Source organism: Alosa pseudoharengus, unplaced genomic scaffold, assembly GCF_046254945.1.
Source record: "Alosa pseudoharengus isolate Yale_2024_CS ecotype anadromous, Long Island Sound unplaced genomic scaffold, YU_APseudo_1.1 YU_APseudo_1.1_scf_3, whole genome shotgun sequence".
Taxonomy (NCBI): domain Eukaryota; kingdom Metazoa; phylum Chordata; class Actinopteri; order Clupeiformes; family Clupeidae; genus Alosa; species Alosa pseudoharengus.
The window spans coordinates 48,243,962-48,316,050 of NW_027468718.1; the positions used below are offsets into that span (position 1 = coordinate 48,243,962).

The 72,089-nt window shown below is 46.5% G+C and overlaps 2 long non-coding RNA genes across 7 annotated transcripts; one reads left to right on the top strand and one right to left on the bottom strand.

Annotated features, from left to right (window-relative positions):
- The first annotated feature begins 27,702 nt into the window (after positions 1–27,702).
- On the top strand, positions 27,703–32,642 carry LOC143100915 (uncharacterized). 4 transcript variants are annotated; one of them, XR_012981972.1, is made up of 9 exons: positions 27,703–27,886; positions 28,642–28,746; positions 28,852–28,918; positions 31,124–31,217; positions 31,413–31,496; positions 31,611–31,700; positions 31,798–31,890; positions 32,022–32,098; positions 32,225–32,642. It is a non-coding gene; the product is annotated as an uncharacterized LOC143100915 (long non-coding RNA). The 4 variants fall into 4 exon arrangements; XR_012981971.1 differs by having other exon boundaries at positions 28,642–28,918; positions 32,219–32,642; XR_012981969.1 differs by having other exon boundaries at positions 28,642–28,918.
- Positions 32,643–35,960: 3,318 nt separating this feature from the next.
- LOC143099979 (uncharacterized) lies at positions 35,961–40,726 on the bottom strand. Of its 3 annotated transcripts, XR_012981785.1 has the most exons (7): positions 40,413–40,726; positions 39,826–40,039; positions 37,864–38,020; positions 37,538–37,676; positions 37,323–37,417; positions 36,723–36,766; positions 35,961–36,138 (listed from the first exon to the last, which is right to left on the bottom strand). It is a non-coding gene; the product is annotated as an uncharacterized LOC143099979 (long non-coding RNA). The 3 variants fall into 3 exon arrangements; XR_012981786.1 differs by lacking the exon at positions 40,413–40,726 and having other exon boundaries at positions 37,575–37,676; positions 39,826–40,406; XR_012981784.1 differs by lacking the exon at positions 40,413–40,726 and having other exon boundaries at positions 39,826–40,406.
- Positions 40,727–72,089: the final 31,363 nt, after the last annotated feature.

Sequence of the window (72,089 nt, forward strand, 5' to 3'; positions counted from 1 at the left end):
ACACACGCACGCATGCAAGCAGTAGCCGGCAGTCACGAGACTCTAATCATGTATAATGAGCACTGCATTAATCGGTGTCTCCGTAGCACACATGGGAAAGGCAGCGCTGTGCTACATAGCACTTTAAGAATGTCATCGCAGGTTCGAATCCGGCCTGAAGCACCGTCCGGCAGTTTCCGCGGACTCACGTTGTTTTACGTGACGGTGCCCTCTGCTCAGCGTCTTCCCGATCGCCCGCGACATCTTATGAAGTAGAGAACCTGAGTGTTTGTAACTGTTTGCGTCCTGTTTCTTGTGTTTTTTTACTGAGGGCAATCATATGAATCATTGATATCCATTGCAACACCCAGAGGAGTAAAAAATAATTTTACAAAATAGGGGAATGCCGCGATCAGCGGACTTTGACCTACGCACGCACGCACGCAGTAGCCGGCAGTCACGAGACTCTAATCATGTATAATGAGCACTGCATTAATCAGCGTCTCCGTAGCACACATGGGAAAGGCAGCGCTGTGCTACATAGCACTTTAAGAATGGCATCGCTGGTTCGAATCCGGCCTGAAGCACCGTCCGGCAGTTTCCGCGGACTCACGTTGTTTTACGCGACGGTGCCCTCTGCTCAGCGTCTTCCCGATCGCCGGCGACATCTTATGAAGCAGAGAACCTGAGTGTTTGTAACTGATTGCATTCCTGTTTCTTGTGTTTTTTTACTGAGGGCAATCATATGAATCATTGATATCCATTGCAACACCCAGGAGAGTAAAAAATAATTTTACAAAATAGGGGAATGCTGTGATCGGCGGACTTTGACCTACACACGCACGCACGCAAGCAGTAGCCGGCAGTCACGAGACTCTAATCATGTATAATGAGCACTGCATTAATCGGCGTCTCCGTAGCACACATGGGAAAGGCAGCGCTGTGCTACATAGCACTTTAAGAATGTCATCGCAGGTTCGAATCCAGCCTGAAGCACCGTCCGGCCATTTCCGCGGTCTCGCGTTGTTTTACGCGACGGTGCCCTCTGCTCAGCGTCTTCCCGATCGCCGGCGACATCTTATGAAGCAGAGAACCTGAGTGTTTGTAACTGATTGCATTCCTGTTTCTTGTGTTTTTTTACTGAGGGCAATCATATGAATCATTGATATCCATTGCAACACCCAGGAGAGTAAAAAATAATTTTACAAAATAGGGGAATGCTGCGATCGGCGGACTTTGACCTACACACGCACGCACGCACGCAGTAGCCGGCAGTCACGAGACTCTAATCATGTATAATGAGCACTGCATTAATGGTGTCTCCGTAGCACACATGGGAAAGGCAGCGCTGTGCTACATAGCACTTTAAGAATGTCATCGCAGGTTCGAATCCAGCCTGAAGCACAGTCCGGCTGTTTCCGCGGTCTCACGATGTTTTACGCGACGGTGCCCTCTGCTCAGCGTCTTCCCGATCGCCCGCGACATCTTATGAAGCAGAGTTTGTAACTGTTTGCGTCCTGTTTCTTGTGCTTTTTTACTGAGGGCAATCATATGAATCATTGATATCCATTGCAACACCCAGAGGAGTAAAAAATAATTTTACAAAATAGGGGAATGCTGCGATCGGCGGACTTTGACCTACACACGCACGCACGCACGCAGTAGCCGGCAGTCACGAGACTCTAATCATGTATAATTCGCACTGCATTAATCAGCGTCTCCGTAGCACACATGGGAAAGGCAGCGCTGTGCTACATAGCACTTTAAGAATGGCATCGCCGGTTCGAATCCGGCCTGAAGCACCGTCCGGCAGTTTCCGCGGACTCACGTTGTTTTACGCGACGGTGCCCTCTGCTCAGCGTCTTCCCGATCGCCGGCGACATCTTATGAAGCAGAGAACCTGAGTGTTTGTAACTGATTGCATTCCTGTTTCTTGTGTTTTTTTACTGAGGGCAATCATATGAATCATTGATATCCATTGCAACACCCAGGAGAGTAAAAAATAATTTTACAAAATAGGGGAATGCTGCGATCGGCGGACTTTGACCTACACACGCACGCACGCAAGCAGTAGCCGGCAGTCACGAGACTCTAATCATGTATAATGAGCACTGCATTAATCGGTGTCTCCGTAGCACACATGGGAAAGGCAGCGCTGTGCTACATAGCACTTTAAGAATGTCATCGCAGGTTCGAATCCGGCCTGAAGCACCGTCCGGCAGTTTCCGCGGACTCACGTTGTTTTACGCGACGGTGCCCTCTGCTCAGCGTCTTCCCGATCGCCGGCGACATCTTATGAAGCAGAGAACCTGAGTGTTTGTAACTGATTGCATTCCTGTTTCTTGTGTTTTTTTACTGAGGGCAATCATATGAATCATTGATATCCATTGCAACACCCAGGAGAGTAAAAAATAATTTTACAAAATAGGGGAATGCTGTGATCGGCGGACTTTGACCTACACACGCACGCACGCAAGCAGTAGCCGGCAGTCACGAGACTCTAATCATGTATAATGAGCACTGCATTAACGGTGTCTCCGTAGCACATATGGGAAAGGCAGCGCTGTGCATAGCACTTTAAGAATGTCATCGCAGGTTCGAATCCAGCCTGAAGCACAGTCCGGCTGTTTCCGCGGTCTCACGATGTTTTACGCGACGGTGCCCTCTGCTCAGCGTCTTCCCGATCGCCCGCGACATCTTATGAAGCAGAGTTTGTAACTGTTTGCGTCCTGTTTCTTGTGCTTTTTTACTGAGGGCAATCATATGAATCATTGATATCCATTGCAACACCCAGAGGAGTAAAAAATAATTTTACAAAATAGGGGAATGCTGCGATCGGCGGACTTTCACCTACGCACGCACCCACGCAGTAGCCGGCAGTCACGAGACTCTAATCATGTATAATGAGCACTGCACTAATCAGCATCTCCGTAGCACATATGGGAAAGGCAGCGCTGTGCTACATAGCACTTTAAGAATGGCATTGCAGGTTCGAATAAGGCCTGAAGCACCGTCCGGCCATTTCCGCGGTCTCGCGTTGTTTTACGCGACGTGCCCTCTGCTCAGCGTCTTCCCGATCTCCGGCGACATCTTATGAAGCAGAGAACCTGAGTGTTTGTAACTGATTGCATTCCTGTTTCTTGTGTTTTTTTACTGAGGGCAATCATATGAATCATTGATATCCATTGCAACACCCAGGAGAGTAAAAAATAATTTTACAAAATAGGGGAATGCTGCGATCGGCGGACTTTGACCTACACACGCACGCACGCACGCAGTAGCCGGCAGTCACGAGACTCTAATCATGTATAATGAGCACTGCATTAACGGTGTCTCCGTAGCACATATGGGAAAGGCAGCGCTGTGCTACATAGCACTTTAAGAATGTCATCGCAGGTTCGAATCCAGCCTGAAGCACAGTCCGGCTGTTTCCGCGGTCTCACGATGTTTTACGCGACGGTGCCCTCTGCTCAGCGTCTTCCCGATCGCCCGCGACATCTTATGAAGCAGAGTTTGTAACTGTTTGCGTCCTGTTTCTTGTGCTTTTTTACTGAGGGCAATCATATGAATCATTGATATCCATTGCAACACCCAGAGGAGTAAAAAATAATTTTACAAAATAGGGGAATGCTGCGATCGGCGGACTTTCACCTACGCACGCACCCACGCAGTAGCCGGCAGTCACGAGACTCTAATCATGTATAATGAGCACTGCACTAATCAGCATCTCCGTAGCACATATGGGAAAGGCAGCGCTGTGCTACATAGCACTTTAAGAATGGCATTGCAGGTTCGAATAAGGCCTGAAGCACCGTCCGGCCATTTCCGCGGTCTCGCGTTGTTTTACGCGACGTGCCCTCTGCTCAGCGTCTTCCCGATCTCCGGCGACATCTTATGAAGCAGAGAACCTGAGTGTTTGTAACTGATTGCATTCCTGTTTCTTGTGTTTTTTTACTGAGGGCAATCATATGAATCATTGATATCCATTGCAACACCCAGGAGAGTAAAAAATAATTTTACAAAATAGGGGAATGCTGCGATCGGCGGACTTTGACCTACACACGCACGCACGCACGCAGTAGCCGGCAGTCACGAGACTCTAATCATGTATAATGAGCACTGCATTAACGGTGTCTCCGTAGCACATATGGGAAAGGCAGCGCTGTGCTACATAGCACTTTAAGAATGTCATCGCAGGTTCGAATCCAGCCTGAAGCACAGTCCGGCTGTTTCCGCGGTCTCACGATGTTTTACGCGACGGTGCCCTCTGCTCAGCGTCTTCCCGATCGCCCGCGACATCTTATGAAGCAGAGTTTGTAACTGTTTGCGTCCTGTTTCTTGTGCTTTTTTACTGAGGGCAATCATATGAATCATTGATATCCATTGCAACACCCAGAGGAGTAAAAAATAATTTTACAAAATAGGGGAATGCTGCGATCGGCGGACTTTCACCTACGCACGCACCCACGCAGTAGCCGGCAGTCACGAGACTCTAATCATGTATAATGAGCACTGCACTAATCAGCATCTCCGTAGCACATATGGGAAAGGCAGCGCTGTGCTACATAGCACTTTAAGAATGGCATTGCAGGTTCGAATAAGGCCTGAAGCACCGTCCGGCCATTTCCGCGGTCTCGCGTTGTTTTACGCGACGTGCCCTCTGCTCAGCGTCTTCCCGATCTCCGGCGACATCTTATGAAGCAGAGAACCTGAGTGTTTGTAACTGATTGCATTCCTGTTTCTTGTGTTTTTTTACTGAGGGCAATCATATGAATCATTGATATCCATTGCAACACCCAGGAGAGTAAAAAATAATTTTACAAAATAGGGGAATGCTGCGATCGGCGGACTTTGACCTACACACGCACGCATGCAAGCAGTAGCCGGCAGTCACGAGACTCTAATCATGTATAATGAGCACTGCATTAATCGGTGTCTCCGTAGCACACATGGGAAAGGCAGCGCTGTGCTACATAGCACTTTAAGAATGTCATCGCAGGTTCGAATCCGGCCTGAAGCACCGTCCGGCAGTTTCCGCGGACTCACGTTGTTTTACGTGACGGTGCCCTCTGCTCAGCGTCTTCCCGATCGCCCGCGACATCTTATGAAGTAGAGAACCTGAGTGTTTGTAACTGTTTGCGTCCTGTTTCTTGTGTTTTTTTACTGAGGGCAATCATATGAATCATTGATATCCATTGCAACACCCAGAGGAGTAAAAAATAATTTTACAAAATAGGGGAATGCCGCGATCAGCGGACTTTGACCTACGCACGCACGCACGCAGTAGCCGGCAGTCACGAGACTCTAATCATGTATAATGAGCACTGCATTAATCAGCGTCTCCGTAGCACACATGGGAAAGGCAGCGCTGTGCTACATAGCACTTTAAGAATGGCATCGCTGGTTCGAATCCGGCCTGAAGCACCGTCCGGCAGTTTCCGCGGACTCACGTTGTTTTACGCGACGGTGCCCTCTGCTCAGCGTCTTCCCGATCGCCGGCGACATCTTATGAAGCAGAGAACCTGAGTGTTTGTAACTGATTGCATTCCTGTTTCTTGTGTTTTTTTACTGAGGGCAATCATATGAATCATTGATATCCATTGCAACACCCAGGAGAGTAAAAAATAATTTTACAAAATAGGGGAATGCTGTGATCGGCGGACTTTGACCTACACACGCACGCACGCAAGCAGTAGCCGGCAGTCACGAGACTCTAATCATGTATAATGAGCACTGCATTAATCGGCGTCTCCGTAGCACACATGGGAAAGGCAGCGCTGTGCTACATAGCACTTTAAGAATGTCATCGCAGGTTCGAATCCAGCCTGAAGCACCGTCCGGCCATTTCCGCGGTCTCGCGTTGTTTTACGCGACGGTGCCCTCTGCTCAGCGTCTTCCCGATCGCCGGCGACATCTTATGAAGCAGAGAACCTGAGTGTTTGTAACTGATTGCATTCCTGTTTCTTGTGTTTTTTTACTGAGGGCAATCATATGAATCATTGATATCCATTGCAACACCCAGGAGAGTAAAAAATAATTTTACAAAATAGGGGAATGCTGCGATCGGCGGACTTTGACCTACACACGCACGCACGCACGCAGTAGCCGGCAGTCACGAGACTCTAATCATGTATAATGAGCACTGCATTAATGGTGTCTCCGTAGCACACATGGGAAAGGCAGCGCTGTGCTACATAGCACTTTAAGAATGTCATCGCAGGTTCGAATCCAGCCTGAAGCACAGTCCGGCTGTTTCCGCGGTCTCACGATGTTTTACGCGACGGTGCCCTCTGCTCAGCGTCTTCCCGATCGCCCGCGACATCTTATGAAGCAGAGTTTGTAACTGTTTGCGTCCTGTTTCTTGTGCTTTTTTACTGAGGGCAATCATATGAATCATTGATATCCATTGCAACACCCAGAGGAGTAAAAAATAATTTTACAAAATAGGGGAATGCTGCGATCGGCGGACTTTGACCTACACACGCACGCACGCACGCAGTAGCCGGCAGTCACGAGACTCTAATCATGTATAATTCGCACTGCATTAATCAGCGTCTCCGTAGCACACATGGGAAAGGCAGCGCTGTGCTACATAGCACTTTAAGAATGGCATCGCCGGTTCGAATCCGGCCTGAAGCACCGTCCGGCAGTTTCCGCGGACTCACGTTGTTTTACGCGACGGTGCCCTCTGCTCAGCGTCTTCCCGATCGCCGGCGACATCTTATGAAGCAGAGAACCTGAGTGTTTGTAACTGATTGCATTCCTGTTTCTTGTGTTTTTTTACTGAGGGCAATCATATGAATCATTGATATCCATTGCAACACCCAGGAGAGTAAAAAATAATTTTACAAAATAGGGGAATGCTGCGATCGGCGGACTTTGACCTACACACGCACGCACGCAAGCAGTAGCCGGCAGTCACGAGACTACTCTAATCATGTATAATGAGCACTGCATTAATCGGTGTCTCCGTAGCACACATGGGAAAGGCAGCGCTGTGCTACATAGCACTTTAAGAATGTCATCGCAGGTTCGAATCCGGCCTGAAGCACCGTCCGGCAGTTTCCGCGGACTCACGTTGTTTTACGCGACGGTGCCCTCTGCTCAGCGTCTTCCCGATAGCCGGCGACATCTTATGAAGCAGAGAACCTGAGTGTTTGTAACTGATTGCATTCCTGTTTCTTGTGTTTTTTTACTGAGGGCAATCATATGAATCATTGATATCCATTGCAACACCCAGGAGAGTAAAAAATAATTTTACAAAATAGGGGAATGCTGTGATCGGCGGACTTTGACCTACACACGCACGCACGCAAGCAGTAGCCGGCAGTCACGAGACTCTAATCATGTATAATGAGCACTGCATTAACGGTGTCTCCGTAGCACATATGGGAAAGGCAGCGCTGTGCATAGCACTTTAAGAATGTCATCGCAGGTTCGAATCCAGCCTGAAGCACAGTCCGGCTGTTTCCGCGGTCTCACGATGTTTTACGCGACGGTGCCCTCTGCTCAGCGTCTTCCCGATCGCCCGCGACATCTTATGAAGCAGAGTTTGTAACTGTTTGCGTCCTGTTTCTTGTGCTTTTTTACTGAGGGCAATCATATGAATCATTGATATCCATTGCAACACCCAGAGGAGTAAAAAATAATTTTACAAAATAGGGGAATGCTGCGATCGGCGGACTTTCACCTACGCACGCACCCACGCAGTAGCCGGCAGTCACGAGACTCTAATCATGTATAATGAGCACTGCACTAATCAGCATCTCCGTAGCACATATGGGAAAGGCAGCGCTGTGCTACATAGCACTTTAAGAATGGCATTGCAGGTTCGAATAAGGCCTGAAGCACCGTCCGGCCATTTCCGCGGTCTCGCGTTGTTTTACGCGACGTGCCCTCTGCTCAGCGTCTTCCCGATCTCCGGCGACATCTTATGAAGCAGAGAACCTGAGTGTTTGTAACTGATTGCATTCCTGTTTCTTGTGTTTTTTTACTGAGGGCAATCATATGAATCATTGATATCCATTGCAACACCCAGGAGAGTAAAAAATAATTTTACAAAATAGGGGAATGCTGCGATCGGCGGACTTTGACCTACACACGCACGCACGCACGCAGTAGCCGGCAGTCACGAGACTCTAATCATGTATAATGAGCACTGCATTAACGGTGTCTCCGTAGCACATATGGGAAAGGCAGCGCTGTGCTACATAGCACTTTAAGAATGTCATCGCAGGTTCGAATCCAGCCTGAAGCACAGTCCGGCTGTTTCCGCGGTCTCACGATGTTTTACGCGACGGTGCCCTCTGCTCAGCGTCTTCCCGATCGCCCGCGACATCTTATGAAGCAGAGTTTGTAACTGTTTGCGTCCTGTTTCTTGTGCTTTTTTACTGAGGGCAATCATATGAATCATTGATATCCATTGCAACACCCAGAGGAGTAAAAAATAATTTTACAAAATAGGGGAATGCTGCGATCGGCGGACTTTCACCTACGCACGCACCCACGCAGTAGCCGGCAGTCACGAGACTCTAATCATGTATAATGAGCACTGCACTAATCAGCATCTCCGTAGCACATATGGGAAAGGCAGCGCTGTGCTACATAGCACTTTAAGAATGGCATTGCAGGTTCGAATAAGGCCTGAAGCACCGTCCGGCCATTTCCGCGGTCTCGCGTTGTTTTACGCGACGTGCCCTCTGCTCAGCGTCTTCCCGATCTCCGGCGACATCTTATGAAGCAGAGAACCTGAGTGTTTGTAACTGATTGCATTCCTGTTTCTTGTGTTTTTTTACTGAGGGCAATCATATGAATCATTGATATCCATTGCAACACCCAGGAGAGTAAAAAATAATTTTACAAAATAGGGGAATGCTGCGATCGGCGGACTTTGACCTACACACGCACGCACGCACGCAGTAGCCGGCAGTCACGAGACTCTAATCATGTATAATGAGCACTGCATTAACGGTGTCTCCGTAGCACATATGGGAAAGGCAGCGCTGTGCTACATAGCACTTTAAGAATGTCATCGCAGGTTCGAATCCAGCCTGAAGCACAGTCCGGCTGTTTCCGCGGTCTCACGATGTTTTACGCGACGGTGCCCTCTGCTCAGCGTCTTCCCGATCGCCCGCGACATCTTATGAAGCAGAGTTTGTAACTGTTTGCGTCCTGTTTCTTGTGCTTTTTTACTGAGGGCAATCATATGAATCATTGATATCCATTGCAACACCCAGAGGAGTAAAAAATAATTTTACAAAATAGGGGAATGCTGCGATCGGCGGACTTTCACCTACGCACGCACCCACGCAGTAGCCGGCAGTCACGAGACTCTAATCATGTATAATGAGCACTGCACTAATCAGCATCTCCGTAGCACATATGGGAAAGGCAGCGCTGTGCTACATAGCACTTTAAGAATGGCATTGCAGGTTCGAATAAGGCCTGAAGCACCGTCCGGCCATTTCCGCGGTCTCGCGTTGTTTTACGCGACGTGCCCTCTGCTCAGCGTCTTCCCGATCTCCGGCGACATCTTATGAAGCAGAGAACCTGAGTGTTTGTAACTGATTGCATTCCTGTTTCTTGTGTTTTTTTACTGAGGGCAATCATATGAATCATTGATATCCATTGCAACACCCAGGAGAGTAAAAAATAATTTTACAAAATAGGGGAATGCTGCGATCGGCGGACTTTGACCTACACACGCACGCATGCAAGCAGTAGCCGGCAGTCACGAGACTCTAATCATGTATAATGAGCACTGCATTAATCGGTGTCTCCGTAGCACACATGGGAAAGGCAGCGCTGTGCTACATAGCACTTTAAGAATGTCATCGCAGGTTCGAATCCGGCCTGAAGCACCGTCCGGCAGTTTCCGCGGACTCACGTTGTTTTACGTGACGGTGCCCTCTGCTCAGCGTCTTCCCGATCGCCCGCGACATCTTATGAAGTAGAGAACCTGAGTGTTTGTAACTGTTTGCGTCCTGTTTCTTGTGTTTTTTTACTGAGGGCAATCATATGAATCATTGATATCCATTGCAACACCCAGAGGAGTAAAAAATAATTTTACAAAATAGGGGAATGCCGCGATCAGCGGACTTTGACCTACGCACGCACGCACGCAGTAGCCGGCAGTCACGAGACTCTAATCATGTATAATGAGCACTGCATTAATCAGCGTCTCCGTAGCACACATGGGAAAGGCAGCGCTGTGCTACATAGCACTTTAAGAATGGCATCGCTGGTTCGAATCCGGCCTGAAGCACCGTCCGGCAGTTTCCGCGGACTCACGTTGTTTTACGCGACGGTGCCCTCTGCTCAGCGTCTTCCCGATCGCCGGCGACATCTTATGAAGCAGAGAACCTGAGTGTTTGTAACTGATTGCATTCCTGTTTCTTGTGTTTTTTTACTGAGGGCAATCATATGAATCATTGATATCCATTGCAACACCCAGGAGAGTAAAAAATAATTTTACAAAATAGGGGAATGCTGTGATCGGCGGACTTTGACCTACACACGCACGCACGCAAGCAGTAGCCGGCAGTCACGAGACTCTAATCATGTATAATGAGCACTGCATTAATCGGCGTCTCCGTAGCACACATGGGAAAGGCAGCGCTGTGCTACATAGCACTTTAAGAATGTCATCGCAGGTTCGAATCCAGCCTGAAGCACCGTCCGGCCATTTCCGCGGTCTCGCGTTGTTTTACGCGACGGTGCCCTCTGCTCAGCGTCTTCCCGATCGCCGGCGACATCTTATGAAGCAGAGAACCTGAGTGTTTGTAACTGATTGCATTCCTGTTTCTTGTGTTTTTTTACTGAGGGCAATCATATGAATCATTGATATCCATTGCAACACCCAGGAGAGTAAAAAATAATTTTACAAAATAGGGGAATGCTGCGATCGGCGGACTTTGACCTACACACGCACGCACGCACGCAGTAGCCGGCAGTCACGAGACTCTAATCATGTATAATGAGCACTGCATTAATGGTGTCTCCGTAGCACACATGGGAAAGGCAGCGCTGTGCTACATAGCACTTTAAGAATGTCATCGCAGGTTCGAATCCAGCCTGAAGCACAGTCCGGCTGTTTCCGCGGTCTCACGATGTTTTACGCGACGGTGCCCTCTGCTCAGCGTCTTCCCGATCGCCCGCGACATCTTATGAAGCAGAGTTTGTAACTGTTTGCGTCCTGTTTCTTGTGCTTTTTTACTGAGGGCAATCATATGAATCATTGATATCCATTGCAACACCCAGAGGAGTAAAAAATAATTTTACAAAATAGGGGAATGCTGCGATCGGCGGACTTTGACCTACACACGCACGCACGCACGCAGTAGCCGGCAGTCACGAGACTCTAATCATGTATAATTCGCACTGCATTAATCAGCGTCTCCGTAGCACACATGGGAAAGGCAGCGCTGTGCTACATAGCACTTTAAGAATGGCATCGCCGGTTCGAATCCGGCCTGAAGCACCGTCCGGCAGTTTCCGCGGACTCACGTTGTTTTACGCGACGGTGCCCTCTGCTCAGCGTCTTCCCGATCGCCGGCGACATCTTATGAAGCAGAGAACCTGAGTGTTTGTAACTGATTGCATTCCTGTTTCTTGTGTTTTTTTACTGAGGGCAATCATATGAATCATTGATATCCATTGCAACACCCAGGAGAGTAAAAAATAATTTTACAAAATAGGGGAATGCTGCGATCGGCGGACTTTGACCTACACACGCACGCACGCAAGCAGTAGCCGGCAGTCACGAGACTCTAATCATGTATAATGAGCACTGCATTAATCGGTGTCTCCGTAGCACACATGGGAAAGGCAGCGCTGTGCTACATAGCACTTTAAGAATGTCATCGCAGGTTCGAATCCGGCCTGAAGCACCGTCCGGCAGTTTCCGCGGACTCACGTTGTTTTACGCGACGGTGCCCTCTGCTCAGCGTCTTCCCGATCGCCGGCGACATCTTATGAAGCAGAGAACCTGAGTGTTTGTAACTGATTGCATTCCTGTTTCTTGTGTTTTTTTACTGAGGGCAATCATATGAATCATTGATATCCATTGCAACACCCAGGAGAGTAAAAAATAATTTTACAAAATAGGGGAATGCTGTGATCGGCGGACTTTGACCTACACACGCACGCACGCAAGCAGTAGCCGGCAGTCACGAGACTCTAATCATGTATAATGAGCACTGCATTAACGGTGTCTCCGTAGCACATATGGGAAAGGCAGCGCTGTGCATAGCACTTTAAGAATGTCATCGCAGGTTCGAATCCAGCCTGAAGCACAGTCCGGCTGTTTCCGCGGTCTCACGATGTTTTACGCGACGGTGCCCTCTGCTCAGCGTCTTCCCGATCGCCCGCGACATCTTATGAAGCAGAGTTTGTAACTGTTTGCGTCCTGTTTCTTGTGCTTTTTTACTGAGGGCAATCATATGAATCATTGATATCCATTGCAACACCCAGAGGAGTAAAAAATAATTTTACAAAATAGGGGAATGCTGCGATCGGCGGACTTTCACCTACGCACGCACCCACGCAGTAGCCGGCAGTCACGAGACTCTAATCATGTATAATGAGCACTGCACTAATCAGCATCTCCGTAGCACATATGGGAAAGGCAGCGCTGTGCTACATAGCACTTTAAGAATGGCATTGCAGGTTCGAATAAGGCCTGAAGCACCGTCCGGCCATTTCCGCGGTCTCGCGTTGTTTTACGCGACGTGCCCTCTGCTCAGCGTCTTCCCGATCTCCGGCGACATCTTATGAAGCAGAGAACCTGAGTGTTTGTAACTGATTGCATTCCTGTTTCTTGTGTTTTTTTACTGAGGGCAATCATATGAATCATTGATATCCATTGCAACACCCAGGAGAGTAAAAAATAATTTTACAAAATAGGGGAATGCTGCGATCGGCGGACTTTGACCTACACACGCACGCACGCACGCAGTAGCCGGCAGTCACGAGACTCTAATCATGTATAATGAGCACTGCATTAACGGTGTCTCCGTAGCACATATGGGAAAGGCAGCGCTGTGCTACATAGCACTTTAAGAATGTCATCGCAGGTTCGAATCCAGCCTGAAGCACAGTCCGGCTGTTTCCGCGGTCTCACGATGTTTTACGCGACGGTGCCCTCTGCTCAGCGTCTTCCCGATCGCCCGCGACATCTTATGAAGCAGAGTTTGTAACTGTTTGCGTCCTGTTTCTTGTGCTTTTTTACTGAGGGCAATCATATGAATCATTGATATCCATTGCAACACCCAGAGGAGTAAAAAAGAATTTTACAAAATAGGGGAATGCTGCGATCGGCGGACTTTCACCTACGCACGCACCCACGCAGTAGCCGGCAGTCACGAGACTCTAATCATGTATAATGAGCACTGCACTAATCAGCATCTCCGTAGCACATATGGGAAAGGCAGCGCTGTGCTACATAGCACTTTAAGAATGGCATTGCAGGTTCGAATAAGGCCTGAAGCACCGTCCGGCCATTTCCGCGGTCTCGCGTTGTTTTACGCGACGTGCCCTCTGCTCAGCGTCTTCCCGATCTCCGGCGACATCTTATGAAGCAGAGAACCTGAGTGTTTGTAACTGATTGCATTCCTGTTTCTTGTGTTTTTTTACTGAGGGCAATCATATGAATCATTGATATCCATTGCAACACCCAGTAGAGTAAAAAATAATTTTACAAAATAGGGGAATGCTGCGATCGGCGGACTTTGACCTACACACGCACGCACGCACGCAGTAGCCGGCAGTCACGAGACTCTAATCATGTATAATGAGGGCTGCATTAACGGTGTCTCCGTAGCACATATGGGAAAGGCAGCGCTGTGCTACATAGCACTTTAAGAATGTCATCGCAGGTTCGAATCCAGCCTGAAGCACAGTCCGGCTGTTTCCGCGGTCTCACGATGTTTTACGCGACGGTGCCCTCTGCTCAGCGTCTTCCCGATCGCCCGCGACATCTTATGAAGCAGAGTTTGTAACTGTTTGCGTCCTGTTTCTTGTGCTTTTTTACTGAGGGCAATCATATGAATCATTGATATCCATTGCAACACCCAGAGGAGTAAAAAATAATTTTACAAAATAGGGGAATGCTGCGATCGGCGGACTTTCACCTACGCACGCACCCACGCAGTAGCCGGCAGTCACGAGACTCTAATCATGTATAATGAGCACTGCACTAATCAGCATCTCCGTAGCACATATGGGAAAGGCAGCGCTGTGCTACATAGCACTTTAAGAATGGCATTGCAGGTTCGAATAAGGCCTGAAGCACCGTCCGGCCATTTCCGCGGTCTCGCGTTGTTTTACGCGACGTGCCCTCTGCTCAGCGTCTTCCCGATCTCCGGCGACATCTTATGAAGCAGAGAACCTGAGTGTTTGTAACTGATTGCATTCCTGTTTCTTGTGTTTTTTTACTGAGGGCAATCATATGAATCATTGATATCCATTGCAACACCCAGGAGAGTAAAAAATAATTTTACAAAATAGGGGAATGCTGCGATCGGCGGACTTTGACCTACACACGCACGCATGCAAGCAGTAGCCGGCAGTCACGAGACTCTAATCATGTATAATGAGCACTGCATTAATCGGTGTCTCCGTAGCACACATGGGAAAGGCAGCGCTGTGCTACATAGCACTTTAAGAATGTCATCGCAGGTTCGAATCCGGCCTGAAGCACCGTCCGGCAGTTTCCGCGGACTCACGTTGTTTTACGCGACGGTGCCCTCTGCTCAGCGTCTTCCCGATCGCCGGCGACATCTTATGAAGCAGAGAACCTGAGTGTTTGTAACTGATTGCATTCCTGTTTCTTGTGTTTTTTTACTGAGGGCAATCATATGAATCATTGATATCCATTGCAACACCCAGGAGAGTAAAAAATAATTTTACAAAATAGGGGAATGCTGCGATCGGCGGACTTTGACCTACACACGCACGCACGCACGCAGTAGCCGGCAGTCACGAGACTCTAATCATGTATAATGAGCACTGCATTAACGGTGTCTCCGTAGCACATATGGGAAAGGCAGCGCTGTGCTACATAGCACTTTAAGAATGTCATCGCAGGTTCTAATCCAGCCTGAAGCACAGTCCGGCTGTTTCCGCGGTCTCACGATGTTTTACGCGACGGTGCCCTCTGCTCAGCGTCTTCCCGATCGCCCGCGACATCTTATGAAGCAGAGTTTGTAACTGTTTGCGTCCTGTTTCTTGTGCTTTTTTACTGAGGGCAATCATATGAATCATTGATATCCATTGCAACACCCAGAGGAGTAAAAAAGAATTTTACAAAATAGGGGAATGCTGCGATCGATCGGCGGACTTTCACCTACGCACGCACCCACGCAGTAGCCGGCAGTCACGAGACTCTAATCATGTATAATGAGCACTGCACTAATCAGCATCTCCGTAGCACATATGGGAAAGGCAGCGCTGTGCTACATAGCACTTTAAGAATGGCATTGCAGGTTCGAATAAGGCCTGAAGCACCGTCCGGCCATTTCCGCGGTCTCGCGTTGTTTTACGCGACGTGCCCTCTGCTCAGCGTCTTCCCGATCTCCGGCGACATCTTATGAAGCAGAGAACCTGAGTGTTTGTAACTGATTGCATTCCTGTTTCTTGTGTTTTTTTACTGAGGGCAATCATATGAATCATTGATATCCATTGCAACACCCAGTAGAGTAAAAAATAATTTTACAAAATAGGGGAATGCTGCGATCGGCGGACTTTGACCTACACACGCACGCACGCACGCAGTAGCCGGCAGTCACGAGACTACTCTAATCATGTATAATGAGGGCTGCATTAACGGTGTCTCCGTAGCACATATGGGAAAGGCAGCGCTGTGCTACATAGCACTTTAAGAATGTCATCGCAGGTTCGAATCCAGCCTGAAGCACAGTCCGGCTGTTTCCGCGGTCTCACGATGTTTTACGCGACGGTGCCCTCTGCTCAGCGTCTTCCCGATCGCCCGCGACATCTTATGAAGCAGAGTTTGTAACTGTTTGCGTCCTGTTTCTTGTGCTTTTTTACTGAGGGCAATCATATGAATCATTGATATCCATTGCAACACCCAGAGGAGTAAAAAATAATTTTACAAAATAGGGGAATGCTGCGATCGGCGGACTTTCACCTACGCACGCACCCACGCAGTAGCCGGCAGTCACGAGACTCTAATCATGTATAATGAGCACTGCACTAATCAGCATCTCCGTAGCACATATGGGAAAGGCAGCGCTGTGCTACATAGCACTTTAAGAATGGCATTGCAGGTTCGAATAAGGCCTGAAGCACCGTCCGGCCATTTCCGCGGTCTCGCGTTGTTTTACGCGACGTGCCCTCTGCTCAGCGTCTTCCCGATCTCCGGCGACATCTTATGAAGCAGAGAACCTGAGTGTTTGTAACTGATTGCATTCCTGTTTCTTGTGTTTTTTTACTGAGGGCAATCATATGAATCATTGATATCCATTGCAACACCCAGGAGAGTAAAAAATAATTTTACAAAATAGGGGAATGCTGCGATCGGCGGACTTTGACCTACACACGCACGCATGCAAGCAGTAGCCGGCAGTCACGAGACTCTAATCATGTATAATGAGCACTGCATTAATCGGTGTCTCCGTAGCACACATGGGAAAGGCAGCGCTGTGCTACATAGCACTTTAAGAATGTCATCGCAGGTTCGAATCCGGCCTGAAGCACCGTCCGGCAGTTTCCGCGGACTCACGTTGTTTTACGCGACGGTGCCCTCTGCTCAGCGTCTTCCCGATCGCCCGCGACATCTTATGAAGTAGAGAACCTGAGTGTTTGTAACTGTTTGCGTCCTGTTTCTTGTGTTTTTTTACTGAGGGCAATCATATGAATCATTGATATCCATTGCAACACCCAGAGGAGTAAAAAATAATTTTACAAAATAGGGGAATGCCGCGATCAGCGGACTTTGACCTACGCACGCACGCACGCAGTAGCCGGCAGTCACGAGACTCTAATCATGTATAATGAGCACTGCATTAATCAGCGTCTCCGTAGCACACATGGGAAAGGCAGCGCTGTGCTACATAGCACTTTAAGAATGGCATCGCTGGTTCGAATCCGGCCTGAAGCACCGTCCGGCAGTTTCCGCGGACTCACGTTGTTTTACGCGACGGTGCCCTCTGCTCAGCGTCTTCCCGATCGCCGGCGACATCTTATGAAGCAGAGAACCTGAGTGTTTGTAACTGATTGCATTCCTGTTTCTTGTGTTTTTTTACTGAGGGCAATCATATGAATCATTGATATCCATTGCAACACCCAGGAGAGTAAAAAATAATTTTACAAAATAGGGGAATGCTGTGATCGGCGGACTTTGACCTACACACGCACGCACGCAAGCAGTAGCCGGCAGTCACGAGACTCTAATCATGTATAATGAGCACTGCATTAATCGGCGTCTCCGTAGCACACATGGGAAAGGCAGCGCTGTGCTACATAGCACTTTAAGAATGTCATCGCAGGTTCGAATCCAGCCTGAAGCACAGTCCGGCTGTTTCCGCGGTCTCACGATGTTTTACGCGACGGTGCCCTCTGCTCAGCGTCTTCCCGATCGCCCGCGACATCTTATGAAGCAGAGTTTGTAACTGTTTGCGTCCTGTTTCTTGTGCTTTTTTACTGAGGGCAATCATATGAATCATTGATATCCATTGCAACACCCAGAGGAGTAAAAAATAATTTTACAAAATAGGGGAATGCCGCGATCAGCGGACTTTGACCTACGCACGCACGCACGCAGTAGCCGGCAGTCACGAGACTCTAATCATGTATAATTCGCACTGCATTAATCAGCGTCTCCGTAGCACACATGGGAAAGGCAGCGCTGTGCTACATAGCACTTTAAGAATGGCATCTCCGGTTCGAATCCGGCCTGAAGCACCGTCCGGCAGTTTCCGCGGACTCACGTTGTTTTACGCGACGGTGCCCTCTGCTCAGCGTCTTCCCGATCGCCGGCGACATCTTATGAAGCAGAGAACCTGAGTGTTTGTAACTGATTGCATTCCTGTTTCTTGTGTTTTTTTACTGAGGGCAATCATATGAATCATTGATATCCATTGCAACACCCAGGAGAGTAAAAAATAATTTTACAAAATAGGGGAATGCTGCTATTGGCGGACTTTGACCTACACACGCACGCACGCACGCAGTAGCCGGCAGTCACGAGACTCTAATCATGTATAATGAGCAGTGCATTAATCGGTGTCTCCGTAGCACACATGGGAAAGGCAGCGCTGTGCTACATAGCACTTTAAGAATGTCATCGCAGGTTCGAATCCAGCCTGAAGCACCGTCCGGCCATTTCCGCGGTCTCGCGTTGTTTTACGCGACGGTGCCCTCTGCTCAGCATCTTCCCGATCGCCGGCGACATCTTATGAAGCAGAGAACCTGAGTGTTTGTAACTGATTGCATTCCTGTTTCTTGTGTTTTTTTACTGAGGGCAATCATATGAATCATTGATATCCATTGCAACACCCAGAGGAGTAAAAAATAATTTTACAAAATAGGGGAATGCCGCGATCAGCGGACTTTGACCTACGCACGCACGCACGCAGTAGCCGGCAGTCACGAGACTCTAATCATGTATAATTCGCACTGCATTAATCAGCGTCTCCGTAGCACACATGGGAAAGGCAGCGCTGTGCTACATAGCACTTTAAGAATGGCATCTCCGGTTCGAATCCGGCCTGAAGCACCGTCCGGCAGTTTCCGCGGACTCACGTTGTTTTACGCGACGGTGCCCTCTGCTCAGCGTCTTCCCGATCGCCGGCGACATCTTATGAAGCAGAGAACCTGAGTGTTTGTAACTGATTGCATTCCTGTTTCTTGTGTTTTTTTACTGAGGGCAATCATATGAATCATTGATATCCATTGCAACACCCAGGAGAGTAAAAAATAATTTTACAAAATAGGGGAATGCTGCGATCGGCGGACTTTGACCTACACACGCACGCACGCACGCAGTAGCCGGCAGTCACGAGACTCTAATCATGTATAATGAGCAGTGCATTAATCGGTGTCTCCGTAGCACACATGGGAAAGGCATCGCTGTGCTACATAGCACTTTAAGAATGTCATCGCAGGTTCGAATCCAGCCTGAAGCACCGTCCGGCCATTTCCGCGGTCTCGCGTTGTTTTACGCGACGGTGCCCTCTGCTCAGCGTCTTCCCGATCGCCGGCGACATCTTATGAAGCAGAGAACCTGAGTGTTTGTAACTGATTGCATTCCTGTTTCTTGTGTTTTTTTACTGAGGGCAATCATATGAATCATTGATATCCATTGCAACACCCAGAGGAGTAAAAAATAATTTTACAAAATAGGGGAATGCCGCGATCAGCGGACTTTGACCTACGCACGCACGCACGCAGTAGCCGGCAGTCACGAGACTCTAATCATGTATAATTCGCACTGCATTAATCAGCGTCTCCGTAGCACACATGGGAAAGGCAGCGCTGTGCTACATAGCACTTTAAGAATGGCATTGCAGGTTCGAATAAGGCCTGAAGCACCGTCCGGCCTTGTTTTACGCGACGTGCCCTCTGCTCAGCGTCTTCCCGATCGCCGGCGACATCTTATGAAGCAGAGAACCTGAGTGTTTGTAACTGATTGCATTCCTGTTTCTTGTGTTTTTTTACTGAGGGCAATCATATGAATCATTGATATCCATTGCAACACCCAGGAGAGTAAAAATAATTTTACAAAATAGGGGAATGCTGCGATAGGCGGACTTTGACCTACACACGCATGCACGCACGCAGTAGCCGGCAGTCACGAGACTCTAATCATGTATAATGAGCACTGCATTAATGGTGTCTCCGTAGCACACATGGGAAAGGCAGCGCTGTGCTACATAGCACTTTAAGAATGTCATCGCAGGTTCGAATCCAGCCTGAAGCACAGTCCGGCTGTTTCCGCGGTCTCACGATGTTTTACGCGACGGTGCCCTCTGCTCAGCGTCTTCCCGATCGCCCGCGACATCTTTTGAAGCAGAGTTTGTAACTGTTTGCGTCCTGTTTCTTGTGCTTTTTTACTGAGGGCAATCATATGAATCATTGATATCCATTGCAACACCCAGAGGAGTAAAAAAATATTTTACAAAATAGGGGAATGCCGCGATCAGCGGACTTTGACCTACGCACGCACGCACGCAGTAGCCGGCAGTCACGAGACTCTAATCATGTATAATGAGCACTACATTAATCAGCGTCTCCGTAGCACACATGGGAATGGCAGCGCTGTGCTACATAGCACTTTAAGAATGGCATCGCCGGTTCGAATCCGGCCTGAAGCACCGTCCGGCAGTTTCCGCGGACTCACGTTGTTTTACGCGACGGTGCCCTCTGCTCAGCGTCTTCCCGATCGCCGGCGACATCTTATGAAGCAGAGAACCTGAGTGTTTGTAACTGATTGCATTCCTGTTTCTTGTGTTTTTTTACTGAGGGCAATCACATGAATCATTGATATCCATTGCAACACCCAGAGGAGTAAAAAATAATTTTACAAAATAGGGGAATGCTGCTATCGGCGGACTTTGACCTAGGCACGCACGCACGCAGTAGCCGGCAGTCACGAGACTCTAATCATGTATAATGAGCACTGCATTAATCAGCGTCTCCGTAGCACACATGGGAAAGGCAGCGCTGTGCTACATAGCACTTTAAGAATGGCATCGCTGGTTCGAATCCGGCCTGAAGCACCGTCCGGCAGTTTCCGCGGACTCACGTTGTTTTACGCGACGGTGCCCTCTGCTCAGCGTCTTCCCGATCGCCCGCGACATCTTATGAAGCAGAGAACCTGAGTGTTTGTAACTGATTGCATTCCTGTTTCTTGTGTTTTTTTACTGAGGGCAATCATATGAATCATTGATATCCATTGCAACACCCAGGAGAGTAAAAAATAATTTTACAAAATAGGGGAATGCTGTGATCGGCGGACTTTGACCTACACACGCACGCACGCAAGCAGTAGCCGGCAGTCACGAGACTCTAATCATGTATAATGAGCACTGCATTAATCGGCGTCTCCGTAGCACACATGGGAATGGCAGCGCTGTGCTACATAGCACTTTAAGAATGTCATCGCAGGTTCGAATCCAGCCTGAAGCACAGTCCGGCTGTTTCCGCGGTCTCACGATGTTTTACGCGACGGTGCCCTCTGCTCAGCGTCTTCCCGATCGCCCGCGACATCTTATGAAGCAGAGTTTGTAACTGTTTGCGTCCTGTTTCTTGTGCTTTTTTACTGAGGGCAATCATATGAATCATTGATATCCATTGCAACACCCAGAGGAGTAAAAAATAATTTTACAAAATAGGGGAATGCCGCGATCAGCGGACTTTGACCTACGCACGCACGCACGCAGTAGCCGGCAGTCACGAGACTCTAATCATGTATAATTCGCACTGCATTAATCAGCGTCTCCGTAGCACACATGGGAAAGGCAGCGCTGTGCTACATAGCACTTTAAGAATGGCATCTCCGGTTCGAATCCGGCCTGAAGCACCGTCCGGCAGTTTCCGCGGACTCACGTTGTTTTACGCGACGGTGCCCTCTGCTCAGCGTCTTCCCGATCGCCGGCGACATCTTATGAAGCAGAGAACCTGAGTGTTTGTAACTGATTGCATTCCTGTTTCTTGTGTTTTTTTACTGAGGGCAATCATATGAATCATTGATATCCATTGCAACACCCAGGAGAGTAAAAAATAATTTTACAAAATAGGGGAATGCTGCGATCGGCGGACTTTGACCTACACACGCACGCACGCACGCAGTAGCCGGCAGTCACAAGACTCTAATCATGTATAATGAGCAGTGCATTAATCGGTGTCTCCGTAGCACACATGGGAAAGGCAGCGCTGTGCTACATAGCACTTTAAGAATGTCATCGCAGGTTCGAATCCAGCCTGAAGCACCGTCCGGCCATTTCCGCGGTCTCGCGTTGTTTTACGCGACGGTGCCCTCTGCTCAGCGTCTTCCCGATCGCCGGCGACATCTTATGAAGCAGAGAACCTGAGTGTTTGTAACTGATTGCATTCCTGTTTCTTGTGTTTTTTTACTGAGGGCAATCATATGAATCATTGATATCCATTGCAACACCCAGAGGAGTAAAAAATAATTTTACAAAATAGGGGAATGCCGCGATCAGCGGACTTTGACCTACGCACGCACGCACGCAGTAGCCGGCAGTCACGAGACTCTAATCATGTATAATTCGCACTGCATTAATCAGCGTCTCCGTAGCACACATGGGAAAGGCAGCGCTGTGCTACATAGCACTTTAAGAATGGCATCTCCGGTTCGAATCCGGCCTGAAGCACCGTCCGGCAGTTTCCGCGGACTCACGTTGTTTTACGCGACGGTGCCCTCTGCTCAGCGTCTTCCCGATCGCCGGCGACATCTTATGAAGCAGAGAACCTGAGTGTTTGTAACTGATTGCATTCCTGTTTCTTGTGTTTTTTTACTGAGGGCAATCATATGAATCATTGATATCCATTGCAACACCCAGGAGAGTAAAAAATAATTTTACAAAATAGGGGAATGCTGCGATCGGCGGACTTTGACCTACACACGCACGCACGCACGCAGTAGCCGGCAGTCACGAGACTCTAATCATGTATAATGAGCAGTGCATTAATCGGTGTCTCCGTAGCACACATGGGAAAGGCATCGCTGTGCTACATAGCACTTTAAGAATGTCATCGCAGGTTCGAATCCAGCCTGAAGCACCGTCTGGCCATTTCCGCGGTCTCGCGTTGTTTTACGCGACGGTGCCCTCTGCTCAGCGTCTTCCCGATCGCCGGCGACATCTTATGAAGCAGAGAACCTGAGTGTTTGTAACTGATTGCATTCCTGTTTCTTGTGTTTTTTTACTGAGGGCAATCATATGAATCATTGATATCCATTGCAACACCCAGAGGAGTAAAAAATAATTTTACAAAATAGGGGAATGCCGCGATCAGCGGACTTTGACCTACGCACGCACGCACGCAGTAGCCGGCAGTCACGAGACTCTAATCATGTATAATTCGCACTGCATTAATCAGCGTCTCCGTAGCACACATGGGAAAGGCAGCGCTGTGCTACATAGCACTTTAAGAATGGCATTGCAGGTTCGAATAAGGCCTGAAGCACCGTCCGGCCTTGTTTTACGCGACGTGCCCTCTGCTCAGCGTCTTCCCGATCGCCGGCGACATCTTATGAAGCAGAGAACCTGAGTGTTTGTAACTGATTGCATTCCTGTTTCTTGTGTTTTTTTACTGAGGGCAATCATATGAATCATTGATATCCATTGCAACACCCAGGAGAGTAAAAAATAATTTTACAAAATAGGGGAATGCTGCGATCGGCGGACTTTGACCTACACACGCACGCACGCACGCAGTAGCCGGCAGTCACGAGACTCTAATCATGTATAATGAGCAGTGCATTAATCGGTGTCTCCGTAGCACACATGGGAAAGGCAGCGCTGTGCTACATAGCACTTTAAGAATGTCATCGCAGGTTCGAATCCAGCCTGAAGCACAGTCCGGCTGTTTCCGCGGTCTCACGATGTTTTACGCGACGGTGCCCTCTGCTCAGCGTCTTCCCGATCGCCCGCGACATCTTATGAAGCAGAGTTTGTAACTGTTTGCGTCCTGTTTCTTGTGCTTTTTTACTGAGGGCAATCATATGAATCATTGATATCCATTGCAACACCCAGAGGAGTAAAAAATAATTTTACAAAATAGGGGAATGCTGCGATCGGCGGACTTTGACCTACGCACGCACCCACGCAGTAGCCGGCAGTCACGAGACTCTAATCATGTATAATGAGCACTGCACTAATCAGCATCTCCGTAGCACATATGGGAAAGGCAGCGCTGTGCTACATAGCACTTTAAGAATGGCATTGCAGGTTCGAATAAGGCCTGAAGCACCGTCCGGCCATTTCCGCGGTCTCGCGTTGTTTTACGCGACGTGCCCTCTGCTCAGCGTCTTCCCGATCGCCGGCGACATCTTATGAAGCAGAGAACCTGAGTGTTTGTAACTGATTGCATTCCTGTTTCTTGTGTTTTTTTACTGAGGGCAATCATATGAATCATTGATATCCATTGCAACACCCAGGAGAGTAAAAAATAATTTTACAAAATAGGGGAATGCTGCGATCGGCGGACTTTGACCTACACACGCACGCACGCACGCAGTAGCCGGCAGTCACGAGACTCTAATCATGTATAATGAGCACTGCATTAATGGTGTCTCCGTAGCACACATGGGAAAGGCAGCGCTGTGCTACATAGCACTTTAAGAATGTCATCGCAGGTTCGAATCCAGCCTGAAGCACAGTCCAGCTGTTTCCGCGGTCTCACGATGTTTTACGCGACGGTGCCCTCTGCTCAGCGTCTTCCCGATCGCCCGCGACATCTTATGAAGCAGAGTTTGTCCATACAGTAATCAGCGCTCTGTTGCAATTGCGTGTCTGTTTCTAAATGTTTGCTGTCTGCCTGTTGTGCTGTTTACAGAGGGCACTTATATTAACCACTGATATCAATTGCAACAGCCGGAGAAATAAAAAAAAAATTTCTACGAGGAGGGCCTTTGGCTTACAAACGCTACGGCCAACGTCACGAGACTGTCATAATGGATAGAAAACCGAGAACTACAGTAATCAGCGCTCCCGTAGCACAATGGACTGGACGTCACTGTTTAAAGCACTTGAAGCATTGTGCCGGCGTCGCAGTTTCTGATCGTGCTTCATGACGTGACCTTCCCGTTAATTTTACCGATGTCCGGTAGCGTAGTCAGTGCAATCGCGAGTGCGTGCGTGTGTAGGTGCGTGCGTGCGTGCGATCTCGCGATCTCTTAAGAAGCCAATTGCGTGTCTGTTTCTAAATGTTTGCTGTCTGCCTGTTGTGCTGTTTACAGAGGGCACTTATATTAACCACTGATATCAATTGCAACAGCCGGAGAAATAAAAAATATTTTTCTACGAGGAGGGCTTTTGGCTTACAAACGCTATGGCCAACGTCACGAGACTGTCATAATGGAAAGAACACCCAGCACTACATGACACAGCGCTCACGTAGCACAATGGACTAGACGTCGGTGTGCAAAGCACTTGTATTGTGCCAGCGTCGCAGGTTCTAATCTTGCTTCATGAGGTGACCAACTCTGTCACGCGGGCTTCCGTTCATTTTGCCGTTGTCCGGTAGCCTGCGTGCGTGTGTAGGTGCGTGCGTGCATGCGATCTCGCGATCTCTTAAGAAGCCAATTGCGTGTCTGTTTCTAAATGTTTGCTGTCTGCCTGTTGTGCTGTTTACAGAGGGCACTTATATCAATTGCAACAGCCGGAGAAATAAAAATATTTTTTTACGAGGAGGGCCTTTGGCTTACAAACGCTACGGCCAACGTCACGAGACTGTCATAATGGATAGAACACCCAGCACTACATCAAACAGAAGCAGCAATTTGTCAGTGTGGCACAATTACAAAATAGTGCTAATAGATAGATAGATACTTTATTGATGCCCAAGGGGAAATTCAAGCTATTAATATGAGATGTTACTCAGTGTGGAACAGTAAACTTTCAATGTGGGGAGTTCATGAGCCAATGATCCGCTGTACTGATGTAACTACGCGTTGCAGTGAACCACAGGATGTGAGGATGTGCAGAATGTGAGGATGCGCAAGATGTGAGGATGTTGAGGATGATTATGTTAATTGAAGAGCAATCAGAATTGAAATCCCTGCTCTCCCAACATGTCAGGAGAACCACAGATGAGCGAAATTGGTAGTGGAACACTTCTTTCTGTACATGTTCTGTTGGTCAGGATATCAGGAGCAAATACCTGTGAAAAAGTAGAAGTAGAGGGCTGAATTTTAGATGTGACTGGAGCATACAAGATCTTCCCTAAAAATAACAACAACATCAACAACACCAAGAACAAGAACAATAATAACAAGAACAACAAGAGAAGCAACAAGAACAACAAGAACAAGAACAACAAGAGCAACAACAACAACAAAAGCAACTCACTAATAAACATTAATTGTGATACAAGAGAATATGTGTTTGGCCAGGTTATAGCAACAATTGCTAATGTGTGTTTGTCTATCGATACAGAAAGCGCTTTCAGATATAACCTCCGGAGTACATGCGGAGGTTTGTCAAACGGAGGTCCTACCCTTCGGATGATTCAGATATGATGCTAACCTGCGGACCTAATACTGACCTTATACGGACGTATGTGTGAACGACATACACGCACATTACAGAATCTCCGTGTGGTTGTCGAGTGAGGGGTGGGGGCTTGTAGAGTTCACAAGCTGCGAGATATGACGCAGAATATATGCGGCCGCTGCCTGTCACAGCTGCTTTTTGTTTAAAAAGTGTAGCCTATGCATTATAGGCTAAAGAAGATAAATCTATTGTGCGTAGGCTAATACTTGAAGTAGGATAGTCACGTAAGTGCGCACATACAGTATTTGTATGTGTGCTTCGAATAAACACATTTATCTGTTTTCAGCGTTATGTACCAGAATCTGGTTTGTGTTGGAGAGAGAGAGCATGCACCAACCTGGTCTCACGGGAATCCGTGAAATAGCCACGGACGCTTAACTCAAAATCCGTGGTGGGCCCACGGAATCACTGAAATTTCCGTGAAACTCACACGGATTTCGATTCAATGCAAGTTAATGACACTCATATCCCGTGGCTATTTCACGGATCCCCGTTTAAACAACTGTTATCTTATTGGGAAACACACTTTTGATACATTCAGTTCGATTTTTATTGCCTTTTTTAGTGTCTGTGTAATGTTAGCCTGTCAGGCGTTGCATTCCATCCCTGTTTCAACAACTGAGTGCAGATTTCCTCTCAACGGAAGTTACATTTCCGTGAAACACACACGGATTTCGTTCCAATGCAAGTTAATGACAATATATTCCGTGGCTATTTCACGGATCCCCGTTTAACAACTGAGTGCAGATTTCGCTCAACGGATGTTGTTATCTTATTGGGAAACACACTTTTGATACAATCAGTTCGATTTTTATGTAATGTTAGCCTGTCAGGCGTTGCATTCCATCCCTGTTTCAACAACTGAGTGCAGATTTCGCTCAACGGAAGTTACATTTCCGTGAAACACACACAGATTTCGTTCCAATGCAAGTTAATGACAATATATTCCGTGGCCCACACACGGATCCCCCGTTTCAACAACTGAGTACAGATTTCGGTCAACTGACTTTTATAACTTTGGGATACATGGATATTGAATAATTACAGTCGTTTCAGGACTGCATATTTGCCGTTGGCTTAAATGATGCCCTTATTTAAGTGGGATATTTAATAAAAACGTTCTCACTTCTCATTTCAGCGAGGCATAGTAACCGTTGCTAGGTAAACAAAGCCCATGTCAGAAGCGTATCCCCAGAGAATGTCAACTTAAAAAGAATAGCTTACTGATAGCACTAGTTCTTTCGTCTCAATACTGATTATGAAGTTGTTATAAATGTAATACACTACTGCAGAAATGTTTATATTGCTTAAGGTGGAAATAAAGTTCTTTGGCAAAGAGATGCATTCTGGGAAGTGATGTGTTTAAATGTAATGGCTACATATACCCAAGTTTCTTTCATTCGGAGATTTATGCTCATTATTTTACAAATTTGAGCAAGGATATAAAATATTAAGACTACTTTTTCATTGCTATTGATATTTTGGCGCAATTTTGTGCATCGCGTCACTGTGTGCGACGATCCCAGGGCGACGCTCGAAAAAGGAAACAGCCCCAGTGTGATAGGCTGGTTGCTGTCATGTGACACACGCCACCACAAGAAAGCGGAAACGCATCGTAGAGCGAGAGCTGGCTGGCTATGTGGGGTAAGGTAAGTTAAACTACGTTAATTTAGTAAATAATAATAATAATGGTGTTGTTTTTTGTTGTTTCGAACAAAATATAGGTATACTTATCATGACCAAAAACCCTTCATGCTGTAAAACAACTAGAATCACGCGAAATTAGTGCAATTTCTTAGTGAATGTCTTATAATGGTAAAAGACGTGGACAAATGCGTGATAATTAGCCAAATAAATAATTGTTATGGTTATTTGGTTAAATTATCGAAATGAGTGCGATGGTGATTGAGATGGTGTTTGACATTAAATTATAAGCAGGTCAGTTTCACATAATAAGCTATTTGTTTCTTTGGGTCTGGGTAATTCATGTGACAAAAAATTCTGTTATGCTACTACCGTTTTTCTGAAAAACAAAGCAACATTTCTATCTCCAAAATAATGCATTTCTGAGTGTACTACGTAGTGCATGCAGCTTTTAATGTCCAAAGTAGCCTATACTGATTTTCCTGCATAAGAACTACAAATACTCCTTCAAAACTACAGTGTTGACACTTGAAGTTGTGGAGTTATATTTTAGTAGCCTATTCTATAATAGAATAAATACCCACATCAGTTTTACCCTTGTCTCACCTGTATACAAGGGTACAAGGTGTATGAATTGCAGTAGTGATCAAATGAAAAAGGAAAGAAAGGTGTCCTGATGTGTTGTTTAGGGATGGTGCTGCAATGTTTTCTCGACATATCTTTATGTCTTTTTTTCTCCCCTCTACTTATGTTTTCACAGATCCTTGCTCCTGATATCCTGATGTATGGGTTGCATTTCATTAAATTACTCCAACAGAACACTCACAGAAAGGAGAGTGGTGTCAAACTACAAGACAGCCAGTATGTAAGCAAGGCCTTGTTTGTCCTTGTTTGGCTACTCATTTGTCAACTTCCTGAAGAGGCTGAAGCATGCTGGCCTTGACACCTCAGTCCTTGCTTCCATTAACAGCTGTGTTATGGAGTGCATCCTCACATCATGGTCTACTGCAGCGGTGGATACAGAGGACAATTGGCAGGTATTTTACATCACTTTTACATTACTTTTACTGTGATTTTGCTAGATATGGTTGTCGCTGTGCTAAATATAGGCCCATATTGTAGATTTAGATTGTTTCTACAGATTGTAGAAAGTAGATTGAACTGATACATTTAGGCCTACACTGTTAAGGGACAGCTGAATTGACCACCTAAACCATATATTTTCTGAAAGCCTATAGCCTCTAGATGTCAATTAATATACATTAAGACATGTCCCACCTTCCCACTGACTTTGGTGCATCATAAGGCGTACATAGGCCCATATTGTAGATCGAGAAACGCATTGTACAGCTGATATATTTAGGCCTACACTGTTAAGGGACAGCTGAATTGACCACCTAAACCATATATTTTCTGAAAGCCTATAGCCTCTAGATGTCAATTAATTAAGACATGTCCTACCTTCCTACTGACTTTGACATATCAAAACTCCACCTCTGGGAGTGGTCAACTTTTTTTATGTTTTTCCTTCACAGTTTTTTTTGTGGGTGTCTCAGAGATCCCACCTTTGGAACATTTGTCAGGGGCCTCAAGGGGGTGCCGTGCGTTTTGGTCCCATCCCTCTAGCACCTAGCTTTACCGCGCCAGCAGAGGGAAACCTTGTATGTTTCGAACCGTTTATCTCCTTCCGGGAATAATCCACCGACTCCAAACTGAGCCTGGCTTGTTTGTGATGTCCCGTTGTTCAACATATTCTGATTTCATACTGATCGGATCAACATAACTGTGCTTTTTGGCTAAAAATTGAAAAATGGCTAAATGTTAAAGCAACACCAAAGAGTTTTTTGTACCTTAAAATAGTGTTTCCAAAATCGTTTCAGTGGTTCATCAACTCGTAACAGGGTGAACGGCACTTTCTGCATCCGCTTCGAGGCCCTCTATCGGCTATAACCGCACTATGTAAGTTTGCCGGATCGGGTAGCGGATATGTAGTTCGATGGAATGAGACATGAGAAACTACAAATTTGACTTGCATCTGATGTCGCAATACATCGTACTTTCATAAAATCATGCAACATATTCTACCTTGTCTGTGGACATTGTTATTTGCAAAGCTGGTGCTGGATAAACAAATAGTGCGTGCGACAGAGGAAAAGTTCTTTGGTGTTGCTTTAAATTGCCAAAAAAGTAGGCACAATGCTTTGCGTTACAGCTAGAGCGATGAAACTTTGCACGCTCTATGTGGGTCTTGTGCAGAAGGTCTGACTTGAATTTCAGCCTCGTAGCTCCATGCTACCACCCAAAACTCTACCTCTGAAGTGGGAGTGGTCAACTTTTTAAAAGTTTTTCCTTCACTGTTTTTTTTGTGGGTGTCTCAGATATCCCACCTTTGGAACAGTTGTCAGGGGCCTCAAGGCGGTGCCGTGCGTCTTGGTCCCATACCTCTAGCACCTAGCGTTACCACGGCAGAAGAGGGAAACCTTGTATGTTTCGAACCGTTTATCTCCTTCCGGGAATAATCCACCGACTGGATGTGTCCCGTTGTTCAACATATTCTGATTTCATACTGATCAGACCAACATAAGTGAGTTTTTTGGCTAAAAATGTAAAAATGGCTAAACGTTAGCAATTCTACTGCTTTGTTATTTTGCCACCATATGTACCCTAGCAACACCCAAGCAACCACCTTAATTACCCTAGCAACACCCAAGCAACCATCTTAATTACCCTAGCAACCACTTGTATAATGTCAAGCTAGCAACCACCATAGCAACCAACATGCTTACCCTAACAACCACCATAGCAACCATGTTATTTTGCATAGCAACCACCATATCTACCTTAGCAACACCATAGCAACCATTCAATTTACCCTAGCAACAACCACAATATGACCATAGTAACCACATGACATGTCCTAATGTATGTTAAATCACACCTACAACTGACCAGCTTTCAGAAAATATATGGTTTGCATGGCTGAAACTGCTTTGCCTTTGAGTTGGAGCTCAAAACTTATCATATGTGTACCTCGTTCGCCAATATACAAAATAGTGCCATGTATAGAGTTATGAACACTGATCGTATGATATGCAAAAGTCTGCAGGAAAGTAGGTCAGGCTTTCAGAATACAGTGGGACATGTCTCAATTCATGCTAATATTGGGTGCAGTGAAGAAAGAAAGGGAGGGAGGCTGCTTTTAAAAGAGAGGGAAAGTATAATATTTTTAATATTGTTTTCAGATGAAGAATTGGTGCGGTGGTGAGGCTGGAGCACCCCTGGCTTTTGCCGTATGGGTTGACTTCAGCAGTGAGTCACCCACCGTTAATTTCACAGGTATATGTAATATGTTTTTATTCAACAACATTTCAATGATGAGATCTATCGAAGATGACATTCAATGGAAGAACAATTATTTTAGTATGGTCACAATCTGGCCCTGAGTTTTGATAAAAATGATATTGACATGGCAACACAAACCGAATTGATAATGGATTTTAAGGGTTTTTTTCCCGGTTACGGTTCATTTAGGGCCAAAGTATCTTGAGGCCTTTTGGACCAATGACAGGAAGGCTGAGCTGCTAAACATGTACACTAATAGGGGTGTGTCAAGTGGTATGTATAAATGAAAGTGGTGTTAAGGTTTGTTTCTGTGTCAATCCTTTCTTGAAGTTCAGAAAAGGAACCTTAACATTTGTTTTTAATGACACTGAGCGTACTGTCTTACAGATGCTTTGGGGGGTGAGAGGCCATACGTTGACCCTGATATCAGTGGCACACATTGCCGGATGGCAATTGGCCGTCTGATAAAAGAACATGGTATGACTGGCATTGTATGTTTTCAATTTCCTTATTTAAAGATCAAAATGATGCAGACTACTGAATCTGATTACACTTTAACACCCTTCTATCTCAGCACTGAGTCAGGGTTTGTCTCGGTCTGAATATCTGCCACAACACAGGCCGCCTTGGTGGCCTGAGGAATTGCCCTTTGCCTCAGTCAGTGACGGTATGTTAATATTGACCAACTATTACTGTTTCAACTGCATGCACACAGCTGTTGCAACATGATTTGACTTTTCATAAGAGTATATGATAAAACCAGTAATGATGCATTGTTTGCCATTTTTTATGGAAAAGGTGAAGGGCGTAAAGCTTTCACTGCTGAAAAGCTGAGGCAGGTGGTACGCTCATACAATGCGTATTACAATCTCCAGGTATATATACAAATGCATGAACCTGTCTAAAACCTTTTGCATACCAGTGTGTTTTACAGACTAAAACAGATTTGTACACACATATCTAACAATAATGTGCTTTTCCTTTAATCTGTTGAGCTGCAGCAGTCTGTTGAGGCACCACCATCACCCCCATCACCAGCACCAGCAGCAACACCAACAGCAGCACAAACACCACCAGCACCACAAACACCACCAGCAGCAGCGGCAGATCATAAAGAAGGATCACAATACTACATGTCATTTCCTTTAATGTGTCAACATCTTTTGGAAAAGTAAAGCATCTATCATCATAAAGCAATCTCACTTTTCTTTGTTGATAAGCTACGTGTTTTTCATCGTAATTGATTCAATATCCAAGTGTGACAGTTTTGGTGTACCATGAACAGAACAGGACAATTGGAAACAGTTAGCCACCTATGTTACAGAGTCTAAAAACAAGCAGATTAGCACTAGCAGATTTAGAAATAGCTTCTTTCCCAATGCAATAACAATAAAGGAATTCATTCATTTAGTCATTTCAGTTTGTATTACTACTTTCATTATTATTGTTGTAATCTCACATGTACTATGGCTATCATAATTAAAATGAGATAGATACATAGATAATGTGTCAGTGAAAATACATATATGAGCCAATGTTCCAGCAGATGGGGTATGGATATCGGGCATGCATATCCACTCCTAGGCCTATTCTCCTACACTCCCCCTGTAGTAGCCAGCATTACATTGAAATCTCTCACTTTGGCCTATAGGACACTGACTGGATCTGCTCCTTGTTATTTTAATTCAATGATCAAGATGTACTTCCCCAACCGCCCACTGCTGTCTTCTGATTACCATTTGTTCTGTCGACCACTCATGAACGCTAAATTCAAGACTCTTCCTCAGTGGTTCCATGTGGGTGCAATAAGTTGCACAGTGCTCTTTGTTCCTGTGATAGTTTACAGTGTTTTAAAAGGGGTCTAAAGGCACATTTGTTCAACATGCACTTAGTCCATTAAACAGTAAGCAACTTGTTATTATATCATTGATTGAATGGGCATTTGTTTATTAGCCTATTGCTTGTCCTTATTACAGTCTGATCAACATCTTAATTTATTCCCTGTTCAATTTAAGTGTTATATCGTTTTATATATTTATATGTTGCTTTGAACAGCAAAGATTAGGATAATGAGCCTCCTTATTCTTCAGCCAAGCAGGTAGGCCTACGGGGCGTTGCCTAGCAACAAGGGTCAGAAGTAGCCTACTGTACACGTTTTTCGATATTTTGTGGAATTATACTTCTTTTCATTGAATGCCAATGAGTCATGTACTAACTTGCTTTAACTATTTCTCTACATATTATACCCAGCAAAAGTCGTCTGTGCCAGTGTGCATCCTAACAATAATTTGTTTATGTTTTAATACAAAGCCGTTTTAATGAACTACAAATTCGGCGCCATTGTTATAAAGCAGCGTTGAAATGAACGCTACACGTCATGGGGCATGTAGTCTAATTACAGAAATAGCTATAATTTCAAAATTACAAAAATATTTGTATATATAACATGAGAAACATGCTTGAATTATTAAGATGTATCACCTGCTTGACTATAAAGTCAAAAGCTTGCAACATTTGTAATATTTTTAAATACATGTTATTTTCCCATTTTTGCACATGAGGTAGCCTACATATATCATTGCATATATCAGATAAAAGCACAATATAGATGTTATGAGGTGCTTGGTTTGATCCATGAACTTGTGTGCATCCAAAATCTCTTATTGCAAAATCCTTAGAGAAGCTGATTAAAGCTGAGCTCCTAATCAAGGTGCAACCTCTCTTGGATCCTTCCCAGTTTGCCTATAGGGCCAAGAGGGGGGTGCAGGATGCTACCATCACTCTACTAAGTCTTCTCTATAAACACCTGGAGGAAAGTGGGAATCATGCAAGGTTGCTCTTTGTAGATTTCTCCTCGGCATTTAACACCATCCAACCCCACCTACTGATTGAGAAACTACTGAACAACTTTAGCCTTGACCCAAGCCTGATTGGTTGGCTACTTGATTTCCTCACGCAGAGTTCAGAGAGTGAGGGTAAATAAAGTGCTGTCCAGTGGCCTAACATCATCCACAGGCTCACCTCAGGGGTGTGTTCTCTCCCCCCTGTTGTACATACTGTACAACAATGACTGCCGCAGCCAGTATGACAACAGGCACATTCTAAAATTTGCAGATGACTCTGTAATTGTCAGTCTCCTGAATTCCCATGAGAATGAGCATGGCCCTGTTATCAATGAATTTGTGTCATGGTGTGAAGATGCTTTTTTGCATCTGAACATCAGTAAAACCAAGGACATGTCCATAGATTTCAGACGCCTTCCCCCTGTTCCAAAACACAGTGTCATCAACGATCAAGATGTTGAAATTGTATCATCTTACAAGTACCTAGGCACCTTGATTGATGACCGGCTTAAGTTCGACCTGAACACCACCTCGGTGTGCAAGAGAGGGCAACAAAGACTCTCTGCACTTAGGAAACTGGCTAAGTTTCAGGTGGACAAAACATTGATGGCATTGTTTTACAAAGCTTTTATTGAGTCAATCCTCACATTCTCCATTATCTGCTGGTATGGAAATGTCACCATCAGAGACAAAAATGCACTTTCCAAGATAGTAAATGTGGCCAGTAAGATAGTGGGAGTGAAGTTTGTTAGTCTCACCGAATATTTTAATAAGCAGGTGTTCAACAAAGCGATACAAATATATCAAGACACAAGCCATCCCCTGTATTCTGAATACGTGCTGCTGCCACCTGGCTTGCGTTTGTTGGCATCCTATTGCTTTTAACCATAGGTACAAAAATTCCTTCATCCCCTTTTCTATTCAAGTACTGAATGTACACAACAGGAAAAGATAGATTTGTCCATTTAGTGACCCCCCCCCCCATATTCATTCACTTCCTCCTCTTATATCTAACTTATTTAATTAAGTTTTATCTTGGTTTTACTGACTTTTTAGGCATTGTCAGACCTATTTATGTCGTGTGGTATGTGATCCTGTCTGCAATCAAATTGCCCATTTGGGACAAAGAAATAAATTGAACTTGAAAACTGTCAAAAAATGCAGCCGAATAGCTGTGTGGATGGTACTTTGCAGGGCTGTCGCGTAGGTCAAAACTGACCAGCAGAACTGACCATGTCATGCAAATTATGTTTATTTCATATCAAAACACTTGCATCAGGTAAAAGCACAATATAGATGTTATGAGGTGCTTGGTGTACTCAAGTAAATGTACTCCGTTACTGTCTGGCTCTGACTGCGCTGTAGTAGAATTTGCTATATGCACATGATGGGAATGCTCTATGTGTCTCTGCTGTCTTTGAAATGGCAGGTTATCTTTTGTGTGTATTCCTGTTTTGCTTTACTGATGCTAGGGGAAAGTTTGGCTCTCGTTGTTCTCAGATCAGTTTCATCCTTGGCTCTGAAGGCGTTCTCGGCAGCCTATGGACATCTCCTGTCATGTCTTCCAGTTAGCCGGGTCTTTGTGTGTGTCACATCATCGATGCACTTACTGATGTAAGAAGTAACAGGAGCTCCCATGCCACAAGGCACCTGGACCCTCTAGACCACAGTCAAAAACAACAGCAAGTATACTACAATAGCAACAATGACTTAAAACAAATATCAAAAGCAGTAATTACTCTGTGGCACTTTTAAATGTTTAGTGAATGAAAGTTCTTCTGCCAGTTTGTCCTAACAACTGCAATACAAGAAGTAGTGGGAGACAAGCTAACAACACACAACACGGTGATTCTGTTGAGAAAACAGGGTGGTAAAACATGTGTGATACTTCCTATTCAATATGGCAACTAGTAGTCTTTATTAACTTATATTATATAAAAAAATACAAAAGAACAACACTCAGCTAAAATATTTGTTGACTGTTGAGTGAGTGAGTGAGTGAGTGAGTGTGTGTGTGTGTGTGTGTAGATCTTTATCTTGCAGGCTCCCAGGTTGGCAGACAGGTTTTCCCGCTGAGAAAAAAGGGGGAAGATGGTTAGTGAAAAAGACTGTAACCTGTATTCCAGTTTGATTAGATATTCTAGTGGAGGGATGTTTAGATTAACCAATGTCATAATAGTGTTACAACTAATAAAATATCTGAATACTCCACAGTATGGAAATAAAAAAAACTGGGCCCTGACATTCTGAATTGACAAAAGTTACATTATCAACATCTCAGGTTAGTACATTTACAAGTTCAGAGTGCAAATGAATAAAAAATAGTTTATAGCTCACACTCACCCCAGACAACACTCTACTACCAATTGCCATAAAACCCTACTGTTCATACTTGAATTTCCCCTTGGGGATCAATAAAGTATCTTTCTATCCATCTAAAACATCAGGTACACAGGAGTGTTACAATATAAACTGATTTACGGTATATATGTTTACATGTAGCCTGCAGTACCGGTATATAACTAAATTATAGCATAGACTATAATAACTAAATCTGGTACATTTACATGTCCTACAGTATATGTATGGCTGCTGGAACAACGTAATTTCCCTTTGTGTAATTGTGAGTATCTGGTGTAAAAGATAACCAACTCACCACATTTTGGAAGGCACCCAATCTATTAGGATCTCCATCTTCCCCTGTGGCAGGCAAACAAAGACATAGAAAAATAGTGTCTTGCTTAAAAAGATAACATTGCACTCAACTTAACATTCAAATTTTAACACTTCACATCAGTGACTATCAGCGTTTTGTAGACACGTAACACTTTTTATGATGTTCAGTTAATATCTCCTCATGGTCCACTCACTTTACATTCCCTATACGAGCTGTAAAACATCCTGGTCAATTTACACAGTCCCATAAACTGGAACATAGAGTAACTGCAGACAAACATTCTGGGGTTGGTAGCATCTCTAACAATACTAAAACATGCCATGAATATTTTTCAGAGAATACTTTATATTATATTTATATATAATATAGGGGTGAGTTATCTCTGGCGTGTCTTGTTCGGGATTTTGAACATAAACACAAAGATGAACAAACGCAATATCTGGTACGATTACTGATACTGACAGTTACTGATCACTGATTTCAATTATTCCGCAGTGCCATTATACATTTTTAAAAGTGATCAAAAAGTACTGTTACATCATCCATTGTTTTATTTTCAATTTTGTGTATGGAAATAACCTTTGTCTTTCTCTTTTTTAGTACTCTTCTGTACTGCTGCTTGTACATAGGGCTGTTGTGGGGGCACTCTTGTTCTTCACTTCCTTTTCTAGAAACTGTTTGACATAAGCAAATAGTAGAATGTTAATCAAAATGTTAACATACATACAGAACACAAATAACAAGCATATCATATAATTCATCATACAGTGTACAGATTAGGGCCTGTATCTTACATTCTCCGCAACTGACTTTCTTCCCTAACGCAATTACCATTGCTAATCTACACTTGGTGGAAAGCCACATTTTCTGACATGAAGATGGCCTCCTCTCATTGACCCGGCAAATTGTTTGGATCGGTCAGCGCTTTCTTTCCTGAAAGAATACAAGCAACACAAACAATACACAATGTACAATAAGGTCAAATGTGAAATGTAGGAGTGATGTCATGATATTTTTCTGTACATTTTGTTATTTGATGTCATCTAATTTTCAGTGTCCCACATTTTTCAGAATTGGGGTTGTATAGAGACGTTATAATGTATAGAAAATGTGGAATCACCTTTAACCATTAAGGTGAAAATGTCCTTAATGTTATTGAGGCATTTACTTTCCCCCCCACTTAACCTCAGGCCCTGAGGGAGAAGCATTTGTGGGTTTCTCTTTGGGTATTCAAGAAGGAGGACGGGACTCCAGCCCACAGCATTGAGCTTCTCAATCTGAAAAAAAAAAAACCCTGTTACTTTAAAAAAACATTTATAAATTGTGCCAGTGATATATGTTTACGTTTATGTATTTAGCAGACGCTTTTATCCAAAGCAACATACATATAAATTACAACACGCTACGGGCTAGCAGATGCTACGGGAATGCACTAGTTGAGAATGTACTAGTTGAGAATGTACTTGTTGAGAGTGTATGTGGGAAAGGTGTGAAAATATGTGCGTGGGTTTGGTGTGCATGTCTATTTGCATGTGTGCATGATTCATGTATGAACGTGTCACTACAGGAGCATAGTAGAGGTATTACTCATTTTGACACTTCATTCTTAAAGGTTGTATCAGTGATCCTGGCGGATATTGCCTGTGTTTTTGTTATTGTTTATGTTCAAATTTCTTAGCAGACGTTTTTGTCCGATATATAACTCATTTTATATTTTGTCTGAGGACCAAACAAGACACACAAGAGATAACTCAACCTTACCACCAGTATTCATTTTTAAAAAATCCATGCAATGCTTGGTTATTGTTAGTGGTGTACTACCAACCACAATGTTAATGTCCGGTAGACTCCGCGGTTTGTGGTGCATGGGCTGCGTAAAAATACCAGAGTCTTTTTCAGCGCCTAGAATGACAGGAGAGCTAGCCGACCATGAGAAAATATTAGCTGAACATTATAAAAGTGTTTTGTCTTTACAAATCGCTCATCATCGCTGATACAACCTTTAACCTAACATTAGTACTATGGTAATGTAACCAGGGCCTGTGCTAGCCATTTGGGTGCCCAAAGCACAAATGCATGGTGCCACTCTGGTGCCCCCACTATTTTGGATACTTTATATTGTTGGTTGGTTTAATAGGCCTACTGTTGGCAATGAAAAGTCGTAAATCTACTATGGGTCTCCAACGTCGCTCTGTCAGTAGCCTGGCTGCCTGCCCCTTCTGAAGGCTAAAGCAGTAGGCTACCTTTAAACATAATTGTTGCTGAGAGGAATCCCAGCCTACGAATTCAATAACAAAATAAATCATGCATAATTAAAAATTACCTTGATTTAGGCTACTTGGGTATGGCATAAGGCTTGGCTACACACAGTAAGGTTAATGTGCAAAAAATGAATGAAGTGGCTATTGGCTCGCAAATAAACAGCGGATGGAAAACCTGACACAGTTTGAACTAAATTTAAACTGAACATTGAAGCATAAAATACCAATCATATTTGATATTGGCCATGAGTTCCAACATTGAGCAATATAATCAAACAATCCAAAAGTTAATTAGGCATAAATCCAAACTAGACCGAGAATCTTCTGCTTTTGATACCATGCCACTCCAAATGTGTCTCACCATAAAACGCAGGAAAAAATACCTTAGGCCTGTTGTCCATGAAGGCATGCCTGGCAAATTGATATTTTATGAAGATGTAACTGGTTGCTTTGCTTTCATTAATGGTTTAGCTAGTCAAGTTTGCAAGGAAGAGACATAACGTGTGAACAGGCCACAATATCCAGTAGGGACGCGCTCACACAGATGCGGTAGCGGGCAGGAGAACTGTTAGCACAGGCTTTACATAAAATTATTCAACAGAAGCCTTATAAGAAATAAATGCCTGCCTCGAATAAAGGCCTGTGGTTTGCACAACCTAAGTAGCCTAAATAAAAGACCCGCCACAATTTGAGGATTTGCGGCATGATGATTTTCTACGAGCTATATTTTTTTGGTGCCCCCCAGGCACTTGGTGCCCCACGCGCAGTGCATGTTCTGCTTGTGCGGAGCACCGACACTGAATGTAGCACAAATGACTTACCAGAATAATAGCATCATCCATCAGATGGGAGGTCAGTTGATTCTTTTTGGTATTGGCCTCCCAGGTTTCCTTTTTTTCATTGAAGCTTTCTAGTTGTTTTTTTTGCCTCAGCTTCTGTGGCTGTGGTGCCGTGCATACTGGGCATATTTTGCACCCATTAAAAATGGATGCAAGACATGCAGGGCATTTTTTTTTTTAACCCTCCCATGACAGGCTGCAAAAAATCAACAAGAAAAGCATACCGGTAATTAGAATTGCTATTGTTTAAAAATACAAATTCCTCAGTTGTTTAGAGAGATTGAACCATTAAACAACATGTTCAGTCTTTCAACTCAGTTGTAATAAAGGCAATCCTGTAATAAACAAGATTTCATCTATTTCAAGACTGATATTTGGGACCAACTCAGGGTATCTAGTATAACACTATGCGATTTGCTGTTCCTACATTAAACGTGGATTGATGATTCGGTGTTCCCCCAATGCCAATTGGATATTTAACAGAATCCGATGCTCTTCAGGTTAACAATAATAAAGTAACAATTTAGTGTCTTTCAAATTTGTGAAAATAAAAATCTTGGAATACTTACTATATGAGAATGAAAGGGTGAGTGTGTGTGTCTGTGTGTGTGTGTGTGAGAGAGAGAGAGAGAGAGAGAGACAAGCATGTATCTCGTAAATTATCTGTAACAAAGACAAAAAACATTATTAGAATGATATTTTATCTCTACATTATTAGCAAAAATGATAGATATGATATGATTACTAGTTACATGTTCTACAAGAATAGAATCTCCTTGACTCTAATCGCCTGACCATCAAATTGCTCAGTAACCATTCATGTTATATTCTACACAAGAATGATTGAAGCACATGCGTACATTGCACACACATAAGATATCATATCCACTTGGCGCCTACTACTACTACTTTTGCATACCCCCCCCCCCCAAAAAAAAAAAAAAAACAACCCCTGCTGATCTGCACCATCTATCTATCATAATATATAAAGCAACAATCGTCTGTGTGTCTGTGGCTCGCTGGGTACTTGTATAAACTTAGCCTTGCCAGACTTATAAACGCTTTAACTTCAAGTAGTAGCATGAACTATACAGGATGAAACCATTTGGCTTAGCTAGCTGCTAATGTGGCATCCAAAAGCCCATGTCTGGTTGCCCAGTTGGCAAGTAGCTGCTACTTCAGAAAGTTAATGTTGAGCCCTGAACACAAAATTTTGCTGGCGCAGAAATTAGGTGGAAGCGTGTTACACATATATGCAAATTGTGCCACATAGCTGGCGATGCCAAAAGTACACGTCCAAATCAATGTAAATAAACCAACAGCAGAGTTCCGAATTAGCTAATCTATCTAGCTAGCAGAGGCTCTGGCTAAGTACGTTGCATTTTATTTTGATGCAACAAAGAATTGTATTATGTCAGTCTCTTTCAAATACAGCTCTTACAGTGGAGTTCGAAATAAACAAATAGGAGGACATAATTGTTTTGGCCAAAACTCAATTTTAGACATGTTAAATGCCTATGCATTTCTCTTGCTTATTAGACCCTTGTACTTACCGCTCGGAATCTCGCCCAGGCAATGGTTTCTGGGATCGTCGCACACAGTGACGCGATGCACAAAATTGCGCCAAAATATCAATAGCAATGAAAAAGTACAGTCTTAATATTTTATATCCTTGCTCAAATTTGTAAAATAATGAGCATAAATCTCCGAATGAAAGAAACTTGGGTATATGTAGCCATTACATTTAAACACATCACTTCCCAGAATGCATCTCTTTGCCAAAGAACTTTATTTCCACCTTAAGCAATATAAACATTTCTGCAGTAGTGTATTACATTTATAACAACTTCATAATCAGTATTGAGACGAAAGAACTAGTGCTATCAGTAAGCTATTCTTTTTAAGTTGACATTCTCTGGGGATACGCTTCTGACATGGGCTTTGTTTACCTAGCAACGGTTACTATGCCTCGCTGAAATGAGAAGTGAGAACGTTTTTATTAAATATCCCACTTAAATGAGGGCATAATTTAAGCCAACGGCAAATATGCAGTCCTGAAACGACTGTAATTATTCAATATCCATGTATCCCAAAGTTATAAAAGTCAGTTGACCGAAATCTGTACTCAGTTGTTGAAACGGGGGATCCGTGTGTGGGCCACGGAATATATTGTCATTAACTTGCATTGGAACGAAATCCGTGTGTGTTTCACGGAAATGTCAACTTCCGTTGAGCGAAATCTGCACTCAGTTGTTGAAACAGGGATGGAATGCAACGCCTGACAGGCTAACATTACATAAAAATCGAACTGAATGTATCAAAAGTGTGTTTCCCAATAAGATAACAACATCCGTTGAGCGAAATCTGCACTCAGTTGTTAAACGGGGATCCGTGAAATAGCCACGGAATATATTGTCTTTAACTTGCATTGGAACGAAATCCGTGTGTGTTTCACGGAAATGTAACTTCCGTTGAGCGAAATCTGCACTCAGTTGTTGAAACAGGGATGGAATGCAACGCCTGACAGGCTAACATTACACAGACACTAAAAAAGGCAATAAAAATCGAACTGAAAGTATCAAAAGTGTGTTTCCCAATAAGATAACAACGTCCGTTGAACGAAATCTGCACTCAGTTGTTTAAACGGGGATCCGTGAAATAGCCACGGGATATGAGTGTCATTAACTTGCATTGAATCGAAATCCGTGTGAGTTTCACGGAAATTTCAGTGATTCCGTGGGCCCACCACGGATTTTGAGTTAAGCGTCCGTGGATATTTCACGGATTCCCGTGAGACCAGGTTGCAACGATTAGAGTCTCGTGACTGCCGGCTACTGCGTGCGTGCGTGCGTGTGTAGGTCAAAGTCCGCCGATCGCAGCATTCCCCTATTTTGTAAAATCATTTTTTACTCCTCTGGGTGTTGCAATGGATATCAATGATTCATATGATTGCCCTCAGTAAAAAAACACAAGAAACAGGAATGCAATCAGTTACAAACACTCAGGTTCTCTGCTTCATAAGATGTCGCCGGAGATCGGGAAGACGCTGAGCAGAGGGCACGTCGCGTAAAACAACGCGAGACCGCTGAAATGGCCGGACGGTGCTTCAGGCCTTATTCGAACCTGCAATGCCATTCTTAAAGTGCTATGTAGCACAGCGCTGCCTTTCCCTTGTGTGCTACGGAGACGCTGATTAATGTAGTGCGAATTATACATGATTAGAGTCTCGTGACTGCCGGCTACTGCGTGCGTGCGTGCGTAGGTCAAAGTCCGCTGATCGCGGCATTCCCCTATTTTGTAAAATTATTTTTTACTCCTCTGGGTGTTGCAATGGATATCAATGATTCATATGATTGCCCTCAGTAAAAAAACACAAGAAACAGGACGCAAACAGTTACAAACACTCAGGTTCTCTACTTCATAAGATGTCGCGGGCGATCGGGAAGACGCTGAGCAGAGGGCACCGTCGCGTAAAACAACGTGAGTCCGCGGAAACTGCCGGACGGTGCTTCAGGCCGGAATCGAACCTGCGATGACATTCTTAAAGTGCTATGTAGCACAGTGCTGCCTTTCCCATGTGTGCTACGGAGACACCGATTAATGCAGTGCTCATTATACATGATTAGAGTCTCGTGACTGCCGGCTACTGCTTGCGTGCGTGCGTGTGTAGGTCAAAGTCCGCCGATCGCAGCATTCCCCTATTTTGTAAAATTATTTTTTACTCTCCTGGGTGTTGCAATGGATATCAATGATTCATATGATTGCCCTCAGTAAAAAAACACAAGAAACAGGAATGCAATCAGTTACAAACACTCAGGTTCTCTGCTTCATAAGATGTCGCCGGCGATCGGGAAGACGCTGAGCAGAGGGCACCGTCGCGTAAAACAACGTGAGTCCGCGGAAACTGCCGGACGGTGCTTCAGGCCGGATTCGAACCGGCGATGCCATTCTTAAAGTGATATGTAGCACAGCGCTGCCTTTCCCATGTGTGCTACGGAGACGCTGATTAATGCAGTGCGAATTATACATGATTAGAGTCTCGTGACTGCCGGCTACTGCGTGCGTGCGTGCGTAGGTCAAAGTCCGCTGATCGCGGCATTCCCCTATTTTGTAAAATTATTTTTTACTCTCCTGGGTGTTGCAATGGATATCAATGATTCATATGATTGCCCTCAGTAAAAAAACACTAGAAACAGGAATGCAATCAGTTACAAACACTCAGGTTCTCTGCTTCATAAGATGTCGCCGGCGATCGGGAAGACGCTGAGCAGAGGGCACCGTCGCGTAAAACAACGTGAGTCCGCGGAAACTGCCGGACGGTGCTTCAGGCCGGATTCGAACCGGCGATGCCATTCTTAAAGTGATATGTAGCACAGCGCTGCCTTTCCCATGTGTGCTACGGAGACGCTGATTAATGCAGTGCGAATTATACATGATTAGAGTCTCGTGACTGCCGGCTACTGCGTGCGTGCGTGCGTAGGTCAAAGTCCGCTGATCGCGGCATTCCCCTATTTTGTAAAATTATTTTTTACTCCTCTGGGTGTTGCAATGGATATCAATGATTCATATGATTGCCCTCAGTAAAAAAACACAAGAAACAGGACGCAAACAGTTACAAACACTCAGGTTCTCTACTTCATAAGATGTCGCGGGCGATCGGGAAGACGCTGAGCAGAGGGCACCGTTGCGTAAAACAACGTGAGTCCGCGGAAACTGCCGGACGGTGCTTCAGGCCGGATTCGAACCGGCGATGCCATTCTTAAAGTGCTATGTAGCACAGCGCTGCCTTTCCCATGTGTGCTACGGAGACGCTGATTAATGCAGTGCGAATTATACATGATTAGAGTCTCGTGACTGCCGGCTACTGCGTGCGTGCGTGCGTGTGTAGGTCAAAGTCCGCCGATCGCAGCATTCCCCTATTTTGTAAAATTATTTTTTACTCCTCTGGGTGTTGCAATGGATATCAATGATTCATATGATTGCCCTCAGTAAAAAAGCACAAGAAACAGGACGCAAACAGTTACAAACTCTGCTTCATAAGATGTCGCGGGCGATCGGGAAGACGCTGAGCAGAGGGCACCGTCGCGTAAAACATCGTGAGACCGCGGAAACAGCCGGACTGTGCTTCAGGCTGGATTCGAACCTGCGATGACATTCTTAAAGTGCTATGTAGCACAGCGCTGCCTTTCCTATGTGTGCTACGGAGACACCGATTAATGCACTGCTCATTATACATGATTAGAGTCTCGTGACTGCCGGCTACTGCGTGCGTGCCTGCGTGTGTAGGTCAAAGTCCGCCGATCGCAGCATTCCCCTATTTTGTAAAATTATTTTTTACTCTCCTGGGTGTTGCAATGGATATCAATGATTCATATGATTGCCCTCAGTAAAAAAACACAAGAAACAGGAATGCAATCAGTTACAAACACTCAGGTTCTCTGCTTCATAAGATGTCGCCGGCGATCGGGAAGACGCTGAGCAGAGGGCACCGTCGCGTAAAACAACGTGAGTCCGCGGAAACTGCCGGACGGTGCTTCAGGCCGGATTCGAACCGGCGATGCCATTCTTAAAGTGCTATGTAGCACAGCGCTGCCTTTCCCACGTGTGCTACGGAGACGCTGATTAATGCAGTGCTCATTATACATGATTAGAGTCTCGTGACTGCCGGCTACTGCGTGCGTGCGTGCGTAGGTCAAAGTCCGCTGATCGCGGCATTCCCCTATTTTGTAAAATTATTTTTTACTCCTCTGGGTGTTGCAATGGATATCAATGATTCATATGATTGCCCTCAGTAAAAAAGCACAAGAAACAGGACGCAAACAGTTACAAACACTCAGGTTCTCTACTTCATAAGATGTCGCGGGCGATCGGGAAGACGCTGAGCAGAGGGCACCGTCGCGTAAAACAACGTGAGTCCGCGGAAACTGCCGGACGGTGCTTCAGGCCGGATTCGAACCTGCGATGACATTCTTAAAGTGCTATGTAGCACAGCGCTGCCTTTCCCATGTGTGCTACGGAGACACCGATTAATGCAGTGCTCATTATACATGATTAGAGTCTCGTGACTGCCGGCTACTGCTTGCGTGCGTGCGTGTGTAGGTCAAAGTCCGCCAATCGCAGCATTCCCCTATTTTGTAAAATTATTTTTTACTCTCCTGGGTGTTGCAATGGATATCAATGATTCATATGATTGCCCTCAGTAAAAAAACACAAGAAACAGGAATGCAATCAGTTACAAACACTCAGGTTCTCTGCTTCATAAGATGTCGCCGGCGATCAGGAAGACGCTGAGCAGAGGGCACCGTCGCGTAAAACAACGTGAGTCCGTGGAAACTGCCGGACGGTGCTTCAGGCCGGATTCGAACCGGCGATGCCATTCTTAAAGTGCTATATAGCACAGCGCTGCCTTTCCCATGTGTGCTACGGAGACGCTGATTAATGCAGTGCGAATTATACATGATTAGAGTCTCGTGACTGCCGGCTACTGCGTGCGTGCGTGCGTGTGTAGGTCAAAGTCCGCCGATCGCAGCATTCCCCTATTTTGTAAAATTATTTTTTACTCCTCTGGGTGTTGCAATGGATATCAATGATTCATATGATTGCCCTCAGTAAAAAAGCACAAGAAACAGGACGCAAACAGTTACAAACTCTGCTTCATAAGATGTCGCGGGCGATCGGGAAGACGCTGAGCAGAGGGCACCGTCGCGTAAAACATCGTGAGACCGCGGAAACAGCCGGACTGTGCTTCAGGCTGGATTCGAACCTGCGATGACATTCTTAAAGTGCTATGTAGCACAGCGCTGCCTTTCCTATGTGTGCTACGGAGACACCGATTAATGCACTGCTCATTATACATGATTAGAGTCTCGTGACTGCCGGCTACTGCGTGCGTGCGTGCGTGTGTAGGTCAAAGTCCGCCGATCGCAGCATTCCCCTATTTTGTAAAATTATTTTTTACTCTCCTGGGTGTTGCAATGGATATCAATGATTCATATGATTGCCCTCAGTAAAAAAACACAAGAAACAGGAATGCAATCAGTTACAAACACTCAGGTTCTCTGCTTCATAAGATGTCGCCGGCGATCGGGAAGACGCTGAGCAGAGGGCACCGTCGCGTAAAACAACGTGAGTCCGCGGAAACTGCCGGACGGTGCTTCAGGCCGGATTCGAACCGGCGATGCCATTCTTAAAGTGCTATGTAGCACAGCGCTGCCTTTCCCATGTGTGCTACGGAGACGCTGATTAATGCAGTGCTCATTATACATGATTAGAGTCTCGTGACTGCCGGCTACTGCGTGCGTGCGTGCGTAGGTCAAAGTCCGCTGATCGCGGCATTCCCCTATTTTGTAAAAATATTTTTTACTCCTCTGGGTGTTGCAATGGATATCAATGATTCATATGATTGCCCTCAGTAAAAAAACACAAGAAACAGGACGCAAACAGTTACAAACACTCAGGTTCTCTACTTCATAAGATGTCGCGGGCGATCGGGAAGACGCTGAGCAGAGGGCACCGTCGCGTAAAACAACGTGAGTCCGCGGAAACTGCCGGACGGTGCTTCAGGCCGGATTCGAACCTGCGATGACATTCTTAAAGTGCTATGTAGCACAGCGCTGCCTTTCCCATGTGTGCTATGGAGACACCGCTTAATGCAGTGCTCATTATACATGATTAGAGTCTCGTGACTGCCGGCTACTGCTTGCATGCGTGCGTGTGTAGGTCAAAGTCCGCTGATCGCGGCATTCCCCTATTTTGTAAAATTATTTTTTACTCCTCTGGGTGTTGCAATGGATATCAATGATTCATATGATTGCCCTCAGTAAAAAAACACAAGAAACAGGACGCAAACAGTTACAAACACTCAGGTTCTCTACTTCATAAGATGTCGCGGGCGATCGGGAAGACGCTGAGCAGAGGGCACCGTCGCGTAAAACAACGTGAGTCCGCGGAAACTGCCGGACGGTGCTTCAGGCCGGAATCGAACCTGCGATGACATTCTTAAAGTGCTATGTAGCACAGCGCTGCCTTTCCCATGTGTGCTACGGAGACACCGATTAATGCAGTGCTCATTATACATGATTAGAGTCTCGTGACTGCCGGCTACTGCGTGCGTGCGTGCGTAGGTCAAAGTCCGCTGATCGCGGCATTCCCCTATTTTGTAAAAATATTTTTTACTCCTCTGGGTGTTGCAATGGATATCAATGATTCATATGATTGCCCTCAGTAAAAAAACACAAGAAACAGGACGCAAACAGTTACAAACACTCAGGTTCTCTACTTCATAAGATGTCGCGGGCGATCGGGAAGACGCTGAGCAGAGGGCACCGTCGCGTAAAACAACGTGAGTCCGCGGAAACTGCCGGACGGTGCTTCAGGCCGGATTCGAACCGGCGATGCCATTCTTAAAGTGCTATATAGCACAGCGCTGCCTTTCCCATGTGTGCTACGGAGACGCTGATTAATGCAGTGCGAATTATACATGATTAGAGTCTCGTGACTGCCGGCTACTGCGTGCGTGCGTGCGTGTGTAGGTCAAAGTCCGCCGATCGCAGCATTCCCCTATTTTGTAAAATTATTTTTTACTCCTCTGGGTGTTGCAATGGATATCAATGATTCATATGATTGCCCTCAGTAAAAAAGCACAAGAAACAGGACGCAAACAGTTACAAACTCTGCTTCATAAGATGTCGCGGGCGATCGGGAAGACGCTGAGCAGAGGGCACCGTCGCGTAAAACATCGTGAGACCGCGGAAACAGCCGGACTGTGCTTCAGGCTGGATTCGAACCTGCGATGACATTCTTAAAGTGCTATGTAGCACAGCGCTGCCTTTCCTATGTGTGCTACGGAGACACCGATTAATGCACTGCTCATTATACATGATTAGAGTCTCGTGACTGCCGGCTACTGCGTGCGTGCGTGCGTGTGTAGGTCAAAGTCCGCCGATCGCAGCATTCCCCTATTTTGTAAAATTATTTTTTACTCTCCTGGGTGTTGCAATGGATATCAATGATTCATATGATTGCCCTCAGTAAAAAAACACAAGAAACAGGAATGCAATCAGTTACAAACACTCAGGTTCTCTGCTTCATAAGATGTCGCCGGCGATCGGGAAGACGCTGAGCAGAGGGCACCGTCGCGTAAAACAACGTGAGTCCGCGGAAACTGCCGGACGGTGCTTCAGGCCGGATTCGAACCGGCGATGCCATTCTTAAAGTGCTATGTAGCACAGCGCTGCCTTTCCCATGTGTGCTACGGAGACGCTGATTAATGCAGTGCTCATTATACATGATTAGAGTCTCGTGACTGCCGGCTACTGCGTGCGTGCGTGCGTAGGTCAAAGTCCGCTGATCGCGGCATTCCCCTATTTTGTAAAAATATTTTTTACTCCTCTGGGTGTTGCAATGGATATCAATGATTCATATGATTGCCCTCAGTAAAAAAACACAAGAAACAGGACGCAAACAGTTACAAACACTCAGGTTCTCTACTTCATAAGATGTCGCGGGCGATCGGGAAGACGCTGAGCAGAGGGCACCGTCGCGTAAAACAACGTGAGTCCGCGGAAACTGCCGGACGGTGCTTCAGGCCGGATTCGAACCTGCGATGACATTCTTAAAGTGCTATGTAGCACAGCGCTGCCTTTCCCATGTGTGCTATGGAGACACCGCTTAATGCAGTGCTCATTATACATGATTAGAGTCTCGTGACTGCCGGCTACTGCTTGCATGCGTGCGTGTGTAGGTCAAAGTCCGCTGATCGCGGCATTCCCCTATTTTGTAAAATTATTTTTTACTCCTCTGGGTGTTGCAATGGATATCAATGATTCATATGATTGCCCTCAGTAAAAAAACACAAGAAACAGGACGCAAACAGTTACAAACACTCAGGTTCTCTACTTCATAAGATGTCGCGGGCGATCGGGAAGACGCTGAGCAGAGGGCACCGTCGCGTAAAACAACGTGAGTCCGCGGAAACTGCCGGACGGTGCTTCAGGCCGGAATCGAACCTGCGATGACATTCTTAAAGTGCTATGTAGCACAGCGCTGCCTTTCCCATGTGTGCTACGGAGACACCGATTAATGCAGTGCTCATTATACATGATTAGAGTCTCGTGACTGCCGGCTACTGCGTGCGTGCGTGCGTAGGTCAAAGTCCGCTGATCGCGGCATTCCCCTATTTTGTAAAAATATTTTTTACTCCTCTGGGTGTTGCAATGGATATCAATGATTCATATGATTGCCCTCAGTAAAAAAACACAAGAAACAGGACGCAAACAGTTACAAACACTCAGGTTCTCTACTTCATAAGATGTCGCGGGCGATCGGGAAGACGCTGAGCAGAGGGCACCGTCGCGTAAAACAACGTGAGTCCGCGGAAACTGCCGGACGGTGCTTCAGGCCGGATTCGAACCTGCGATGACATTCTTAAAGTGCTATGTAGCACAGCGCTGCCTTTCCCATGTGTGCTATGGAGACACCGCTTAATGCAGTGCTCATTATACATGATTAGAGTCTCGTGACTGCCGGCTACTGCTTGCATGCGTGCGTGTGTAGGTCAAAGTCCGCTGATCGCGGCATTCCCCTATTTTGTAAAATTATTTTTTACTCCTCTGGGTGTTGCAATGGATATCAATGATTCATATGATTGCCCTCAGTAAAAAAGCACAAGAAACAGGACGCAAACAGTTACAAACTCTGCTTCATAAGATGTCGCGGGCGATCGGGAAGACGCTGAGCAGAGGGCACCGTCGCGTAAAACATCGTGAGACCGCGGAAACAGCCGGACTGTGCTTCAGGCTGGATTCGAACCTGCGATGACATTCTTAAAGTGCTATGTAGCACAGCGCTGCCTTTCCCATGTGTGCTACGGAGACACCATTAATGCAGTGCTCATTATACATGATTAGAGTCTCGTGACTGCCGGCTACTGCGTGCGTGCGTGCGTGTGTAGGTCAAAGTCCGCCGATCGCAGCATTCCCCTATTTTGTAAAATTATTTTTTACTCTCCTGGGTGTTGCAATGGATATCAATGATTCATATGATTGCCCTCAGTAAAAAAACACAAGAAACAGGAATGCAATCAGTTACAAACACTCAGGTTCTCTGCTTCATAAGATGTCGCCGGCGATCGGGAAGACGCTGAGCAGAGGGCACCGTCGCGTAAAACAACGCGAGACCGCGGAAATGGCCGGACGGTGCTTCAGGCTGGATTCGAACCTGCGATGACATTCTTAAAGTGCTATGTAGCACAGCGCTGCCTTTCCCATGTGTGCTACGGAGACGCCGATTAATGCAGTGCTCATTATACATGATTAGAGTCTCGTGACTGCCGGCTACTGCTTGCATGCGTGCGTGTGTAGGTCAAAGTCCGCCGATCGCAGCATTCCCCTATTTTGTAAAATTATTTTTTACTCTCCTGGGTGTTGCAATGGATATCAATGATTCATATGATTGCCCTCAGTAAAAAAACACAAGAAACAGGAATGCAATCAGTTACAAACACTCAGGTTCTCTGCTTCATAAGATGTCGCCGGCGATCGGGAAGACGCTGAGCAGAGGGCACCGTCGCGTAAAACAACGTGAGTCCGCAGAAACTGCCGGACGGTGCTTCAGGCCGGATTCGAACCGGCGATGCCATTCTTAAAGTGCTATGTAGCACAGCGCTGCCTTTCCCATGTGTGCTACGGAGACGCTGATTAATGCAGTGCGAATTATACATGATTAGAGTCTCGTGACTGCCGGCTACTGCGTGCGTGCGTGCGTAGGTCAAAGTCCGCTGATCGCGGCATTCCCCTATTTTGTAAAATTATTTTTTACTCCTCTGGGTGTTGCAATGGATATCAATGATTCATATGATTGCCCTCAGTAAAAAAACACAAGAAACAGGAATGCAATCAGTTACAAACACTCAGGTTCTCTGCTTCATAAGATGTCGCCGGCGATCAGGAAGACGCTGAGCAGAGGGCACCGTCGCGTAAAACAACGTGAGTCCGCGGAAACTGCCGGACGGTGCTTCAGGCCGGAATCGAACCTGCGATGACATTCTTAAAGTGCTATGTAGCACAGCGCTGCCTTTCCCATTTGTGCTACGGAGACACCGATTAATGCAGTGCTCATTATACATGATTAGAGTCTCGTGACTGCCGGCTACTGCGTGCGTGCGTGCGTAGGTCAAAGTCCGCTGATCGCGGCATTCCCCTATTTTGTAAAATTATTTTTTACTCCTCTGGGTGTTGCAATGGATATCAATGATTCATATGATTGCCCTCAGTAAAAAAAGACAAGAAACAGGACGCAAACAGTTACAAACACTCAGGTTCTCTGCTTCATAAGATGTCGCCGGCGATCGGGAAGACGCTGAGCAGAGGGCACCGTCGCGTAAAACAACGTGAGTCCGCGGAAACTGCCGGACGGTGCTTCAGGCCGGATTCGAACCGGCGATGCCATTCTTAAAGTGCTATGTAGCACAGCGCTGCATTTCCCATGTGTGCTACGGAGACGCTGATTAATGCAGTGCGAATTATACATGATTAGAGTCTCGTGACTGCCGGCTACTGCGTGCGTGCGTGCGTAGGTCAAAGTCCGCTGATCGCGGCATTCCCCTATTTTGTAAAATTATTTTTTACTCCTCTGGGTGTTGCAATGGATATCAATGATTCATATGATTGCCCTCAGTAAAAAAACACAAGAAACAGGAATGCAATCAGTTACAAAGACTGATCGGGAAGACGCTGAGCAGAGGGCACCGTCGCGTAAAACAACGTGAGTCCGCGGAAACTGCCGGACGGTGCTTCAGGCCGGATTCGAACCGGCGATGCCATTCTTAAAGTGCTATGTAGCACAGCGCTGCCTTTCCCATGTGTGCTACGAAGACACTGATTAATGCAGTGCTCATTATACATGATTAGAGTCTCGTGACTGCCGGCTACTGCGTGCGTGCGTGCGTGTGTAGGTCAAAGTCCGCCGATCGCAGCATTCCCCTATTTTGTAAAATTATTTTTTACTCTCCTGGGTGTTGCAATGGATATCAATGATTCATATGATTGCCCTCAGTAAAAAAACACAAGAAACAGGAATGCAATCAGTTACAAACACTCAGGTTCTCTGCTTCATAAGATGTCGCCGGCGATCGGGAAGACGCTGAGCAGAGGGCACCGTCGCGTAAAACAACGTGAGTCCGCGGAAACTGCCGGACGGTGCTTCAGGCCGGATTCGAACCGGCGATGCCATTCTTAAAGTGCTATGTAGCACAGCGCTGCCTTTCCCATGTGTGCTACGGAGACGCTGATTAATGCAGTGCGAATTATACATGATTAGAGTCTCGTGACTGCCGGCTACTGCGTGCGTGCGTGCGTAGGTCAAAGTCCGCTGATCGCGGCATTCCCCTATTTTGTAAAATTATTTTTTACTCCTCTGGGTGTTGCAATGGATATCAATGATTCATATGATTGCCCTCAGTAAAAAAACACAAGAAACAGGACGCAAACAGTTACAAACACTCAGGTTCTCTACTTCATAAGATGTCGCGGGCGATCGGGAAGACGCTGAGCAGAGGGCACCGTCGCGTAAAACAACGTGAGTCCGCGGAAACTGCCGGACGGTGCTTCAGGCCGGAATCGAACCTGCGATGACATTCTTAAAGTGCTATGTAGCACAGCGCTGCCTTTCCCATGTGTGCTACGGAGACACCGATTAATGCAGTGCTCATTATACATGATTAGAGTCTCGTGACTGCCGGCTACTGCGTGCGTGCGTGCGTAGGTCAAAGTCCGCTGATCGCGGCATTCCCCTATTTTGTAAAATTATTTTTTACTCCTCTGGGTGTTGCAATGGATATCAATGATTCATATGATTGCCCTCAGTAAAAAAACACAAGAAACAGGACGCAAACAGTTACAAACACTCAGGTTCTCTACTTCATAAGATGTCGCGGGCGATCGGGAAGACGCTGAGCAGAGGGCACCGTCGCGTAAAACAACGTGAGTCCGCGGAAACTGCCGGACGGTGCTTCAGGCCGGATTCGAACCTGCGATGACATTCTTAAAGTGCTATGTAGCACAGCGCTGCCTTTCCCATGTGTGCTACGGAGACGCTGATTAATGCAGTGCGAATTATACATGATTAGAGTCTCGTGACTGCCGGCTACTGCGTGCGTGCGTGCGTAGGTCAAAGTCCGCTGATCGCGGCATTCCCCTATTTTGTAAAATTATTTTTTACTCCTCTGGGTGTTGCAATGGATATCAATGATTCATATGATTGCCCTCAGTAAAAAAACACAAGAAACAGGACGCAAACAGTTACAAACACTCAGGTTCTCTACTTCATAAGATGTCGCGGGCGATCGGGAAGACGCTGAGCAGAGGGCACCGTCGCGTAAAACAACGTGAGTCCGCGGAAACTGCCGGACGGTGCTTCAGGCCGGAATCGAACCTGCGATGACATTCTTAAAGTGCTATGTAGCACAGCGCTGCCTTTCCCATGTGTGCTACGGAGACACCGATTAATGCAGTGCTCATTATACATGATTAGAGTCTCGTGACTGCCGGCTACTGCGTGCGTGCGTGCGTAGGTCAAAGTCCGCTGATCGCGGCATTCCCCTATTTTGTAAAATTATTTTTTACTCCTCTGGGTGTTGCAATGGATATCAATGATTCATATGATTGCCCTCAGTAAAAAAACACAAGAAACAGGACGCAAACAGTTACAAACACTCAGGTTCTCTACTTCATAAGATGTCGCGGGCGATCGGGAAGACGCTGAGCAGAGGGCACCGTCGCGTAAAACAACGTGAGTCCGCGGAAACTGCCGGACGGTGCTTCAGGCCGGATTCGAACCTGCGATGACATTCTTAAAGTGCTATGTAGCACAGCGCTGCCTTTCCCATGTGTGCTATGGAGACACCGCTTAATGCAGTGCTCATTATACATGATTAGAGTCTCGTGACTGCCGGCTACTGCTTGCATGCGTGCGTGTGTAGGTCAAAGTCCGCTGATCGCGGCATTCCCCTATTTTGTAAAATTATTTTTTACTCCTCTGGGTGTTGCAATGGATATCAATGATTCATATGATTGCCCTCAGTAAAAAAGCACAAGAAACAGGACGCAAACAGTTACAAACTCTGCTTCATAAGATGTCGCGGGCGATCGGGAAGACGCTGAGCAGAGGGCACCGTCGCGTAAAACAACGTGAGTCCGCGGAAACTGCCGGACGGTGCTTCAGGCCGGATTCGAACCTGCGATGACATTCTTAAAGTGCTATGTAGCACAGCGCTGCCTTTCCCATGTGTGCTACGGAGACACCATTAATGCAGTGCTCATTATACATGATTAGAGTCTCGTGACTGCCGGCTACTGCTTGCATGCGTGCGTGTGTAGGTCAAAGTCCGCCGATCGGGGCATTCCCCTATTTTGTAAAATTATTTTTTACTCTCCTGGGTGTTGCAATGGATATCAATGATTCATATGATTGCCCTCAGTAAAAAAACACAAGAAACAGGAATGCAATCAGTTACAAACACTCAGGTTCTCTGCTTCATAAGATGTCGCCGGCGATCGGGAAGACGCTGAGCAGAGGGCACGTCGCGTAAAACAACGCGAGACCGCGGAAATGGCCGGACGGTGCTTCAGGCCTTATTCGAACCTGCAATGCCATTCTTAAAGTGCTATGTAGCACAGCGCTGCCTTTCCCATATGTGCTACGGAGATGCTGATTAGTGCAGTGCTCATTATACATGATTAGAGTCTCGTGACTGCCGGCTACTGCGTGGGTGCGTGCGTAGGTCAAAGTCCGCCGATCGCAGCATTCCCCTATTTTGTAAAATTATTTTTTACTCCTCTGGGTGTTGCAATGGATATCAATGATTCATATGATTGCCCTCAGTAAAAAAGCACAAGAAACAGGACGCAAACAGTTACAAACTCTGCTTCATAAGATGTCGCGGGCGATCGGGAAGACGCTGAGCAGAGGGCACCGTCGCGTAAAACAACGTGAGTCCGCGGAAACTGCCGGACGGTGCTTCAGGCCGGATTCGAACCGGCGATGCCATTCTTAAAGCGCTATGTAGCACAGCGCTGCCTTTCCCATGTGTGCTACGGAGACGCTGATTAATGCAGTGCGAATTATACATGATTAGAGTCTCGTGACTGCCGGCTACTGCGTGCGTGCGTGCGTAGGTCAAAGTCTGCTGATCGCGGCATTCCCCTATTTTGTAAAATTATTTTTTACTCCTCTGGGTTTTGCAATGGATATCAATGATTCATATGATTGCCCTCAGTAAAAAAACACAAGAAACAGGAATGCAATCAGTTACAAACACTCAGGTTCTCTGCTTCATAAGATGTCGCCGGCGATCGGGAAGACGCTGAGCAGAGGGCACCGTCGCGTAAAACAACGCGAGACCGCGGAAATGGCCGGACGGTGCTTCAGGCTGGATTCGAACCTGCGATGACATTCTTAAAATGCTATGTAGCACAGCGCTGACTTTCCCATGTGTGCTACGGAGACGCCGATTAATGCTGTGCTCATTATACATGATTAGAGTCTCGTGACTGCCGGCGACTGCGTGCGTGCGTGCGTAGGTCAAAGTCCGCCGATCGCAGCATTCCCCTATTTTGTAAAATTATTTTTTACTCCTCTGGGTGTTGCAATGGATATCAATGATTCATATGATTGCCCTCAGTAAAAAAGCACAAGAAACAGGACGCAAACAGTTACAAACTCTGCTTCATAAGATGTCGCGGGCGATCGGGAAGACGCTGAGCAGAGGGCACCGTCGCGTAAAACATCGTGAGACCGCGGAAACAGCCGGACTGTGCTTCAGGCTGGATTCGAACCTGCGATGACATTCTTAAAGTGCTATGTAGCACAGCGCTGCCTTTCCCATGTGTGCTACGGAGACACCGATTAATGCACTGCTCATTATACATGATTAGAGTCTCGTGACTGCCGGCTACTGCGTGCGTGCGTGCGTAGGTCAAAGTCCGCTGATCGCGGCATTCCCCTATTTTGTAAAATTATTTTTTACTCCTCTGGGTGTTGCAATGGATATCAATGATTCATATGATTGCCCTCAGTAAAAAAACACAAGAAACAGGAATGCAATCAGTTACAAACACTCAGGTTCTCTGCTTCATAAGATGTCGCCGGCGATCGGGAAGACGCTGAGCAGAGGGCACCGTCGCGTAAAACAACGCGAGACCGCGGAAATGGCCGGACGGTGCTTCAGGCTGGATTCGAACCTGCGATGACATTCTTAAAGTGCTATGTAGCACAGCGCTGCCTTTCCCATGTGTGCTACGGAGACGCCGATTAATGCAGTGCTCATTATACATGATTAGAGTCTCGTGACTGCCGGCTACTGCTTGCATGCGTGCGTGTGTAGGTCAAAGTCCGCCGATCGCAGCATTCCCCTATTTTGTAAAATTATTTTTTACTCTCCTGGGTGTTGCAATGGATATCAATGATTCATATGATTGCCCTCAGTAAAAAAACACAAGAAACAGGAATGCAATCAGTTACAAACACTCAGGTTCTCTGCTTCATAAGATGTCGCCGGCGATCGGGAAGACGCTGAGCAGAGGGCACCGTCGCGTAAAACAACGTGAGTCCGCAGAAACTGCCGGACGGTGCTTCAGGCCGGATTCGAACCGGCGATGCCATTCTTAAAGTGCTATGTAGCACAGCGCTGCCTTTCCCATGTGTGCTACGGAGACGCTGATTAATGCAGTGCGAATTATACATGATTAGAGTCTCGTGACTGCCGGCTACTGCGTGCGTGCGTGCGTAGGTCAAAGTCCGCTGATCGCGGCATTCCCCTATTTTGTAAAATTATTTTTTACTCCTCTGGGTGTTGCAATGGATATCAATGATTCATATGATTGCCCTCAGTAAAAAAACACAAGAAACAGGAATGCAATCAGTTACAAACACTCAGGTTCTCTGCTTCATAAGATGTCGCCGGCGATCAGGAAGACGCTGAGCAGAGGGCACCGTCGCGTAAAACAACGTGAGTCCGCGGAAACTGCCGGACGGTGCTTCAGGCCGGAATCGAACCTGCGATGACATTCTTAAAGTGCTATGTAGCACAGCGCTGCCTTTCCCATTTGTGCTACGGAGACACCGATTAATGCAGTGCTCATTATACATGATTAGAGTCTCGTGACTGCCGGCTACTGCGTGCGTGCGTGCGTAGGTCAAAGTCCGCTGATCGCGGCATTCCCCTATTTTGTAAAATTATTTTTTACTCCTCTGGGTGTTGCAATGGATATCAATGATTCATATGATTGCCCTCAGTAAAAAAAGACAAGAAACAGGACGCAAACAGTTACAAACACTCAGGTTCTCTGCTTCATAAGATGTCGCCGGCGATCGGGAAGACGCTGAGCAGAGGGCACCGTCGCGTAAAACAACGTGAGTCCGCGGAAACTGCCGGACGGTGCTTCAGGCCGGATTCGAACCGGCGATGCCATTCTTAAAGTGCTATGTAGCACAGCGCTGCATTTCCCATGTGTGCTACGGAGACGCTGATTAATGCAGTGCGAATTATACATGATTAGAGTCTCGTGACTGCCGGCTACTGCGTGCGTGCGTGCGTAGGTCAAAGTCCGCTGATCGCGGCATTCCCCTATTTTGTAAAATTATTTTTTACTCCTCTGGGTGTTGCAATGGATATCAATGATTCATATGATTGCCCTCAGTAAAAAAACACAAGAAACAGGAATGCAATCAGTTACAAACACTCAGGTTCTCCGATCGGGAAGACGCTGAGCAGAGGGCACCGTCGCGTAAAACAACGTGAGTCCGCGGAAACTGCCGGACGGTGCTTCAGGCCGGATTCGAACCGGCGATGCCATTCTTAAAGTGCTATGTAGCACAGCGCTGCCTTTCCCATGTGTGCTACGAAGACACTGATTAATGCAGTGCTCATTATACATGATTAGAGTCTCGTGACTGCCGGCTACTGCGTGCGTGCGTGCGTGTGTAGGTCAAAGTCCGCCGATCGCAGCATTCCCCTATTTTGTAAAATTATTTTTTACTCTCCTGGGTGTTGCAATGGATATCAATGATTCATATGATTGCCCTCAGTAAAAAAACACAAGAAACAGGAATGCAATCAGTTACAAACACTCAGGTTCTCTGCTTCATAAGATGTCGCCGGCGATCGGGAAGACGCTGAGCAGAGGGCACCGTCGCGTAAAACAACGTGAGTCCGCGGAAACTGCCGGACGGTGCTTCAGGCCGGATTCGAACCGGCGATGCCATTCTTAAAGTGCTATGTAGCACAGCGCTGCCTTTCCCATGTGTGCTACGGAGACGCTGATTAATGCAGTGCGAATTATACATGATTAGAGTCTCGTGACTGCCGGCTACTGCGTGCGTGCGTGCGTAGGTCAAAGTCCGCTGATCGCGGCATTCCCCTATTTTGTAAAATTATTTTTTACTCCTCTGGGTGTTGCAATGGATATCAATGATTCATATGATTGCCCTCAGTAAAAAAACACAAGAAACAGGACGCAAACAGTTACAAACACTCAGGTTCTCTACTTCATAAGATGTCGCGGGCGATCGGGAAGACGCTGAGCAGAGGGCACCGTCGCGTAAAACAACGTGAGTCCGCGGAAACTGCCGGACGGTGCTTCAGGCCGGAATCGAACCTGCGATGACATTCTTAAAGTGCTATGTAGCACAGCGCTGCCTTTCCCATGTGTGCTACGGAGACACCGATTAATGCAGTGCTCATTATACATGATTAGAGTCTCGTGACTGCCGGCTACTGCGTGCGTGCGTGCGTAGGTCAAAGTCCGCTGATCGCGGCATTCCCCTATTTTGTAAAATTATTTTTTACTCCTCTGGGTGTTGCAATGGATATCAATGATTCATATGATTGCCCTCAGTAAAAAAACACAAGAAACAGGACGCAAACAGTTACAAACACTCAGGTTCTCTACTTCATAAGATGTCGCGGGCGATCGGGAAGACGCTGAGCAGAGGGCACCGTCGCGTAAAACAACGTGAGTCCGCGGAAACTGCCGGACGGTGCTTCAGGCCGGATTCGAACCTGCGATGACATTCTTAAAGTGCTATGTAGCACAGCGCTGCCTTTCCCATGTGTGCTACGGAGACGCTGATTAATGCAGTGCGAATTATACATGATTAGAGTCTCGTGACTGCCGGCTACTGCGTGCGTGCGTGCGTAGGTCAAAGTCCGCTGATCGCGGCATTCCCCTATTTTGTAAAATTATTTTTTACTCCTCTGGGTGTTGCAATGGATATCAATGATTCATATGATTGCCCTCAGTAAAAAAACACAAGAAACAGGACGCAAACAGTTACAAACACTCAGGTTCTCTACTTCATAAGATGTCGCGGGCGATCGGGAAGACGCTGAGCAGAGGGCACCGTCGCGTAAAACAACGTGAGTCCGCGGAAACTGCCGGACGGTGCTTCAGGCCGGAATCGAACCTGCGATGACATTCTTAAAGTGCTATGTAGCACAGCGCTGCCTTTCCCATGTGTGCTACGGAGACACCGATTAATGCAGTGCTCATTATACATGATTAGAGTCTCGTGACTGCCGGCTACTGCGTGCGTGCGTGCGTAGGTCAAAGTCCGCTGATCGCGGCATTCCCCTATTTTGTAAAATTATTTTTTACTCCTCTGGGTGTTGCAATGGATATCAATGATTCATATGATTGCCCTCAGTAAAAAAACACAAGAAACAGGACGCAAACAGTTACAAACACTCAGGTTCTCTACTTCATAAGATGTCGCGGGCGATCGGGAAGACGCTGAGCAGAGGGCACCGTCGCGTAAAACAACGTGAGTCCGCGGAAACTGCCGGACGGTGCTTCAGGCCGGATTCGAACCTGCGATGACATTCTTAAAGTGCTATGTAGCACAGCGCTGCCTTTCCCATGTGTGCTATGGAGACACCGCTTAATGCAGTGCTCATTATACATGATTAGAGTCTCGTGACTGCCGGCTACTGCTTGCATGCGTGCGTGTGTAGGTCAAAGTCCGCTGATCGCGGCATTCCCCTATTTTGTAAAATTATTTTTTACTCCTCTGGGTGTTGCAATGGATATCAATGATTCATATGATTGCCCTCAGTAAAAAAGCACAAGAAACAGGACGCAAACAGTTACAAACTCTGCTTCATAAGATGTCGCGGGCGATCGGGAAGACGCTGAGCAGAGGGCACCGTCGCGTAAAACAACGTGAGTCCGCGGAAACTGCCGGACGGTGCTTCAGGCCGGATTCGAACCTGCGATGACATTCTTAAAGTGCTATGTAGCACAGCGCTGCCTTTCCCATGTGTGCTACGGAGACACCATTAATGCAGTGCTCATTATACATGATTAGAGTCTCGTGACTGCCGGCTACTGCTTGCATGCGTGCGTGTGTAGGTCAAAGTCCGCCGATCGGGGCATTCCCCTATTTTGTAAAATTATTTTTTACTCTCCTGGGTGTTGCAATGGATATCAATGATTCATATGATTGCCCTCAGTAAAAAAACACAAGAAACAGGAATGCAATCAGTTACAAACACTCAGGTTCTCTGCTTCATAAGATGTCGCCGGCGATCGGGAAGACGCTGAGCAGAGGGCACGTCGCGTAAAACAACGCGAGACCGCGGAAATGGCCGGACGGTGCTTCAGGCCTTATTCGAACCTGCAATGCCATTCTTAAAGTGCTATGTAGCACAGCGCTGCCTTTCCCATATGTGCTACGGAGATGCTGATTAGTGCAGTGCTCATTATACATGATTAGAGTCTCGTGACTGCCGGCTACTGCGTGGGTGCGTGCGTAGGTCAAAGTCCGCCGATCGCAGCATTCCCCTATTTTGTAAAATTATTTTTTACTCCTCTGGGTGTTGCAATGGATATCAATGATTCATATGATTGCCCTCAGTAAAAAAGCACAAGAAACAGGACGCAAACAGTTACAAACTCTGCTTCATAAGATGTCGCGGGCGATCGGGAAGACGCTGAGCAGAGGGCACCGTCGCGTAAAACAACGTGAGTCCGCGGAAACTGCCGGACGGTGCTTCAGGCCGGATTCGAACCGGCGATGCCATTCTTAAAGCGCTATGTAGCACAGCGCTGCCTTTCCCATGTGTGCTACGGAGACGCTGATTAATGCAGTGCGAATTATACATGATTAGAGTCTCGTGACTGCCGGCTACTGCGTGCGTGCGTGCGTAGGTCAAAGTCTGCTGATCGCGGCATTCCCCTATTTTGTAAAATTATTTTTTACTCCTCTGGGTTTTGCAATGGATATCAATGATTCATATGATTGCCCTCAGTAAAAAAACACAAGAAACAGGAATGCAATCAGTTACAAACACTCAGGTTCTCTGCTTCATAAGATGTCGCCGGCGATCGGGAAGACGCTGAGCAGAGGGCACCGTCGCGTAAAACAACGCGAGACCGCGGAAATGGCCGGACGGTGCTTCAGGCTGGATTCGAACCTGCGATGACATTCTTAAAATGCTATGTAGCACAGCGCTGACTTTCCCATGTGTGCTACGGAGACGCCGATTAATGCTGTGCTCATTATACATGATTAGAGTCTCGTGACTGCCGGCGACTGCGTGCGTGCGTGCGTAGGTCAAAGTCCGCCGATCGCAGCATTCCCCTATTTTGTAAAATTATTTTTTACTCCTCTGGGTGTTGCAATGGATATCAATGATTCATATGATTGCCCTCAGTAAAAAAGCACAAGAAACAGGACGCAAACAGTTACAAACTCTGCTTCATAAGATGTCGCGGGCGATCGGGAAGACGCTGAGCAGAGGGCACCGTCGCGTAAAACATCGTGAGACCGCGGAAACAGCCGGACTGTGCTTCAGGCTGGATTCGAACCTGCGATGACATTCTTAAAGTGCTATGTAGCACAGCGCTGCCTTTCCCATGTGTGCTACGGAGACACCGATTAATGCACTGCTCATTATACATGATTAGAGTCTCGTGACTGCCGGCTACTGCGTGCGTGCGTGCGTAGGTCAAAGTCCGCTGATCGCGGCATTCCCCTATTTTGTAAAATTATTTTTTACTCCTCTGGGTGTTGCAATGGATATCAATGATTCATATGATTGCCCTCAGTAAAAAAACACAAGAAACAGGACGCAAACAGTTACAAACACTCAGGTTCTCTACTTCATAAGATGTCGCGGGCGATCGGGAAGACGCTGAGCAGAGGGCACCGTCGCGTAAAACAACGTGAGTCCGCGGAAACTGCCGGACGGTGCTTCAGGCCGGATTCGAACCTGCGATGACATTCTTAAAGTGCTATGTAGCACAGCGCTGCCTTTCCCATGTGTGCTACGGAGACACCATTAATGCAGTGCTCATTATACATGATTAGACTCTCGTGACTGCCGGCTACTGCGTGCGTGCGTGCGTAGGTCAAAGTCCGCTGATCGCGGCATTCCCCTATTTTGTAAAATTTTTTTTTACTCCTCTGGGTGTTGCAATGGATATCAATGATTCATATGATTGCCCTCAGTAAAAAAACACAAGAAACAGGACGCAAACAGTTACAAACACTCAGGTTCTCTACTTCATAAGATGTCGCGGGCGATCGGGAAGACGCTGAGCAGAGGGCACCGTCGCGTAAAACAACGTGAGTCCGCGGAAACTGCCGGACGGTGCTTCAGGCCGGATTCGAACCTGCGATGACATTCTTAAAGTGCTATGTAGCACAGCGCTGCCTTTCCCATGTGTGCTATGGAGACACCGCTTAATGCAGTGCTCATTATACATGATTAGAGTCTCGTGACTGCCGGCTACTGCTTGCATGCGTGCGTGTGTAGGTCAAAGTCCGCTGATCGCGGCATTCCCCTATTTTGTAAAATTATTTTTTACTCCTCTGGGTGTTGCAATGGATATCAATGATTCATATGATTGCCCTCAGTAAAAAAGCACAAGAAACAGGACGCAAACAGTTACAAACTCTGCTTCATAAGATGTCGCGGGCGATCGGGAAGACGCTGAGCAGAGGGCACCGTCGCGTAAAACAACGTGAGTCCGCGGAAACTGCCGGACGGTGCTTCAGGCCGGATTCGAACCTGCGATGACATTCTTAAAGTGCTATGTAGCACAGCGCTGCCTTTCCCATGTGTGCTACGGAGACACCGATTAATGCAGTGCTCATTATACATGATTAGAGTCTCGTGACTGCCGGCTACTGCTTGCGTGCGTGCGTGTGTAGGTCAAAGTCCGCCGATCGGGGCATTCCCCTATTTTGTAAAATTATTTTTTACTCTCCTGGGTGTTGCAATGGATATCAATGATTCATATGATTGCCCTCAGTAAAAAAACACAAGAAACAGGAATGCAATCAGTTACAAACACTCAGGTTCTCTGCTTCATAAGATGTCGCCGGCGATCGGGAAGACGCTGAGCAGAGGGCACGTCGCGTAAAACAACGCGAGACCGCGGAAATGGCCGGACGGTGCTTCAGGCCTTATTCGAACCTGCAATGCCATTCTTAAAGTGCTATGTAGCACAGCGCTGCCTTTCCCATATGTGCTACGGAGATGCTGATTAGTGCAGTGCTCATTATACATGATTAGAGTCTCGTGACTGCCGGCTACTGCGTGGGTGCGTGCGTAGGTCAAAGTCCGCCGATCGCAGCATTCCCCTATTTTGTAAAATTATTTTTTACTCCTCTGGGTGTTGCAATGGATATCAATGATTCATATGATTGCCCTCAGTAAAAAAGCACAAGAAACAGGACGCAAACAGTTACAAACTCTGCTTCATAAGATGTCGCGGGCGATCGGGAAGACGCTGAGCAGAGGGCACCGTCGCGTAAAACAACGTGAGTCCGCGGAAACTGCCGGACGGTGCTTCAGGCCGGATTCGAACCGGCGATGCCATTCTTAAAGCGCTATGTAGCACAGCGCTGCCTTTCCCATGTGTGCTACGGAGACGCTGATTAATGCAGTGCGAATTATACATGATTAGAGTCTCGTGACTGCCGGCTACTGCGTGCGTGCGTGCGTAGGTCAAAGTCTGCTGATCGCGGCATTCCCCTATTTTGTAAAATTATTTTTTACTCCTCTGGGTTTTGCAATGGATATCAATGATTCATATGATTGCCCTCAGTAAAAAAACACAAGAAACAGGAATGCAATCAGTTACAAACACTCAGGTTCTCTGCTTCATAAGATGTCGCCGGCGATCGGGAAGACGCTGAGCAGAGGGCACCGTCGCGTAAAACAACGCGAGACCGCGGAAATGGCCGGACGGTGCTTCAGGCTGGATTCGAACCTGCGATGACATTCTTAAAATGCTATGTAGCACAGCGCTGACTTTCCCATGTGTGCTACGGAGACGCCGATTAATGCTGTGCTCATTATACATGATTAGAGTCTCGTGACTGCCGGCGACTGCGTGCGTGCGTGCGTAGGTCAAAGTCCGCCGATCGCAGCATTCCCCTATTTTGTAAAATTATTTTTTACTCCTCTGGGTGTTGCAATGGATATCAATGATTCATATGATTGCCCTCAGTAAAAAAGCACAAGAAACAGGACGCAAACAGTTACAAACTCTGCTTCATAAGATGTCGCGGGCGATCGGGAAGACGCTGAGCAGAGGGCACCGTCGCGTAAAACATCGTGAGACTGCGGAAACAGCCGGACTGTGCTTCAGGCTGGATTCGAACCTGCGATGACATTCTTAAAGTGCTATGTAGCACAGCGCTGCCTTTCCCATGTGTGCTACGGAGACACCGATTAATGCACTGCTCATTATACATGATTAGAGTCTCGTGACTGCCGGCTACTGCGTGTGTGCGTGCGTAGGTCAAAGTCCGCTGATCGCGGCATTCCCCTATTTTGTAAAATTATTTTTTACTCCTCTGGGTGTTGCAATGGATATCAATGATTCATATGATTGCCCTCAGTAAAAAAACACAAGAAACAGGACACAAACAGTTACAAACACTCAGGTGCTCTACTTCATAAGATGTCGCGGGCGATCGGGAAGACGCTGAGCAGAGGGCACCGTCGCGTAAAACAACGTGAGTCCGCGGAAACTGCCGGACGGTGCTTCAGGCCGGATTCGAACCTGCGATGACATTCTTAAAGTGCTATGTAGCACAGCGCTGCCTTTCCCATGTGTGCTACGGAGACACCGATTAATGCAGTGCTCATTATACATGATTAGAGTCTCGTGACTGCCGGCTACTGCTTGCGTGCGTGCGTGTGTAGGTCAAAGTCCGCCGATCGGGGCATTCCCCTATTTTGTAAAATTATTTTTTACTCTCCTGGGTGTTGCAATGGATATCAATGATTCATATGATTGCCCTCAGTAAAAAAACACAAGAAACAGGAATGCAATCAGTTACAAACACTCAGGTTCTCTGCTTCATAAGATGTCGCCGGCGATCGGGAAGACGCTGAGCAGAGGGCACGTCGCGTAAAACAACGCGAGACCGCGGAAATGGCCGGACGGTGCTTCAGGCCTTATTCGAACCTGCAATGCCATTCTTAAAGTGCTATGTAGCACAGCGCTGCCTTTCCCATATGTGCTACGGAGATGCTGATTAGTGCAGTGCTCATTATACATGATTAGAGTCTCGTGACTGCCGGCTACTGCGTGGGTGCGTGCGTAGGTCAAAGTCCGCCGATCGCAGCATTCCCCTATTTTGTAAAATTATTTTTTACTCCTCTGGGTGTTGCAATGGATATCAATGATTCATATGATTGCCCTCAGTAAAAAAGCACAAGAAACAGGAATGCAATCAGTTACAAACACTCAGGTTCTCTGCTTCATAAGATGTCGCGGGCGATCGGGAAGACGCTGAGCAGAGGGCACCGTCGCGTAAAACAACGTGAGTCCGCGGAAACTGCCGGACGGTGCTTCAGGCCGGATTCGAACCGGCGATGCCATTCTTAAAGTGCTATGTAGCACAGCGCTGCCTTTCCCATGTGTGCTACGAAGACACTGATTAATGCAGTGCTCATTATACATGATTAGAGTCTCGTGACTGCCGGCTACTGCGTGCGTGCGTGCGTGTGTAGGTCAAAGTCCGCCGATCGCAGCATTCCCCTATTTTGTAAAATTATTTTTTACTCTCCTGGGTGTTGCAATGGATATCAATGATTCATATGATTGCCCTCAGTAAAAAAACACAAGAAACAGGAATGCAATCAGTTACAAACACTCAGGTTCTCTGCTTCATAAGATGTCGCCGGCGATCGGGAAGACGCTGAGCAGAGGGCACCGTCGCGTAAAACAACGTGAGTCCGCGGAAACTGCCGGACGGTGCTTCAGGCCGGATTCGAACCGGCGATGCCATTCTTAAAGTGCTATGTAGCACAGCGCTGCCTTTCCCATGTGTGCTACGGAGACGCTGATTAATGCAGTGCGAATTATACATGATTAGAGTCTCGTGACTGCCGGCTACTGCGTGCGTGCGTGCGTAGGTCAAAGTCCGCTGATCGCGGCATTCCCCTATTTTGTAAAATTATTTTTTACTCCTCTGGGTGTTGCAATGGATATCAATGATTCATATGATTGCCCTCAGTAAAAAAACACAAGAAACAGGACGCAAACAGTTACAAACACTCAGGTTCTCTACTTCATAAGATGTCGCGGGCGATCGGGAAGACGCTGAGCAGAGGGCACCGTCGCGTAAAACAACGTGAGTCCGCGGAAACTGCCGGACGGTGCTTCAGGCCGGAATCGAACCTGCGATGACATTCTTAAAGTGCTATGTAGCACAGCGCTGCCTTTCCCATGTGTGCTACGGAGACACCGATTAATGCAGTGCTCATTATACATGATTAGAGTCTCGTGACTGCCGGCTACTGCGTGCGTGCGTGCGTAGGTCAAAGTCCGCTGATCGCGGCATTCCCCTATTTTGTAAAATTATTTTTTACTCCTCTGGGTGTTGCAATGGATATCAATGATTCATATGATTGCCCTCAGTAAAAAAACACAAGAAACAGGACGCAAACAGTTACAAACACTCAGGTTCTCTACTTCATAAGATGTCGCGGGCGATCGGGAAGACGCTGAGCAGAGGGCACCGTCGCGTAAAACAACGTGAGTCCGCGGAAACTGCCGGACGGTGCTTCAGGCCGGATTCGAACCGGCGATGCCATTCTTAAAGCGCTATGTAGCACAGCGCTGCCTTTCCCATGTGTGCTACGGAGACGCTGATTAATGCAGTGCGAATTATACATGATTAGAGTCTCGTGACTGCCGGCTACTGCGTGCGTGCGTGCGTAGGTCAAAGTCTGCTGATCGCGGCATTCCCCTATTTTGTAAAATTATTTTTTACTCCTCTGGGTTTTGCAATGGATATCAATGATTCATATGATTGCCCTCAGTAAAAAAACACAAGAAACAGGAATGCAATCAGTTACAAACACTCAGGTTCTCTGCTTCATAAGATGTCGCCGGCGATCGGGAAGACGCTGAGCAGAGGGCACCGTCGCGTAAAACAACGCGAGACCGCGGAAATGGCCGGACGGTGCTTCAGGCTGGATTCGAACCTGCGATGACATTCTTAAAATGCTATGTAGCACAGCGCTGACTTTCCCATGTGTGCTACGGAGACGCCGATTAATGCTGTGCTCATTATACATGATTAGAGTCTCGTGACTGCCGGCGACTGCGTGCGTGCGTGCGTAGGTCAAAGTCCGCCGATCGCAGCATTCCCCTATTTTGTAAAATTATTTTTTACTCCTCTGGGTGTTGCAATGGATATCAATGATTCATATGATTGCCCTCAGTAAAAAAGCACAAGAAACAGGACGCAAACAGTTACAAACTCTGCTTCATAAGATGTCGCGGGCGATCGGGAAGACGCTGAGCAGAGGGCACCGTCGCGTAAAACATCGTGAGACCGCGGAAACAGCCGGACTGTGCTTCAGGCTGGATTCGAACCTGCGATGACATTCTTAAAGTGCTATGTAGCACAGCGCTGCCTTTCCCATGTGTGCTACGGAGACACCGATTAATGCACTGCTCATTATACATGATTAGAGTCTCGTGACTGCCGGCTACTGCGTGCGTGCGTGCGTAGGTCAAAGTCCGCTGATCGCGGCATTCCCCTATTTTGTAAAATTATTTTTTACTCCTCTGGGTGTTGCAATGGATATCAATGATTCATATGATTGCCCTCAGTAAAAAAACACAAGAAACAGGACGCAAACAGTTACAAACACTCAGGTTCTCTACTTCATAAGATGTCGCGGGCGATCGGGAAGACGCTGAGCAGAGGGCACCGTCGCGTAAAACAACGTGAGTCCGCGGAAACTGCCGGACGGTGCTTCAGGCCGGAATCGAACCTGCGATGACATTCTTAAAGTGCTATGTAGCACAGCGCTGCCTTTCCCATGTGTGCTACGGAGACACCATTAATGCAGTGCTCATTATACATGATTAGAGTGATCGCGGCATTCCCCTATTTTGTAAAATTATTTTTTACTCCTCTGGGTGTTGCAATGGATATCAATGATTCATATGATTGCCCTCAGTAAAAAAACACAAGAAACAGGACGCAAACAGTTACAAACACTCAGGTTCTCTACTTCATAAGATGTCGCGGGCGATCGGGAAGACGCTGAGCAGAGGGCACCGTCGCGTAAAACAACGTGAGTCCGCGGAAACTGCCGGACGGTGCTTCAGGCCGGATTCGAACCTGCGATGACATTCTTAAAGTGCTATGTAGCACAGCGCTGCCTTTCCCATGTGTGCTATGGAGACACCGCTTAATGCAGTGCTCATTATACATGATTAGAGTCTCGTGACTGCCGGCTACTGCTTGCATGCGTGCGTGTGTAGGTCAAAGTCCGCTGATCGCGGCATTCCCCTATTTTGTAAAATTATTTTTTACTCCTCTGGGTGTTGCAATGGATATCAATGATTCATATGATTGCCCTCAGTAAAAAAGCACAAGAAACAGGACGCAAACAGTTACAAACTCTGCTTCATAAGATGTCGCGGAGGATCGATCGGGAAGACGCTGAGCAGAGGGCACCGTCGCGTAAAACAACGTGAGTCCGCGGAAACTGCCGGACGGTGCTTCAGGCCGGATTCGAACCTGCGATGACATTCTTAAAGTGCTATGTAGCACAGCGCTGCCTTTCCCATGTGTGCTACGGAGACACCGATTAATGCAGTGCTCATTATACATGATTAGAGTCTCGTGACTGCCGGCTACTGCTTGCGTGCGTGCGTGTGTAGGTCAAAGTCCGCCGATCGGGGCATTCCCCTATTTTGTAAAATTATTTTTTACTCTCCTGGGTGTTGCAATGGATATCAATGATTCATATGATTGCCCTCAGTAAAAAAACACAAGAAACAGGAATGCAATCAGTTACAAACACTCAGGTTCTCTGCTTCATAAGATGTCGCCGGCGATCGGGAAGACGCTGAGCAGAGGGCACGTCGCGTAAAACAACGCGAGACCGCGGAAATGGCCGGACGGTGCTTCAGGCCTTATTCGAACCTGCAATGCCATTCTTAAAGTGCTATGTAGCACAGCGCTGCCTTTCCCATATGTGCTACGGAGATGCTGATTAGTGCAGTGCTCATTATACATGATTAGAGTCTCGTGACTGCCGGCTACTGCGTGGGTGCGTGCGTAGGTCAAAGTCCGCCGATCGCAGCATTCCCCTATTTTGTAAAATTATTTTTTACTCCTCTGGGTGTTGCAATGGATATCAATGATTCATATGATTGCCCTCAGTAAAAAAGCACAAGAAACAGGACGCAAACAGTTACAAACTCTGCTTCATAAGATGTCGCGGGCGATCGGGAAGACGCTGAGCAGAGGGCACCGTCGCGTAAAACAACGTGAGTCCGCGGAAACTGCCGGACGGTGCTTCAGGCCGGATTCGAACCGGCGATGCCATTCTTAAAGCGCTATGTAGCACAGCGCTGCCTTTCCCATGTGTGCTACGGAGACGCTGATTAATGCAGTGCGAATTATACATGATTAGAGTCTCGTGACTGCCGGCTACTGCGTGCGTGCGTGCGTAGGTCAAAGTCTGCTGATCGCGGCATTCCCCTATTTTGTAAAATTATTTTTTACTCCTCTGGGTTTTGCAATGGATATCAATGATTCATATGATTGCCCTCAGTAAAAAAACACAAGAAACAGGAATGCAATCAGTTACAAACACTCAGGTTCTCTGCTTCATAAGATGTCGCCGGCGATCGGGAAGACGCTGAGCAGAGGGCACCGTCGCGTAAAACAACGCGAGACCGCGGAAATGGCCGGACGGTGCTTCAGGCTGGATTCGAACCTGCGATGACATTCTTAAAATGCTATGTAGCACAGCGCTGACTTTCCCATGTGTGCTACGGAGACGCCGATTAATGCTGTGCTCATTATACATGATTAGAGTCTCGTGACTGCCGGCGACTGCGTGCGTGCGTGCGTAGGTCAAAGTCCGCCGATCGCAGCATTCCCCTATTTTGTAAAATTATTTTTTACTCCTCTGGGTGTTGCAATGGATATCAATGATTCATATGATTGCCCTCAGTAAAAAAGCACAAGAAACAGGACGCAAACAGTTACAAACTCTGCTTCATAAGATGTCGCGGGCGATCGGGAAGACGCTGAGCAGAGGGCACCGTCGCGTAAAACATCGTGAGACTGCGGAAACAGCCGGACTGTGCTTCAGGCTGGATTCGAACCTGCGATGACATTCTTAAAGTGCTATGTAGCACAGCGCTGCCTTTCCCATGTGTGCTACGGAGACACCGATTAATGCACTGCTCATTATACATGATTAGAGTCTCGTGACTGCCGGCTACTGCGTGTGTGCGTGCGTAGGTCAAAGTCCGCTGATCGCGGCATTCCCCTATTTTGTAAAATTATTTTTTACTCCTCTGGGTGTTGCAATGGATATCAATGATTCATATGATTGCCCTCAGTAAAAAAACACAAGAAACAGGACACAAACAGTTACAAACACTCAGGTGCTCTACTTCATAAGATGTCGCGGGCGATCGGGAAGACGCTGAGCAGAGGGCACCGTCGCGTAAAACAACGTGAGTCCGCGGAAACTGCCGGACGGTGCTTCAGGCCGGATTCGAACCTGCGATGACATTCTTAAAGTGCTATGTAGCACAGCGCTGCCTTTCCCATGTGTGCTACGGAGACACCGATTAATGCAGTGCTCATTATACATGATTAGAGTCTCGTGACTGCCGGCTACTGCTTGCGTGCGTGCGTGTGTAGGTCAAAGTCCGCCGATCGGGGCATTCCCCTATTTTGTA